This window comes from Pterocles gutturalis, unplaced genomic scaffold (assembly GCF_000699245.1).
Source record: "Pterocles gutturalis isolate BGI_N339 unplaced genomic scaffold, ASM69924v1 scaffold4297, whole genome shotgun sequence".
Classification (NCBI taxonomy): Eukaryota; Metazoa; Chordata; class Aves; order Pterocliformes; family Pteroclidae; genus Pterocles; species Pterocles gutturalis.
The window spans coordinates 32,886-104,974 of NW_010115122.1; positions in this window are offsets into that span (position 1 = coordinate 32,886).

Sequence of the window (72,089 nt, forward strand, 5' to 3'; positions counted from 1 at the left end):
ATTGCTTGTCATGAAGTTTGTTCTTCATGTAAGAGGATGAGGATTTTTTTAAAGACATATACCTATACTTGCATAATCAAAGGAATGACATGTGGAGTCTGTAACTTCTACCTAATAGTGCTGATTTCTAGCTCTCCTGGTACCATAGCTCGCTGAGCTGTGTAGCGCTTTGGTTGTCAGATACAAATGGACAAATGTTTGTCTGGAAAAACTAAAGAACAGCATGTTATTTTTTTTCTCCTTAAGATTTATAGCCACTTTTTATTTTTACATTCAACTGGTGGAATGTAAACCTTTCCTGGTATGTTTATTCAAATAAATCACTGGAACAGGCTTGTCTCAAGGCTTTTCTATAGAAGAGTAGTCATGTTCTTCCCTAAAAGGATACAGGGAAGCAGGTGAAGAACTAATTTGTTCCTGTGTATTCTTGACTCTGATGGACAATGACTCAAATTGACTGGAGCACAAGATGCTCTTTGAATTGTGAAATTGCTGGAAAATAAATGTTTGTTAGTAGTGGGTGTAGGTTTTGTGCTTCTGTTACTAATTCTCCTTTTATCTTGGGCTTTTTTAGCCTAGCATAAGAGTAGGGATTTTTTCTGCCTCTTGAAGTCTCTGCTATAGAGTATATTTGATTAAGAAATGGAGGTGGATAGGGGGTGCTTCTGGGTGGTGGGTGAGCAGAGTGCTGCTGCTGTGGCTGGGATGAGCTGCTGAGAACTCTGTGGCTTGTCTTCTGGAGGAGTGCTGCTGCTGGCGGGGGTGTCATGCCTCCTCTACAGGGTTTCTGTGGCTTGGAAAAAAAAAAATCTATTGGCCTCTCTAACTGACACTGTTATGCCCCTCGCACATCATCTGTAGCTTCTTCAACTTGTGTAACTGCTGTTTGATTACATTTGCCTGGTCCTGCAGGTTTGCAGTTACTACCATTTGTGAAGCTTTCCTTAGAATATATTTTTGTAAAATGAAAGTACACTCAGTTTTGTCTATCTAGATAAACAGAAACCTCAACAAAACCTACATTATCACCTTTATTCTATGGCATTGTATCAAGTACCTTTTTTCTGCTCTTGTACTCCTGGGTTGTGTTTTTCCCCACTGCTAATGAATACTTACTGAAGTGTAGAATCTCAATTTGTGGCAACATGGATGTGTTCTTGTATTTCATTAAGAATGGATAACCTTGCCATTTTCTTCATAATCTAATTTCCAATTTTAACAGTTTTCTTAATTTCTTTCCTAGAATTGCAGTTTGTTTAGAAACAGATGTTTAGTTTCTTGGTATTCCTATTAAAATAATGAGTTGTTCAACAATGGATTTTTCTCTCTATTCAAGGGTGTTACAAAAGCATTTTAACTGCTGCGCTGCTTGTAGATAAAAAATGCCATTTTATTCACCTCTCCCTGCCAAAAACAGTAGCAAAAAAATCCCATGTCTTCCCTCTATGTTCATCCCCTAACTTGGGTTCCATCTTATATCTTGTAATTACTCATTTACCTTCTGACTGTGGTACTTCTATCAATGATGCATCATCCACTGTCAGGATCTGTGTCAAGGGGATGTGTGTCATACAACATGCTGTCCATCTATATGTTGGATACTTGCTTTGACCAAGACAATTTTCCTTGAGTCTCTATCAAACTTATTCCGGAAATTAGTTCAAAATACCCGAAGTAGTCTACGTGAAGTAGCACAGTTTCTCACTGCTTCTTGTACCAGAAAAAAATACATTGGTGAACTTGTGCTTCTGTATATACAATGACAAAAAAGACAATCCTACACTGAGAGCCAGACATTGAAAATCACTTTATTTTTAATAAAAAAAAAGGTGTGGACCAGATTCTCAGCTATACCTGGTCAGCCTGGGTGCAAATGGTTCTGTAATAGTGAGACCGCTTCAGAAATTGTGTCTGAATAATTATGTAGTACACTGATGTGGATTGGGTGATTTCTGGCCTTGAGTTGAACAGTTGAAGCTGAGAATAGACTTTTATGAATCCTTAATGGTTAGCTATATTAATAGTCTGTGGATTCATGAGGTACTTTCTTCCATTTCTCTTTTGGTTTGGGTTTATTAAAAGTAATATGCTCAGTGTTCTGTAACTCTCTTCCCTTTCATCCCACGGATAAATGAGCACCTTGTTCTCAAAATGTTATGTCTCATTTTATTAGTGAAACTGCAGCAACTTTGGAATGGGCAAGAATCAAGGCAGATTCCAAAACTTGTCTGTTCAGATAAAAATCTGGTGTTGAGTCTGCTGCTGTTCATGGCTGGACATGTAGCTCATGAGAAATTATATTTGCATTGGTTTTTCTTTATTGTGTGTAATTTTGCTAATATTCTTGGAAATACAAAAGTAGCTGGTTCTGCTGCAACTCAAATGTTTTCTCATTTGAAAATGAATATAAAACCTAATTTGTTTTTCCTTCACCCTCTCTCCTCAGATCTATTGAGTTACCCTTTGTTTTAGATTCAAGCTCTTCATGGAAACTAATCATTGACCCCTGTGAAGTAAATATTATTTTCATTAATTGGAAAATTGCAGAACAGACAAGTAGAATTCCTTGTTTGAATAATGCAGAGCTCTTAGACGTTTGGTCAAATTGCTAGACTGTACCTGTTTTCAATAAATTTTTTTGCAAGACTTTTAAAATGTAAGCTGTAATATTGATGCTGTCTAAGCAGACAGAAAAAGGGTTTTTGTTTCCTGAACAGTTGTGTGGCAGAGAGAAAAACTGAACTATTGCTTGTACAACAGTGTATCTTGAAATGTGGATAAATGAGCTATCTACTGAGTACAAAATAATTTGTAATTTTCCTGGGAAAATGGGCAAAGAAGCCTTTTAAATTTTATCTTAACCTGGCAAAGAGTGTGAAGGTCCTTGAATGGGCAGAGAAACCCCGCCTCTGCTGTACAGGTCAAGTGGGGATGGAGATGTAGGGTGCTTGTGTGTTGTGGAGTGGGAGCTTATCGGTTCTCGGGAAATGCAAGTGTCAAGGGGGCTTCTCCACTGAAAAGGGAAACCTTGGGTGTGATGGGAGAGACTTGGATAACTTTTGTCTCTTTCAGTAGGATGGAAGTAATGAGTTCTGTTTTACCTGAAAGGTGGTGTGGATGAATGTGTGGTTTTTTTTTTCTTGAAAGAAGGTTTGTAATGTGGGAAAGCAGAAGTTTGGTTATGTGCAAAAAAACTTCCTAGCTAAAGAATTGTCATCTTACTATAGTTGAATTTTGAATTAGGGATAGAAGGCAACATGATTTATGGAGTGTGAAACTTAAAGATTACTAGGATTTTCAGCTTCACATGGTTTCAAAGCTTTTGAAGACTGAATAAATTCTGCTCAGCAGAGTGGAATTTTTCATGTTCTCTTTGATATTTTGAAACTATAGTGACGTAGTTAATGCCTCTTTTAATTAATTTTACAGGCAGTATAATAAATGCAACTTTTATTGTGAAGCTTCCTTCTGTGGCGATGGTGTATGTATCTGTTGGGCTGTAAGGGGGTTGGGGGCTTGTAGAAGTGGTGCTCACAGCTCATACACAGTTAACTGAAGTCTGCATTGGGATATTCCTGGCTTGAACACCTTTAGTGGGAAAGGGTAAAGTAGTGGAGTCTGCAGTATCCCAGGATACTCTGAAAGATTGGGGAAGTCTGATGTCTTTTGTTTGACAGATGTTAGTACGTGCCAGTGGAGACCTGTTGGATCAGGGTGTGCGGATGCTGTTCGGTAATGGTGCTTCATGGCTTTTAGCTTGTTCACTGTTAGGCAGCTGTCTGCCTTCTTGTTCTGGCTGTCTAATTTGTTGAGCTAATGTATCGTTGTTTACATGATACATATTATCAGTTCATCAAAGTGCTAATGAAAGCCTTGATATAAAGACAAGTCATTATGGTCCTTTACTAGAAGCTAGAGTAATATTTCTGACTGCCAATGGGCTGCTAGATGAACTTGAACAACTCCTTTTCTTTCTCCTGCCTTGATTTCCCTTGCTTTGTATTTGGTTTAATGATATTTACCTTATCTGCAAAGCACTTTGAACCCTTATCAGTGTAAAGCTTCCTAACACAGTGGCATATTGTCTCTGGTGCTTCCTCTGTTCTCATTGGCAAACAGCTTTAAAGTCCCAAATACAGAAGTCAGTTGAGATGCCAGCTCAGTTTTTCATTTCTTCTAACAGCAGTCAAATGGATTGAAATTACATATGAAAGGAAGGTGGAGAGGAGGGGAGAAGCAAAATTGAAAAGGAGTGAGCTTTAAGTTGTGAGTTTTGCAAATTATTTGATGAATTTGCCCTTTATCCTTTTCCCCTCTGGTATTTTCTGCCATAGACGGATTATTGGTTCTTTGCTTGGCAGCAGTAGCTCCTACTACAATGAAAAATCCTGTTCTTCTCTTCTAGCTTAGCTGTGAGAAAGGTAAGCTGAAAAACAAGCAATAGGATGAAGAGAAAAACTCACTTTTTTTAAAGCGGGAATATTGGACAGCAAAAAGGGTGGGTCACTACATCTCAAGGAGGGGGAAGTGGGCTCTGTTTGCATTTGTTGTTGGTTTTCTCAATTTTAGACTTACGTATTTGCATTCCTTACTTTGAAGTGCTGCTTGTTGTCAAGAATAACTCCAAAGTTCACATTTGTGTGGTGGTGCTCTATAAATTCCTTGATGTTTCACTTTTGTTCAGCACTGGACAAAAACATTAGCTCCGAGGAGAAGCTCTTTCCAGTCAGCAGTATCTTCCTTTATTTTACTTGTAGGATGTGCAGTGATATTCAAGGTTAAACAAAGCCATTTGTATGGTATTACAGTCATACACCGGGTGGCTAGAAAGACTGGCCTCAGTGTGAAGGTGTGTCAGCAATGGTGGTTGTGAATAATCAGGAAAGGTTGTGGCTTGCTGCAGTGAAATGATGATGTGGACATCAGATGAAGCCTTTTCAGGTGAGATTAAATTAAATTAAGTTTTGTTCCATTTCCTCTTTCGAGAAAAATGCTAAGAATTACAGTAGTTTACTCCTGTTGACAGAGCAGTAAACTAGTTAATGAATTAAATGCAGAGCTAGTAATTTTGACTGATAGTGTATAATTATGATGTCAAAGGCATTTGAATTTTTATCAGACTTGTAGTTTACCTTTGAGAGGAAAAAAAGCCACACGTAAAATGAGAAAATTCAGACACCCTCCCCCAAGACCTGACCTACATCTCCCTTCATTCAAAAACTGAAGTGTAATTCCATTTCAATTCTCTTCTTCTCTATTGCTATTTTACAAAAATATGAGAAGGCAAAAACATTTGACTAGTTCTCTTTTTAGGAGCATCTCTCTGATAAATTCCTGAAGGTCTTAGTGTCTGAAAAGCAAAAGGTAAATATTCTGAGTTTTGATGACAGCAGCAGCGGCAGAGAATGCCCTGACAGCCCTCCTTGCTCTTCTAGGGTTTTTTCTTTTATGATACCCTTGGTCTGACTGGAGGTCTTGGAGCCTGAAGGTAAAAGGCAGCTTTCCAAACTACCTTGAGCTGCTCTGTTCTCAGTAAGAAGAAATAGAACTTCATTTTACCTAGAAGTGAAATTTATGGAAGAATATAAGAGATGAGAATTGTGGTAGTGACTCGTGAGGCAAATGTTCCTTAGCTTGACAAGGCAAGCAAGGAAGGATGTGCTTAATTAGGATGCAAATTCTATGTATGACTCATTTGTTGTGCAATATTTTTGTGCATTTTTGGCTTATTGGAATTATATTTGTATGAGTATGTAGAGAGGCTTGATTAATGTGTCAAATATCATTTCACTGTTCACTAGGGTGAAAGTCAAGATGGCTATAACTTCAAAATTTAGGAGTCTATATGCCTTCTTTTATAATAAATTACTCTAATTTTCCTAGAATAAGGGATTTCAGTTCTTAACTACTTTTTCTACACTGTTTTTTGTACTTGTTTTCACAACGTCATCGTTTCTTGCCTCTGTTTTTTACTACTTCATATTTATTTTCTCAGATCCTCCTTTTTCCTGGAGGTTTTACTGCTGATGAGTTTTGTACTTCCTTTGATACTTCATCTACCTGCCTTTCTGACTCAGAAGAACTTGTGTCTCAGTGAGCTTCAGTAGCAACTGTCTTAGGTTTTAAGAGTAATTTTAAGAGCGTAGTTGTAACTTCTGAGTATGCTGCTCCTGCTTGCCATATAGGTTGCTACAAGTCAGCTGGCTTGGTGCTTTTTAAAACCCTGTCTTAGCTGTGTTTCGGATCTGTATGAATAGTAGCCATTAGTGCTTAACAATCATATAGTTGAAAAGATGTAGAAAAATGGAGTTTGCTTTGTAGTAACATTACTTATCAGTTTCTGGCATTCAGCATTGTCAATGACAGCATATGTTTGGCTGGAGATGAAACGTGGAGCCCTGGGAAAGCTTGGGTTGGAGGTGGCTTTCAGTAGAAATGTTCTGTAGGCTGCTCTCTGTGGCGGTGTGTACTGTGGGTGCAGGAATTCAGGCAACTGCTACGCACAGGGCTTTGAAATACCAGCCTGACCACCCGAGGGAATTAGGTGCTGAAGTCCTATCTCCTTGTGATGGGAGTTCACAAAATAGGTTGCAGGCTGGCATCCAACACCATGGGAGCAACTGCATCTTTTCCCTGCAATCTGATGTTTTGTCCTGGCTGTCTTGATTCCTTTGGAGGTAATTACATTAATAAATAACTAATGCACTGATGTCAAAAGCCTTTAGTTTTTATTATGGAGGGAAAGACAGACCTATTAAAAGTATTTTCATTGTTTTGTGATGGCATGAGAACACTTTGTGTATAGTCCTTTGGTTAGAAATTACAATGCATATGGATGGTACCTTCCTAAAGACAACTGAAAAGAAGATTTTCCTCTGATACTAGTTCCTTCCTTCCTTTGGAAGTCTGGATTAGTTCATAGGACATCCTGAAAGGCCTGCTCGCTTTTCTTGGGAGATGAGTGGACTGGGGGCTGTTGTAGGCTAGGGAGGAAAATAGGGTTTTAAGTGTCTGTAAGAAAGGTTTGAACATCATGTAGCTATTTTTTCCAGCAGTTTTAAAAGCTGTTAGATTCTGCTGAGAATAAATGCTACTTAATGTTTCTAGAGAGCATTCTCCCTTTCCCTTTTTTTTTTGAAAAAGCTTTGGCTACAATTTCAGTACTTCCCAATGTTGTTAATTACACAAGGCTTCTGAAGCTTTGAGCCTCTGTTCTGCAGGTGACTTGCTGCTCTGTGAGATCAGCTTTTGCAGGATGTGGCAGAGAAGTGGGGGAAGTGAAGCATTCCTTGAGTAGGTGATGGATTCTGAAATTGGGGATGAATCTGCAAGGGTTCCTCATCTTGTAGTACTGCATATTGACATCTGGAAAGTAGCAAACAATCCTGTGAATTTTCTTCAAGTAACACATTTTCATTCTTTCCAGGGTGATGTAAGAAAATAGCCTTTTTCAGTAGAACCAAGTTCTTTCTTCCCTTCCCCCTTAGGTACGCCTACATCAATGTTTTTTCAGCTCTGCAAGTGTTTTTTCTCACTCTCTCTGCTGTGTAGGTGGCCTTCCCAATCACAATTGAGCTTTACAGGCAATCTTTTTCAGGAAAAAAAGTTGTCTTTACTCAGCAGGTCTGTAATTTAGCACCAAAGAAAATGGAGAGTTCTGGGTGAGAATGATGATGTATCTTAGTAATGCTTGAATGGGTGAAGAATTTTGCCTTAAGAAAATAAGGAAAATTTTTCTGGACCAGAATAGTTGCCACCTGTGGAAGTTATTTACCTGCTGCCCACATGACTTGCCAAAAATGTCATTAGCAATCACAAGCAGGTAGATTTAAGCCTTTTACTTGCTTCATTAGGCTGAGTTATGATTGAAGTTTTCTATCCCCAAATTAGAATATGATTCTGCCTGAAAGAGACAGGCTCAGTTTGGTAATATGGAAGTTAACATTCCAGGAGGAACTGCATTTTAGGTTACTTTAAACATGAGTTTAGTTCTTTCTGCCTTTTGGAAACTGCTTTTGCTGCACTTTGTGATTATTTTTTTTGTGTACTGCGGCTCTTTTGATGCTTCTCATCTTTCCAAGGCCTTAATTTCACACAGTATTTTGTAAATAAGCCTAAATTTAACTTGCAATAAAATCCCCAACTCAAAGCTGTATTTTTAATTGCTTGAAGGAAGATAGCAAAAATTACTTTCTTGAGCTCTGCTGATAATACTGTCTGGCACTTTTTAAAGAATTTTGGTTGATGCTAATGTTCTCACCACGAAGTATTCAAACTTCATTCAACTCTGTCTAGAAATAACTGTTGGGGGAGTAGCAATGGGTGACTTAATTATTTGCTTATCAGCCTATCAAATTTCAGAAATCTATAATTAAAAAAAAAGTACTTGTCCCATGGTTTTATGTGCAGCTTAAGCTGGCATTGCAGCTGAAAGCAGCCCTCCTTGTCTGCCTATCCTGTCCTGTGCCTTTCCTGCCTCATGGCAGCACAAACACTTAGGTGGCTGTGCAGTGAACTGGGTTGGGGGAAACCAGGCTGGAGGAATGACCTAGGTCTTCTCCAGTTGTCTTATTTGGAGTCGGATTTTAATCTGTCTCTTTGATATGATTCACTGCACATCTCCTTTAATGTGTCAGCTTGGTGGGAGTAGACTAGGACAAAAATTCATTGGTGATGTGTGCTTTACCTCTGCGGAGTTCTCGGGGCTGCAGCACACATCTCCATGGTTACAGCTGTTTGCCCAGTCTAATTTTAGAGGGCTCCTCTCATCTACAGGTGCAAGCCTTTTGTAGCCGTAGACAGACATCAGATATTAAAGCTAATGCTGAAACAACACATTTCGCTACAGGACCTGGTAAATGGGAAGGACTAGTTTTGAAACTTTTTTCCTTGCTACTTTTGGAGACTTCTTAGAGGACTGCAGTTGGTGACTTAAACTCACTCCTGCTCTCCCTTGTTTGACATGTGTGATAGGCTTTATGTTGAGTTGTGAGGGGAAAAAAGTGGGCCACAGCACTGCCAAGTGTCCCCTTTCTTTCAGGTGTAACCAAATGTTTAATCTCCAAATGCCTGGCAGAATGTGTTCTGAAGAGAAGAACTTGGCTCACAGAAAGGGTGATAAAAGAAAGGGTGGGAATTTTATAGTGAGAAGCTTCTCATGCAGGCTCTCAGTAAGCTAGCTGCGGAAACTTAATAGGTTCATGGTTTTATAAGTCTTCATTGTTGCTTCTGGGTTGTTACAATTTCCCCAGTACCTTTTACCTTTTGAAAAATATTTCACTCATTTGTTTCCCACTCAAATTTTATTCATACCTGTGGTCTTCCTGCTTGTAGGGTTCACCATGCTGTGATTCATCTGAAGCTGGCTGTGACAGCCACCAGGCGTTGTTGCTAAAGCTGCGTGTGCCTGCCTTCTCAGGAATTTGGGTAGGTACGAGTGCATGCTCTGTTTGCTGTGCTGTCTGACAGTCACCCTCTGGAGCAGTGCTGGTTGCCACAAAGTCAGTGTTGGCTTTGCGACTGCTGACGGCATGTAGTGCTTCATACAGTACAGAAGGGGTGGTCTCCAGCAGAATGGTTTGCTCGGGTAGGCTGGCTGCTGCCAAGTGCCAGACTGTATCCCAGTCTGTCGCTGAATGCATCCTCTATTCATGAGAGCTTTTTTCAGGAGGGAGATGTAAGGGAACTAGATGGCTACTCCCTCCCCTTTTCTAGTAGGTATTTCTAGAAGTGTTTGTGAAAGCAGGTTGGACTCTGTTCAGGCTAGGACAGAATGCCTGATTTTGTCACATTTTCTAAAACAGTAGTTCTTGTGGGTGGGTTCTTTTAATCCACTTGTGAAACCAAACTCCTGTTGTAAGGAAGAAAGGGATGATTATTCTGAATGTGCCCGATCCTTGAAAAGGACTGGATCTTAGTACGTGGTATATCCTTTCACAGAGGAAATGTAATGTACTTTTAGGGAGTTCCTGAAAAGATAAAAGGGATGCTGCAGTTCTGCCTGTGCAGTCTTGCCCTCTGCCTTGTCCTTTGCCAGTCCTTTGTGGGTGTGTGCTGACCTGGGGAGGAGGGATGAGGAGCCAGTGGTGTTGGTTTTACAAAGATGGGCAGGGGTGGATTTGTTTTCAGGCAGATTGACTTTGAGTTAACGTATTGTGCAAGCACTAGTGCTGCCTGAAGGGAGGTGACCAGAATACTTGCTGAGGGACCGCAGGGAGAATGGCATTGAGATCTGAATTTACATCAGTTTAAGCTGGCTTGCAACCAGGCAGTAAGAACCCAGACGCTTCCACTGAATGTATTTTGATCTGTTCATTAACAAATGCTGAAAGCTAGAGGTGTAGGAACTGCAAAGGAAGTCCTGCCTGGAAGAGACAAGCAGTGTAATAAACATTGCCAGTCCAGGAAAAACCCTCCCTTGTACATTCGTTGGTCTGTGGGATGTCTAAAGAAACAAATTGTTTTCTTATTTGAGAGAAACTGCCCTGTAGTTGTTGTTGCAGTTGTTTTGGACAATGTTGTATTGAAAGTGTCAATTGAAATCTGTTCTTCTGAAATACGGTCAGCAAAGCTGTATTGTGTTGGTGGAGGACTGCTTAGCCTCTGAGGTTTGATTTATTGTAGCAACAAAACCTTTCTTTTAGAGGACAGGTATATTGGAAACAAACATGTTTGTTTGTAGGTCTTGAGGAGCCCTGGGAAAAGACTGTTTTATTTTGTCTTTCACCTTAACATTTTCACTGGGCACCATCCTTAGTGTTGATTTTTACATGCAGTCGTTGTGGTTTTCCTTGATATGTGGCACTCAAAGTTACAAACACAGGATAAAATGTTGTGTCCATCTCTTCCCACCACACCACACAAGTTTGTTTTGTTTTTGAAGGTTGTGGTCCCAAGAGAGACACATTTTGATCCTAAAAACTGTGTAGGGGGGCATGGACAGTGAAAAAGGGCTGTCTTAAGTGATAAAGTAAAAGCAGTCTCTTAATTTAACTTACTAGTGGAAAGTGGGTGAACAGTTTTTCCCCCTGCTGTGTTTGGATTCCAGTTTGGTTTTTTGTCATGTACCTTCTGTAACTAAACAAGTAACTAAACTAATTTTGCAGTGTCACCATGTTATACCACTGAAATACTTACTGAAGGTGGTAAGTTCCTTTTTATTATACACATGCAATTTTTGTTCACTAATGGAAATCATTTCCCAGTGGAATTTTGAATCATTACATTCCAGCTCATAACAAATCTAGTTATATAAAGTTGTATTAAACTTTGTTTCACTAGTAATAGTTCTGGTTGCTTATGAGCTTATAAGCTCATGGTCCTATAGACCAAGTTGTGTTTACTGGAATTCATGAACAAGTTTTACAATTGGGAGTTAAATGTTTTAGAAAAGCATATGTATGTTAACAGATAGCTTCTAGTAACATGCTCCAATAAAGCTGATTTTTGCTTATGTTTTCGATATGGAATCTAGCTGGATTTGTAAAGATATTCAGGTGCAAGACATTCAGCAACATAAATTGTTTTGTTAGATGACCCTGTTGATTATCTGTTGATATTAACAGAATAAAACTTATAAAATTCTGCATACACTTAACCTGAGGCTGCTTATTCTTCCTTGATCTGTACTTGAAATGGAGAGGAGGATGGGGCAGGAGGGGTGGAGGAAGGGATGGTCACTGTGCCTGAGTGGCTGATGTTGTCCTTAGGTTAAATTTTGTAAAAGAGCATTTAAAGCTGCTGGTTTTATCTGTGCTATTCCTTTCCTGTGTCAGGTTGAAGCCCTGTGGCTTCATTTGTCGTTGTTAATAAGGCCTGGTTGGGAGAGGGGGTTGGGGTGGGAAGGGTTTTGCCTCAGTGATCCTTATTCTTTCACAGGCGTGTGTTTAAGAGTACGTGCTGCTGTGGTCTCTGTAATGGGATGTGGCAGCTGAATGGGTTTGGTTTCTCCAAATGGCCCAGAGGAGATGGACAGAGGTGTGTTCCTTTCTTTTAGTTCCTTTAGTTTAGTTGGTGATTGTACAAAGGGGCTTGTTACTAAGATTGTGCAGGTCTGTACTTCAAGCTGTTTCCCTGAGGAGTCTGAAAAAACCCCTGTTGCTTGGGGCGTGCATGTATGTATTTTGTGTGTGTGCATGTACCTGTGCACACGTGGACATGAGACCCAAGGGAACAGGGATATTAGATACTCTCATGGATGCATGTATGTTCCCAAGTTAGTGACTGCCTTCTGTGCTGTGTTTGTTCTGTGGTATTGCAGTGATAACTACAGTTCTTCTCTTTCAATGGAAAAGTGCTTAGTACATCCTGACCTCCTTTGATGTTTAAAAATGGTGTGGTGAATTACCAGAAGTTGGCATGTGATTAGTTGGGAGATTTAATGTACTCTCGATCTGGAGGATTGCAATTGGAGCATTCAGCAAAACTGGATAATGTTCTTAATAGCTAAGTATGTCCCTTACAATAGGAAATGGGTGTTCCCAAGAAAAGCCTCACCTTCATGTCATTGTGTATGAGACTGAAACAACTGCCTATTCTGAAACCAGGTGTGTATGAATGAAATGAGAAAAGCCTGGATCCCATTATTTTTTGGCTATCTGTAAGCTGGCAAGGGTCTTATGCTTTGACCGCTGTTTTTCTTAGTCGGGAATGCCTGAAGACTTAGCATTATGGGTTGTAATCATCCATGATCTGATCTGTTACAGGCACCTGTTGAGCGGGCAGGCTAAGAATGAGGGTGCATGTGCGATGTCTGCAGACTTTCCAATTTCACAATGGTTAGGCACACCCAAGTTAGCTTTAATCTAGCTAGCCTGGATTAAAAAAGATTGCAACGATTTAACAGCATGGATTTCAGCATAGCTTGTTTGAGGCTCTCAAGGAGTGTGGGTGCTTAATCACTACAGTCCTGTGCCCTGGAAATGGAGTGGGTTTTGCAAAACTCATATTATTGAGTTCTGTAGCTTGCATAAATGTGGAGAGCTGCTGGTAGATGAAATACATATAGTATTCTAGGTATGAATTTTTCCTAGTTTTACCTTGAAAATGTGGAATGACTTAGCACTGGTAGCTACATACTTAATACTATGTATGACTGCAAATGTACACTGATGAACAAACAGGATGTTTGCTGGAGCTGATCCTGCTGTATTAACGTTTTGTGGAACTGGCTGGTGATGAATGAGCAACCCTGGTATTTTGAGTTTCTGCATGGCTCACCTTGCATATTACTAAAGTACAATGTGCTGTGCTTCTTAATCTTCAATAGCAACAGATTTTCACAGTTAAAATTTTTTATTTTTGTAAGTTAGTAATAAAAACCAGCAATTAAATGTGAAACATAAAACAGAAGTTGAATCTGTGAAGCAGGGAAAAACAAGTTTGTGGATGGAATTAAAAAAAAAACACATAAAAAAACCCCCAAAACCCCAAACAAAAAACACCCCAACAAAACCCAGCACCACTGCCCTCAAAAAACCCCCACCAAACCCCCCAAAAACCTTAACAGAAGGGACCATAGAGTAGCCTGATTGGACTTGGAAACTGTGAAATTCATGCCCTTGGCTATTAGTGTTATTTATTTCTTTTTACCTGTAGAGGGAAAATGCTCAGTTCCTTTGGAAAGTGTTTTGACAACATATGCAATTGCTACTACTATCACTGCACTGATGGTTAGATTTCCTAAATTCATTCTTGAGAACAGGTACACCAAGGTGAAATATGGTATTTATTTGGAAGGCATCTGGTTTCAATGAGAACATGTTTGGAAATTCAGAAAAGAGCAATTCAATGATTGTATCTATCTGAAAAAAGCCTCATTTCTTGCCTGAATTTGTTTAGGTGTAGTTGCCAGTCACTGGTGTTTCTTTTATGTCTCTGCTCGATGAGAGATCAAATTCCTGCCTCTTTGCTCTGTGTTTTTCTCTAAGCATTTTAATTTTTCCTTCCCATTTTTTCAGCATCCTTCTTGAATGGTAAAATCAAGAACTAATTGCAGTTTTTGTGTCTAAGTAACACAACTGCTTTGCGCTCTCATTTGATATTTTTCCTTGTTTAAACATTAGTGAGTTGTGTAAGATTAGCCACAGCTAGGTGTTGTGAGCTTTCTGTTGTGTATACAGTCTTATGCCATGATGATGTTAGATGAACTTATGTCATGGGTCACTAGTTCATTCAATTTCTGCATGTGAAGACTTAGTACTAAGAAACTGTTCTTGAGTACCTTGATGCTGTGCTATTTATTGACTTCTAATACACTAATATTTCATTTTACTGAGACTTTTTCAATTTATATAATTACATATAATTATAATATTTTTTTTAAACAAAGGAAACCTATAAGTTGTGGAAGTTGCAGACAATGTCATAACTCATCAGGGTAGTTGGAAACCCAGCTTTGGCTTTGTGTATGGTATTTTTGCAGAAGTGAGCTGAATGTCTTAACCTGTGTTTGATCTGCAAGCTCTTGCATGCCTGTACATCTCCAATAGGAACACAAAGGGGAAGGACCAAGATTGCTTATTAACCTTAAGTTAAATTTTTGCATCTATGTATATTAGAAGATATACAAGAAAATTTTCTCTAAACTGAAGTCCAGGGTGACAAAGTCTTTTAAAGTTGAGAAATTGGTTGGATAGAATTAAACTGGGATGTGGTTTGGTGCTGGGTTTGTTTTATTGCTGTTGGGTGTTTGTGTGTGTGCAGACCCTTCCCAGTTTGAGGACTGTCCTCTCCATCCACACCAGTGTCCTGTTTGAGGCTGAGTACTGGGATGTGGCAGCTGCTTTTGGCTGTGTGTGGAGCAGTGCTGTCCGGGCCAGCCTTTCAGTGCCTTCAGGTCCTCCAGTCTTCACAAAAGCCAGCTGAGGAGAGAGGTTGCAGTTGAGAACCAGCATATGCTTCCTTCTTTGAAAAAGGAGTAAATGCTGCTTTAGCCTCTGAAAACAAGGGGCTGTTGGGAGGAGGTTGCTTGGAAAGAAGATGAGCTGCAAAATGACTGGGGCCTGAGTGCCTTCCCAGCTGGGATTAGTTTAGAATCACAAGTTTATAGCCACATGTGTAAGTGTTTGAAGAAATGCTATGAGGGAGTGAAGGTGGTCAGAGGTGTGTTCCTTGCACATTTTTACTCCTTATGTCTGTCCTTGACTATAAAAGGGAAGAACGGGTTGATTTTCTGAGATGGGAGGCTTGAGAGAAGAGCAGGTAAAGTCAGTGGCTACTTAATATTTTTGCTGTGGAATGAGCTGGTGAGCCAAGTACTCCCTCTTGATTTATTCTGCAAAGCAGTTGTCATTTCTTCATTAGTTGAAGCTAGTGTGGGTTTTTAGCTTGGCTTTTATTAAAATGACTTGGATGTAGAAAGGAATGTTGAGGCTCATGGCCATCTTTATAGATACTTAAAAGATATTCAAGAGAGTAGGTTAAATATTTGGACAACTTGGATGCATTTTCTCATAAATTAAAATCTTAACTTTTGTCTTTCATCCAGAAATCCAGTGTTACAGTTAGTTTACTGTATTTGGTCAAATCAAAGTTCCCTTTAGCCTAGTGGTGCTGCCTCTGATCTAGCCCTAGGAATATAGGACAGGTTTGAAGCTGTAGGCTTACCTAAGGTCTGGTGACTTCTGGCTCAGGACTTTCTGAATCGGGAAATCCAGTACCTCTTGTTCTTTGTTGCTGTCCTCCTACGGTTTCTAATTCTGCTACAGCTTTTTTTTTCACTTGGGAAGAGCAGAATTGAATTTGGTACTGAAGGTTGAAATTTTATACAGTGGTATGACAAAGGAACAGCGTTCCTTTCAGAATAATTCCTAATCTTACCTATGGGTGGTTTTTGTAGTATTTTTTTGTCCCCTGGTAGCACTGGAGTATAATGGATACAGATGTTGTCTTAGTCTATGGTGTCATGAGTTCTGCAGGGATCTGAGAAATGTTGGGTGGTATTGGTAATGGATCTGCTCATTATATTTGACTATCTGTTCAGTACAGTTGCCTCACAGTGGGTGCTTTAGACCTGTGAATCATTGCAGCGTATAAATTTTCTAGGATTTGGACTCTGTATGCATGGTTAGGGCTTAAACTTTCCTTTGTTTACCCAGATGAATAGTACCTCTACTGACATGTCCGAAGGATTGCTTGCTGCATTTTTAATACCTATTTTTACCAAATAATATGGCTCCGCATTCTTCTAGGATAGCTGTGCAGTGACATACCTTCAGCGTATAGGAGCTGCCAGACAGTGAACAAAACGGTTTTGGTGCCCTAAGGTCAATTCTGGAATTGCTCATCACAGAGCAAAGAGGATTGTGGCTGACCTTCTAACATTTTTATATAACCAGGATTTAAGCTGTTTTCTAATTTTACCTATTAAATGAAAATGGAGATTTAGGCTTTTCCTTGGATGAGTGAGTTCTGCAGCAAATAACTGGAAGAAACCTTTTGAGACCCATAGAGCTTTAAAATGTGTGTGTGAAATTGCAAGTGTATTCATACATACTTTGAAGTTCTGGTGTCAACAAACATCAGCATGAGACAAAACTTGAAGGTCCTACGAAAGCTGCTTGGTCTTTTGTAACCAAAGAACTACAGTTACTGTTTTTGCTGTTTCCTCTCAGAAAATTTTTGGCCATAATTCTATTATGGCAAGAATATGAGTAATTTTCTTCCTTGTCCTTTAAGCTGTAGAGAACTGACACCTCTCCTCCTGTTTTCAAATAGAACCAACCCTCGAGGCCAGGGTTTGGGTTTAGTCCTGTAGCTATAAGCTTTACAGAGACTGCTGCCTGTTCTGTCATCTCAACTGCAAATACAATTTACCTGTAAAACAGTTTTGTTCTGTGTTAATACCTATGCTCCAGTTCTAAATTGCCCAGTGAGGCATTGAAATAGTACCTCTTGCTTGGCATTTGGAGTGTCAGTGTGGCTCAGGATCATCCCAATCATGGCCAACATGAATTTAAAAATCTTTCATGCTTTTTATATTAGCTCATCTGTCTAGGCATAAAACATAGCTTTCATCTTTTTCTTATTTAATCTGTATTCCCTTGCTTTTTTACCGTTTAGCTTTGTGGCTTACAATATTAGTTTATTTTTAGGACAAGTGTACCAGTCCTGCAATTTGTTTTGTGTTTGAAAAAGTGTTTGTACTGTAAGTACTTTTGACAAGAAATTTGAGAACTATATTGAAATGTTTTTAGTAGTAAGTATTATTAAAAATTAGAAACAGCTATGTGCAAATTTTTTGCAGTTTGTGGTAGAGGAGCATACATGAGTCCATTTGGTTTCTTTTCCGTTTTACAGTACTGAAATGTGAAGCACACAGAGATGTTACCTTGTATCTTGTGTTCCTGAAATATTATTCTTTGAATTACACCAGAAAGTGGTGTTTGGAGAAGTCCTGTTCCTGGTTTGAGCAGCTGATAAACTCATTTGTGTCACCAATCCCTCACCCGCATTTCTTTTTCCTTTTGTTGTTCTTTGCTGCTCAGAAGTAGGGGAGTCTCCTAGCATTTTAAAATAATGATGAAAACACTGGAGGTAATGTGCTGTTAGGTAAGTAGAAGCTTGTTTATTTAAAGTATTTATTGTAGATTTTGAGCCTGGAGCTTTGGTTAGGCAGGGTTTTTTTCCTGAATCAGCTATTTTAGTTTTTTAATAGCAAATAATTCCTTTCAAAAAGCCCATGTTTCTGGAAGAGGGGGCAGGGAAAAATGGGTGTCTATTTTAACTGGAAAAAAACGTTGCAGAGATCTGTTTTATGGGATACTGCTTAGAAAGCAATGTGGCAGGTATTATGTTTTTGGTGGTGGTGGGGTCTTCTCAGTGTTGCTCTGAGTTCCAGTGTTTGTGAAAATCTCTACTGCTGTTAGTACTTTGCTAATGCAGTTGAGTTCCTGACAGGCATGGCTTGCTGCTTCAGTATTTGCTTTTCTGAATGATAAATGTTGCACCCTGTCTCATAGCTGTACAGTAGCTCTTCATTTGTCTGGTCAGAGAAATGATAACCTCAGATTCCTGCATTTTTCCCCATGGCTGTTTATCATAGAATCACACAGAATCGTTAAGGTTGGAAAAGACCTCAAGGATCAAGTCCAACTGCCACCCCAACCCCCCCCAACCCACTAACCCCCGTCCCTAAGCACCACATCTACACGTTTCTTGAACCCCTCCAGGAATGGTGACTCCAGCACTGCCCCGGGCAGCCTGTTCCAATGAAAGTATCCCGCTTGCTGTGCTGCGGACTTCTGTGCATCTCTGATTCAACTCTTGCAGCCACTCAGCAATTTGAGAAAGTAATTCTGTAAAATGTGTTTTTCCTGCAAAGCAGTTGATTGTACACACCTGTGTTCTGCTGTATATTCAGGATGAATGTCCAGTATGTATTATTTGACTTTGTAAATAGAGACAATCCAAATCGGAAGAAAAAATAATTGGAAGATGCTTCCTTCTTCAGCTTTGGGGTTCAGGACTACATTGTCCCAAAGGTGACCAAGGAAAGCATGCTTTGATTTGTTCTCTGGTTTGGTTGAGATGCTTTTGACAGGGGAAGTTTAAAACAAAAAACCTAGTTTCTATGCTGGACAAAAGACTCTTACTTTGTATGTAAGTGCTGTTTTTAAAACCTGCTTTAGTGTTGTCTAGGCTTTCCTAACAGCTTTTGAACCTGCTGATTTGTCAGTTTGATGGATAGATACAAGTCTCAATGATATTAAGTTCCAAATGGTTTGTGCAGAGTGGTAGCTTGACGGGAAAGAAATCAATGTAGGGCCCTGATGGGGGTGTGCAGTGGAGCAGGTCTCAGGGAATGGAGCTAAAAGTATTAAGTTATGGAGATAGAAGATACTTTGGACCATAGGGTGCAAATCAATAAGAAACTTGAGTTTTACTGGTCTTTGTTACTTAGGATAGACTAACTTTTATTGCCTTGTTTTTACTTGTACTCCATGTTCACCAGCTGATCGGTCTCTGTAATCTAGGATGGCTGTGTAGTTAGAATTTTTTAGTGGCAAATGTGTATGCGGATGATCTTGGGAATGCTTTGGTTATACAGGATGCTCTTTAAAAACTGATGAAGTTATCTCAAAACTGATGAAGTTATCTGCTGCTGCTTGGGCAGGAGTCAGCTTGTATATTGATTTGAGGAAAAACACAAAGAAATTGCAAATTGTGTTGAAGATGCAGAGGCTATAGATTTGTCAGGTAGTAGAGAAATTTAGAGAATATTTAGATACTTTTCTCCACTTTTTCACGTTGTACAGATCTGGTGCTTTTTAAACAAAAGCAGCAGTTCTACATGTTGTCTTTAACATTCCATGTTTTGAGTTTGCATGAATCAAAGATGACCCTGACCGTAAGATGGTGCTGTAAATTCCTTTTAGTCAGGGGAAGTGTTTTGTATCATCAGCTAGATTTAGTATTTTTGTAAGTTCTTTTTATTAGAATTTGTGCAGTGTGTGTGAATTGTATTGATGAATATACAGAGTAGTGATAGATCTGTTACAGGCAAGAACAGGAGAAACCTCAGCATCATTTACCTTTATCGTAACAGTATGATCAATCCAAAATGTAACATAAGCCAATATTTTGTACTTTGTATAAACCAGATGGTGCTTTCTTGTATTTGGATAGGTACAGACTTCTGAATCCAATAATAAACTTAACTTCCACATGTTGGAATGGAGTCTAGTGTAAAATCATCTTTATTCTGACAAAGTACTTCAAAAAAGAAGCTTAACTGCCTCTACCCTCACTCCCACCCCAAAAAAGCAAACCCCAATCCTGGGGAATTTTGTTGATGATGCTGTGAGGCTTCTGGCTAGTCTTTTCAAGAATGAAATCCCTCACAATGATGTGGGGTTTCTTTTTGGACTTCAGTAGATGTTTAGGCAGCTGTTTATCCTCTAATGTGATTTCTTTTTTTCTTTGTGGTTAAGTATGGTGGGATTCTTAAAGATTATAACTGATATGTAGAAAAACTGTTGTCTAAAAATGGAAATGTTGGTCCAGGAGCTGTAAGCTTCGAATGATACAACTGATTTGCCACAGATTAGTGCTACTAGCCACAGATTAATACTACTAGTCTCTCTTCTAATTGTTGGTCTCTCCATATAAAGTATTTTTTTTGCCTTTTAGAGGCTTTGAGGCTTCACAGATTTTTCTCATAGTTGGGATTGGTGGTTGTGAAGACTTGTTGGTGAATAAGACCAGTGTTGCATTATTTAAGAGCTCATCACTCTTCAGTTTCACAAGTTTCCAAACAATAATAAAATGTAGGAGACATTAGGAATTGTTTTCGGATGGAAAATGCTATATTAGGGGAGAGATCAGCCTCCTGTAGGGTGGTAACATCACTATTCCCTATTTTCCATAGCATTTATCTCCCTTCAGGTGTAATGTTGCTGCCCTGTTCAGGGTGATGTGGTAACTTGTAGTGGTAACTTGTCTTCTTCTACTGTGTTGGTTTATGTTTTCCTGCAACTTGTTTGCTGTATTCCTGATGTGTTCTGTTAATGCAGATATAAGGCAAAAGATGTTAGAAGGTTTTTTTAAACTTTACAAAATCTATTGTCCACACTAAGTAGATAATTGGGTTGAGTTCTGTTTCTGCAAATGGGTGCTAGCGTACCTGAAGACACTGCATTCTGCCCATAGTGTCAGAGAACTAGTACTTGTCTGTACCTATGCCAGCAGTTACTCCTTTCCTCCTGCTGTGCCGCAGGTACCCTTCCTGTAAGTGGAGGAGTTTCGCATTCCTTCTCCTGCATGTCTTCATGGTCAAGTTTCACAGATGATTCCGAATAGTCCTGGAGATTTAATCAAAGTCCTGCTCTGTCCTTCCGCAAATATTTTCACATGATATGTAAGGAGTCTTGGGTTTTGAAACGGCTTTTTTTGTTATTCTGGCTTTTAGATCTCTGCACTAGTAAATATGCACATGTGTTTTTAAAGGAAAGGGAATGCTGTCTATTTCTAGTTTTATGGCTGTTATAAGTGTGTGTGTTTGCCACTTTGTTCTGATCTACAGGTTTGTAGAAACCAAGTTGTGTATGTGAATAACTTGCTATTATGAAAGGAATGTTGAAGGAATTGGGGTGGTGGTGGTGTAAAATCTAAGCAAGTTGCTGAAAGTTTGAATTCTTTAAAAGGCTGAAAGATGGTGTCCTTGGGTACACTTGGCTATGTGCTGTTGACACTTCAGCTCTGGTAGATGCCCTGAGTCTGAGTCTCTGTCTGATGTCAATACCTGTCAGGTTTTGTCAAAGTGCGAGTTGGATTATTTATTGCTGTTTCACAGGAAATACGAAAGATTGAATCAGAGCTAAAATAAATGGGTGCATACACAACTATAGGTAAAGTCTGAATTGTTTTATGTTAAAGGTGTAAACAGTGAATGACAACACAGTGTATGACATCAGCTGGAGTCAGAATATAACTTCCTAAAAGGAAAAAACTGCTCACACTGGAACTTGGTTTAAAGTGGTGACTGCTTAGAGATGACTTGCCACATGTGAAAGAGCAGTAGAATGAGTGTGGTTGTCAGCATTAGTGTAGAGTGTGTAATTTTGTTTGTAGCTGCACTGATTAATTCTATTTAAAGTATTTCAAGTTAGTTTTATAAGATGACCAAGAAAAGAGGAGACTGAAGTTGAAGGAATTTTAGGAGGGGAGGTGAAGGGGAAGAGAAGTCTGTTCATGTGCATTGTGCCTTAAAATAAGCCACAAAAATGAATTTATACATAGGCCATTTTTTATATATTTTATCTATGATTTGTTTCCACTTACTGTAAACACCTCTTGGAAAACCAGATATATGTAGCTGTATTAAGAACATGAGGTTTTGTTTTCAGTTGCTGTCAATCTGTTTTTAGTAACTGTAGAACCAGATTTTAGGATCTGTTCCTCAGAATACGTAAGAAGGATCTATGTGTCACTTCAAAACTAGGACAATGGTGTTGAGCAGACTTGAAGTAGTTACTTTAACTTCTTGTGCTTGGTAGTCTTAACACCTTCCAGAATAATATTTGGCTTTTGGGAGCAACATCAGGTTTATGACTCTTATTTAGTCTGTGATCCAGTAGAGGTCCCCAAGTTCTTTTCTGCTTTATTACTCTTCAGATGGCTAGTTTGGGGAGGGGAGTATTACCTATCTTTTTTTTTTTGCTTTCACCTGCATGGACTTTTATCCAGTTGGGTTTAGAATCCCTGATTTCCGAAGCTCACCTGGAATCAGGAATCCTGTCTCCTCCATACTCTTTGCAACTCCTGCACCCCAGTTTGGTGGCATTGGGACTTGTGGTCACCCAAATTAATAATGAAAATACTAAGCAAAACTTGCTGCAGGTCACGTTCTAGCTGGACTGGCCTGAAAGGCTTTCTGGTTTTTATGCTGAGCCGTAGCTTTAGTTCTCTGAAAGCAAATTTTCCAGTAGTTATGCATATCTACGCTTGATTATTTCAGATGTTCAGTCTCCAGGTCATGTTAAACAGTGTCAGAAGCATCATTTACATAAACTACACCTGCTTCACTGACATTTACCCAAGGGAGAATATAATGTTGGTTTGACATGGCTTCCTGACTGTAATTTATCTTACTCCTCTAACTTAAATTGATTTTTACTTCTTTCCTTTCCCCCCAGCACTATATCTAAGTCTTTAAGAATCAGAATTACATTGTTTGTTTTACCATGTAAGATGTTTCCAACTCCTGTTGTTAAAGGACATATATCCTGTTGCACATTGCTTTTGGGTCTCCTGTGTCTTACTAGTTCTCAGAGCAAATCAGTAATGGTTTAGGAATTATTTTGCCTTGTTATTTATATGCTCTAGGACACATTATAAGTAGTTGGATTAAACTGTGTTAATTTTTCTAATTCAAAGATCAGGGTTTTCTTTAAAGAATGTATTTTGAGTGTTACTTCTGGTAAGTTTCTTGCTGCTTCCTTGTGGAGCCCTTGGAGTATTGGGGTCCCTGTAGACCAGATTCTAAAATTGGTGCCACCATAAGTTTGTTCATCTCTGTAGGCTTTGGCCTGGTCGAGGTGCAGGATCTATGTGGGCTGTCCAAGCCAGCATGCCCTTGAAAATCCACCTGAAGTAACTCATTCATAATGAATTTGAGAGCAGTGTTGATGTTTTTCAAAATTAAAAAGATATGCAACAGAAAATGAGGAGCACTGAGTGATTTGTGGCCTACCACACCCAAAGCTATCTTGCAGAGCTTTGCTGGACTGGTATCTCGCTCAGGAAGACCTGGAGGGAATAACTAATTCTGTGTTGGCATTGCCAACCACCTGCTAGTACAAATGATGTTTTTCTGCAGTTCCTTTCTAGGCAAGGCTAGGACTGCCTTAAAGGTCGTCTTGCCTGAGTCAGAACAGCGTAAAAGAGTGCGGAGAAGGAGGTTCTTGGCTTGCAAAGATATAAAAAGCCAGACAAACGAGTGGCCTGTGACTATTTTTGTTGTGCTAGATCTGTCATTTGAGCAGACTTGCTGTAACTTCAGCAACATACAGTACAGCTAGGTATCTCACAAATGCGTGCTGTAATTATAGATCCTGGCCCTGCCTGGCTGGGAAGTCTCCCCGTGTGATGGCTGGAACCATTTAGTGAAGGACGGTGGTTCAAAAAGGCCGTTCAGATAGCCGTAACACAGCTACGTCTGCTGAAAGCTGAAGCCGTGGTGACTGGAGACTCTCCAGAAATCTCTAATGACTCTTTTCGTAGATGACTGCTGTTTGACAAATTGCCCCTGTAAGTTACTGAACTAGTGTTGAACATCCTTTGCTGGTGCTGCCAGTTAAGTTGCTCAAACAGCACACTAAAAACCCCTACTCTAAGATACTGTGTCTCTTCCTTTATTTAATTTTATCAAATAGGCTATACTGGTAAAATCAAGACATTTAAGGAGCAACAGAAGACAAACAGATGTGAATTCAATCTGGTTTAGTATTTTTTTTTCTCATGTAGGTTTTGTGATAACTTCTACTTGATGCATGGGCTTCTGTTTAATCTGTTGTGTCTGGGAAGGCATTTTAAGTGCAAAACAAGTGGAAAGTAATTCCAAATGGCCGGAGGACTGAAAATGTAGTTGCGCAGCAGAGTTTTATATTAGTTTGCCTTTTTCAACTGGAAAGAAAAATTAAGGATATTTCATAAAAATAAAAATTGCAAGACCTAAATCAACATAATTGTTACTGACCTTAAGAAAATATTACACTTAAGTGAAGGATGATTTTTCTGTTCTGTTTGGTTTTTTCCTCATCTTTAGTGGAATTAATCTCACTTGTGAGCAGCTGTTGAAATAATAAATCCTGCTACTTAACTGTAGTTGTAGTTGTCCTGTTTTCTTGAAAGTCCCTAGCAGATTTAAAAAGCAAAACCAAAAACCCCAACTGGTAAAGCCATCAGAGGATGAAGTGGGCAGTTTACACAATAGAAGTTGCATATGGAGAAAAATTACTGTGTTAAATAGAACAACCTTGAGTTTGGCCTATGTGTTCATTCGCTGAGTGCTTTTAAGCTGGTGCCCCTTTTGGAAAGGGTGGTCCTGGCTTCCCCATCTGCTGATTTGGTTGAGGGCCTTTCACCCAGGAATTGTGAGCGAGGGTAGGTTTGGAAAGTCTGAACTCCAGTGCATGGTACATGTGCTTGTATTGCCTTGTTAAGCACAGGGGGCATCTCTTGGGTGTCTTGCTTAGCTCAGGTAATCTAATATTTCATGGTGGGTTGTGTTGCAGCACAAGCTCTGATGCGTTTGGATAAAACCATCCTGCACAGTGTGAAGCTGTACTGTTTAGTTCTGGAAACTTATGTTGAGCTTTGCTTGAGATTTTTTTACTACTGAAGAATGACCCTTTTCTGAGTGACTGTGCCTGATGAATGAGGGCAGCATCCCTTGAGCTGGCTTCCTACATCTCTGTGCCCTCTCCTGCCCTGCTGCACACAAGGCAGAGTTGCTCCTCAGCTGGTCCTTAACCTGCCAAGGTTTGCAGCCTGACATTGTAAGGCAAGCCTGCAGTGCTGATGGCTTGCCTTCAATGCTGTTCTGAAAGTGTTGGTGCTATCTTAACTCATTGGTAGAGCTTTGGGACTTGCAGTGGTGGAAGAAAACCCAGTATTTTGTTTAGCTTAATCTGCAGTTACTCAGATGGGTACCTCTAGCAGTCCCATCACTTGGGACTTGGGGTGCTGTTGTACTGTGAAAGCTGTCCTAGTTTAAGCCCCTTTTTTGTCAAAGGCTTGTAGCTTGCACAGATTTCACACACTCAGTTTAGGTTTACTGTTCTGGCAGCTAAGTTGACTGGAGGACCCTCAGCTTGCTTCACTCAGAGCTTGTAATGCTGGCCAGACTTCGCAGGGGCTGGCCGGGCACCTGAGCTTAGCCCGGTACATGGCTGCAGTGTCTGAGCGTGTCTTCTCCTCGTATTGCTTTCCTCTGAAACAGCAGCTGCCTCTGTGAGCTGTGGGTCCCTGAAATGACAGTGCAGGGACAATCTGCTCAGTACTGGTAGCGCTGTCTGTGTTGGCATCCAGTGCAGAGCGGAGGGAGGAAATGACTGTGATTCAGATACCAGTGGGCCGGAGAACAGAAAGGAAGGAGAAGATGCGAAGCTGGGAGACAGAGCTGGGCGGTTGGAGGGGAGGAAGGAGACTGTAAGAGCCAGAGAATGTTTAAAAGAAAAAAGGAGAAAGGAGGGAGGGAACAGGACAAGGAAAGGTGGGAGGAGTTGATTTAGTAGCAGTGAGCAGTCACAAAAGGAGGTTCTGAGGGTAGGGAAAACGCAGATAATTGCATGTTTGGTTTTAAAAAGTCCTGGGTGGCTTGGACTATTCTGTGAAAGCATTGCTGTTTGGTACTGCTGAGCTTTTGTGACACGTGGTCTCAGTAGCATGTTTGTTTTTTTTCAGGAATATCATTCTCTAACTCCTTGGCTATCTAGATCTAGAATTAGTTAACTCTGACCAAGAGTGTTTTATCTGTATGTTTTGTTTAGTTTTTGTCTCTGTTTTACCAGCTGCTGCATCTTTGAAGAGAGACTTCCTGTGCCCTTCTTCAAATGCCTGTGATATTTCCAAGAGGAACGATTTTTCTGTAAGTGGAGGTCTTTTGTATGAACATGAAATTCATAATTTCAATTAGTTGAATGCATTAATAGGAATGTGGGTGTGCAGAGAAGTCTTAAAACCATCCAGTTTTTAGACTGTTAGTACATAATATAGTTTTCATGATATGTAGTTGAGAATAATAATTGATGCTCAGGGGAAGCTCCTTTTTTTGGCTTTGGTCATTTGAAATGAATTGTATACTTCTGTTATAAGCTTAGACAGCTTATAATAAAACCAGTACTCATCTCTGTCAACATTTGTGAAAAACAAGTCTCTGGAGATCTCTGAATGTTTTATTTAATGATGAGAATAGTAAATCTGTCCTGTGTAGTGTCTGGGTGAGCTGTCTTATATCAAAACATTATTAATTGATTTTTATACTTTACAGCTGTGTTTTGTGAATAAGTACGGGAATGAAAGCCAGAAGCTCCACTCTGGATTCTAAGAACCATATTGGAGAAGAGTTAATGGACTGATTTATTTTTCTGGTTTAGAAATTTTGAGCAGCAGGAGAAGGGAGGGACTTGAGCTGCCTACTTAACTTGGTTTCCCAGCAGGCTTGGAACTAGTTAGATCATTACAGGAGTATGGCTAACCAGATCTGTCAAATATTTAAGTGTATGAAGATGAAGAAAGGTACCCAGTGAGATCTTAATTTCTGCTTAAATAAATCTATTATTAACATCAAATTGTGGAAGTGGGGGTTTACTGGGATTGCTGAAGAACTGTGTATTTGCTGCTTTGGATATGGACACTGTGAAGGCCAGTCTTTGAAGCTTCTCTCCTCTAGAAATACTGTTTTTTACACTTTGGATGCATTGTATATGTTAATCAGTTCCTTAAACATTGTGTTTTGTCTTAATTTTGTTCTGAAACTCACAGTGCAAGGTCAGCAGTAGTCAGTGGCTACTGAGGTGGTGTTTGCAGTACATGGTACAGTATGGATAAAGGACTATGCGTGCTTATAACAAAGCTTGCTTCAGTGAGAGGAAGTGTGAGTTTTCTCCCCAGTTTAGACACATTTTCAGGGAAATAAACAGCTTCACAAATAGCTACACAAAGGAATTTGTGGAGTAAGTTGACCCGTAGATGTATTTTGCCCTCACAAGGTGACATTCCTTTGAGCGTTGTAATGTGGTCAGTTTAGTCAAGCCATCAGTTTTCTGTATACGTGTGCTATATTTTGTGCTTTTCCTCTAACTTGGAAGTTAGAGGAAATAACTTGGAATAGAGAAGTTCTTAAAATCTTCAGGATATAGTAAAGTTTAGTGGAAATGTCTGTAGACTTTACGGCTGGTGGCTTTGCGCTACAAGCAGTACCCTGCAAGACGGAAGTCTTGTTTCTGCTCCTCCTCTGTTCCTTTCTCTAGTTCTCACACTTACCGTAAGTTGATCTGCTGCATCATCTCAGCAAAAAGAGACTGATTTCGTTTTTGTTACTGGTTTGGAAGCTGAATGTGTCTGTAATGCGAGGAGATGACTGTAGGGCAGAAATAGAAGGGAGGAATGGAGGAGACAGGAGGATTCAGTCTCCCTGTTCCTGGCTGCGGCAGGCCATCAGCTGGGCTGAAGCTGTCATGTTCAACTGCAGCCCTGGGCTCAGCGTGAACCCCCAGCGCAGGCCCCGCAGGCCTCATAGATGTCAATATCTGTTTTGTCCCTAACACAGCTTGGAGAGATCAATGGGGTGGCATTTAGACTCTAGACTCGTACAATCGATGCTGTTTTGCAGTGCAGAAAAATATGAAAGTCTGTGAGAATACCGCAGTGTGTTTTACCACTATAAAATAATTCTCAGGAATCCTGTGCTGCAGCACGCTTTAAGAAACTGTTCAGATGAAACGGTGAGTTCTCTGTAATCATGGCTATTAACAGTGAAGACTGCATGTAGTGCTGTGATAATTTCCTTGTGCGTGTGTGTGGTGTGATGTAGGTGTCCCATGTTTCCCCAGCTGCTGTACGCTCATGGAAGTCTTCCTGTTAGGGCAGCATTGTGGTCTCCTGAAAATAACGCAGTGTGTATCTGATCAACCAGCGATTCCGTTGTGATAGGGTGGGCCTTCTGAGGATGTGCATCACACACTGGAGAGCTTTCCCTTCTCTTCAGCCCTTAGTTCTCTCCTTTCTGGAAGCCAGGAAGAGATGCTGAGCTGAGGGGAGCAGGAGACAGGGCCCAAGTTTGGAAGGGGGGAGTTGGGCTGGACAGAACCAGAGCTGCTTCAGCTGGAGGTGCAGGGGTTGGGGTGGGGGAGAGAAAAGGAGCACAGAAGGCTGTTTGGCTTGTTAAAGTGGGGAGGATTGGGTGGCTGAGAGTTGCAAAGGTCTGGAGTGAGCCAGAAGCAGCCTTGCTTCCTCATCTGGTATGATGTGAAAGGCAAGGCAGGTCTGAATGGGAAGGTCATGAGCTGCGGTGGTAATGGATTGATGTGCTGCTGCTTACTTGGATTAAACACCTGTGGCGGTGTACTGTTTTTGTTCTACTTTTCACTAACACTTGTATCCAATTGTTTTTGTACATGGGATAATGTTTTGAAAGAATTGTGTGGATGAGTTTTCCTTTAAATGAATAGTGGCTGTTCTTTATACGATGTGTCAGGTAGAAAAAGAACGGAAGAGTGTTTGCTTGTCTTGTACTCACAACAGTCTGTCCTTCTGTTAGTAGGAAGGATTTTCATCTGCTATAATGTAAATAAAAAAACCAAACTGCATGGCTTCTGTAGCACCCATAGCTGAAAACTGCATCCATGTGGCCTAGAGAATAGTTAAGGAATAGACTCACCTCTCTGAAACTCAGAATCAGTTTCCAGACTACTCAAAACAGTAGAAAAAACATTATCTGTTCTAGCTATCCTTTGAGAGGGAGCTGGCCCATGGTTATGAAAGCTGGTGTATGGATTCAGTAATCATACTAATGGTACCATAGCAATGCCCATTGTGATCTCTATTACTTTCGACAGAATTGAAATTTTACAAATCTCATCAGGCTTTTTTGGTGTGCGGAACGAATGACAAATATAGATGCCTTACTGCATAAAGATCTCAGTGGTGAAACCAGCAAATAGCAAGATTATTGAAGCTTCTAACACAGAAACCTTTGACCTTTTGCCACATCTAAAAAACCCAACCCCATGCCATGAGTGACAAAATGTGAAAGCCTTAGTTATTGACTTAATTGTTCATATTTTACATGAAAGGATTTAATAGTATTTCAAGTAATCTGGTTTTCAGATAGAGAAGTATAGGAAATTTGAACTAGGAGAGGATTTGACAAATGGTTTGATTTCAATGCATCCAACAGAAAATGCAGAGCTTCCTTTTTCTTCTACCTGCTTTATGTAAACACTTGGTACTTGTACCAAAACTATTTTGGTTTTGCCACTGACTCTTATCTGCAATTTAATCTAATCATCCTGTGTTACTTTAAATTTAATGCATTTAAAAAACCGTGATTTTTAGAAGTTCAGACTTACGAACTTGAAGATATTAAAGGAGTAGGCCAGTGACTGGGGAAATGGCTCCAAACAGGGCAGAGTATGGAATAGCAGGAGAATGGCCAAGAGCCTGTGCTGTTGCATTTTGGTTTAAAATAATGGGAGACAAGGAAATGAGCAAATTATTTGATGGGTTACAATGAGCTTAGCTGTAGCAACTTGAAGAGAGGCAAGGGCAGCCAACAGCTTGTCAATTTGATGGATTACACCTCAAAGTTTGTTTACAAAGAAATAATTAAAAAAAAAATCTATTGCTTTTGTATGGTATACTGTGTGTGTTCTCAGGCTGTGGTGTGTGAGCCAGCAGTGGAATTTAGAGCCTGTCCATCATCTGTAGATCAAAGTATTTTTGATAACTGTGCAATTGAACGATAGGATGGGAATAATTCAATGTCTTACAAAATGCTGAACAAAATAATCAGAAGGAAAGAAAGAAAATGGAGAACCTGAAGGTCAACTTGGAAGCATCTGACAGTCTTCTTGGTGGTCCCTGGACTAGGCAGGATGAGAGTTGATCTGTGTGACTTCTCATCAGTGGGGCTGCACCCATTTAACTTTAAACAAGGAAGGAGATTGACTATTTTTTTTGCATCATATTGTGTAGAGCTTGTGTTCTGTGTGTTCTTGGTGCTCTGGTTGCAGAAGGTGTGCAGGGTTGTGCATGTTCTCTTCCTGCCCCGACCGCTTGCATCTCCGTGATGCTTTTCAGAGCTCTGGTCTTAGGTGTGTGTGTGTCTGATTAATGAGGCCAAAGGTGGTGTACTGGGGCTTCATGGAGGAATCTTCTGGGAAGAATATAGATAGCGCCAGCTCATGAAAAACTAGCTGTTTCCTCCCAGAATTTTCTTGGGGAAGAGAGACCTCACCTTCTGAAGTGTCTGACAGCAAAACAGGTTTTCAGAAACAGAGTGGCTGAGCAAGAGTGCTTTACAAGTTAAGAGTCCTGAGAATACTTTTCCTTTTGCTAAGCTCATGTACAAGTTAATGGAAACTGCCTTGAGTGTAAAGATACAGGAGAGGTTTTTTTAAATATTAGTATGAATCATAGGTATTGGTAATTCTGCTTTCCAGCTAGTGTTAGCTGAGATGTCAAATATACATTAAGGATACCAAAAATTGCTGTGTGTTCAAGAGTATGCAAACAAACATCTTCAGCATTGTATTACGACAGTTAAGATTATGGTGGCTCCATGTGTAACTGGGTATAGCCAATTACTCCCATTGTATGGATATTTTAATTTTATTATCACTGTAAAATATTTTCTTATAAAGGTCTGCTGGCGGTCCATGTCTTTCAGATGCCTGTCAAGGTGTCACTATAGCTCTTTTCATATGTGTACGTTAAAAGTTACTGTATCCATAGGGAATATATTTTAATTGGAGAGCTTCCTTTTAAATTTTTATAGGTAAAAATGTACCCATAAACTGCTCCCTCCTTAAAAATAGCACATGCAATAAGACATAGGCTAAGTCAGAGTATGGACTTAATTCACCTGGGCACAACATTTATATTTTACTGTGCTGTAAAATGTATATAGACTTTACTTTTTGTGGCTAATACAAATTCAAGAAACAATAAGAACTTTCAGATGCAAGTTGAGTAGCACAATTTCTCCAGCAGCATAGTGGTGCATTTTAACTGATGTAGTATGTATTCGGTGGATTCAAGAGGAGGACCTCGGAAAGCTTTAAAAAAAAGAAAAGATGGGCCCCAGTGACTTGTATATTAAATGCAACACCACCCGCCTTCATAATTCTTTCATTTTATTATTACTGTTATTGCCTTAAATTAATATTTAATTTTATTTTTAAACACTCTTAAGCACTGCTTAGAGAGCATGTTGCGGACTTTTTGCTTTTCTCCCTTTTGCAGGTGTTTATCTTCCTGGATTCTAAAGGGCTTTCTTCTGTCCTAAATAACTTAAGAGCTGTTAAATGTCATTGTTTCCTAACTGTGTTTTCTAGCTCTTTTCTTAAGTTTTCTACTGGCCTATTTCTCCTCTTATCAATGCCCCGAAAGGAGAGAGCAGGGGGTAAAGATGTGGCGGGGGGGGTAATCGACCACTGTGGAGTACTGCGTGATCGGGTTGTACAGTGTCAGTTGGAAAACCCTTAATATGGGGTGAGAGTGTAGTCTGCTTTCCCAAAGGTGCTTGGCTTCGAGGGGACTCTGATTGCAGGTGTCCAGCTTTTCTTACAGCTCTGCACCAAACTGTGTGAAATGTGCAATCACAGCTTTTGCTTTTTCACAATAGTCCTCTTTCAGTAACGTTTTCTGTGGTGGATGCATTAAGCTTTTTTACTTTCTATTTTTAGACACTCTGGTAACAACTGAAAAACCAAAGAATTCTTTCATAATTTCAGAAATGAGGCATTATTAGACCTGTTCTAATATCATCCAATAATTCCATACTTAATGCAAATATATATATAGATTGATACAGAAATCTGTAGTCAGCCAGTTGGTTTCTGCATAGTATTTCCTTCAGCTGGAATGCCAAATCATAAATGCACTGAAGAAAATACATAGGAATTTCTAGTGTGTTTTTTTTCCTCCTGTCTAGAAAAGGCAAGATCAGTCCTGAAGTAAAAACACTGGTGGAAGTTGGGAGTTAACCTTATGTAAGAGCGTTCATGACAGGGTTGACATTGGTTTAACTAAGCCAGTACAGCATGACTCCATATATTCAATTGCTGGTATTTGTATGTATTGAACTCGCTTTCCCCTGGGGTGCTTTTGGACAACCATTCGATCTGTTTTTCCTATGTCAGTTTTTCCGTGTTTAAGAATATCTTCTGAATATTTTTCGATTAATGAAATTAAATAATGGATTCAAGCCAAGTGTAACTATTTCTGTTCTGTTCCTCCCCCTGTCTGTGCCCACCCATTGCACATGTGCACACACACATACACACATGTGAAGGGGATGCTTAGTTTTGTACAGTGGGATGATTTATTTTGTTTCTTTTACTGGTGTGTGATGACTGTATCAGAAATTTTTACTGAAAATGGCCTCTAGCTTTCATCTGAACATGCTGACTTCCACTTCTACCAGTTTCACTGTACAGCTGGAATAGCTGTGCTTCACTAGTTTAATGTGAAAAAGGATTCATTAGCTTAATAATCTGTGTTTCTGGAGTGAAGTCATATTTGCATCTGGTGGAGTTGACAAAAGGCTATTTTCTTGGTGCAGAAACCATGGAAAATACATTGTACATAGTCCTCAAGAATGTTATTTTCAGTAAGTGTTGTACACCACATGGCTGTGAGGCCTATTTAGCTATCTGTTTCTGTTCATCTTGCTTTGCTTGCTGGAGACCTCAAAACTTAATTTGCCCACCTGCTGATAAATATAGGGTCACAGGAATTGCCATACTGGGTCAGACCATCTGTTCTTTAATTAGGAGTACTACCAGATGCTTGAGGTGATGATGCAAAAAAATCTACAGTAGGCAGTTATGACAATAAGATACTCCAGGGTCTGTCTCCCTGGGAGCCTGTTGGTTCGGCTTGTGTCATAAACCTCGAAGGCATTTGTATCTTTTCCAGCTCTTTGCTTTTCAATATTTTCTATTGCAATGTAATTTTCTTTTCTCCCCTTTAATGCTGCTAAGCTTTTGGCTTTGCGGTCCTGTATCCCTCAGCGGTGTGTTCCCTAGGTAGAGGTATGAAGAAGTATCCCTTCTGGTTGATAGTGAACTTGTCAGCTTTCAATGTAGTTGAACACCTTCTCTTGTAGTATTCTGGAAAGGAAATTCCTGCTCTGCCTTGTGTGCCATTTTCTGCCCTTTTCTGGCAGAGAGGTAGGGGCAAGAATTTTGTTCTTCCTGATCTCCTACTTCATATTGATATTTCCTGCATCGTGTTGCTCTAGGTTCCCCTCTCTGCAAGGCTTTCAGCTAAACTGCAGTAACTGTATGAATTTAGTTTCCCACCTTGCTTCAGTTGAGAAAACACCATTGATTCCTGTGTAAGAATTTTTTCTCATCTGTGCCACTGAAGATGTATAATTTGTAGGAAATACTTTCAGAATTTAGGCTTTTAGTTGAGGAATGTATGTTTTGTACTGATGAAAGTGGCTTTGCAAGGGAAATGTTGAGCGAACCTGCTACAGTTCTGCAGCAAAGGGCTGTTCTGAGCAGAACGGGGCACTGGACTGCAAGGCTGGGGGAGAGCCCCTTTTTGGGGATGGGGGGTGTCTGTGCTTTCTCTGGCAGCCCTACATCCAAAGTGAGAAGCAAGACTTGGTTTTTTTGTACTGCAGCTAGTACTGCAATTTAAAGGAATGATGAACTGGGGGATAAACATTTGCTGATTGTAGCAGCAACATGACTATCTAACCAGCAATTCCCAAACTAGGGGTTATGGCAGCTCCAGATGGGAACTGAACCCAAAGCAAATTAGTTTTCTCCTTTTTGGTGTCCTGTGCTGATATAAAAACTAGTTGGTGTAGATTAAGATTATAGTTTTAAATATCTCTGCAAAAGGGGTCTAGTTCTTTTCATTCTTGCCAGTTTTTGCAGGAGGCTTACTTCTTCATGGAGTAGTACTTGGGTAGTGCCAGCCTCCCTAAATTGCTTACATTTTTCTGCATAGATTATTAGAAACCTCATTAAACCTGAAGGTGAATGCAAGTTAGTAGTGAAGGAGTTGATAGGATTTGAGTGAACAGCTGTGAAGGCAAGTAAGAAAATTAATGGGGGAGAGGCAGATTGTTGTTGGCTACATTAAAGAGAAATGAAGTGTTGAACCCTATCCTAACTAGCAAGGGAATGCAGTTCTTCTTCTAACCGGCTTCCAAGCAGTAGAGCCAGCAGTCTGTGCTGTGTTCAGGTTTCCAAGGAGATATGAGATATTTTTGTGAAACTGAGAAATTGAGAAATCATGGGAAGAGGAATTTTAAATTGCATGTCAAACCACAAAATACAGTGGCAGGGAGGACCTGTAATACACAGTATTTTAAGGGTAGAACTTAAGTGCCATATGACTGAAATTTGTCTTTTTCCCCAATGGTAATGATGAGTGTTTAACTGAGAGCTATTTTAGGATGATAAACAACATTCCTTTCATTTTTAACTGCTTGGAGGGGAGACTAAGTGCCCAGTAATAGATTCTGTTTATTCCAAAGTCCACAAGAATTCTTTACTTGGGATCAAAACCTCTAAAATATTACTAAGAAACTAAGTTTGTTTAAAAATGTTGGAGATTTAATTCTTGAGCTAGCTCTTTGGGCTGAGAGTGTTCAATGAATAGATTTTACAGACTGAGCAACCCAGGAGTGCTCTGTGTCTAGGATGTTAAGAGCTACATAAGACTATGAAGTGCTTAAGTCAACTTCTTGAGGAAACTGGAAATTTCAGTTGATAACGGCATGCATGTTGTAAGCTGTTATATTTTGCATGCGAAAAGTACTCAGATGCAGGCTTAGGAGTTCTGGGTAGCTGCAGCAAGTCCTGTGAAGCTGCCAAAAGAGTGGGCTAATTTTGCTAACTGTGAACACATGCCATGTTTTGTGAAGGACCTCATGAATTAATAATCAAGAGATGGGCTGCTGTATGGGTGGTGGTGGCATGACAGTTTTTGTTACAGAATATTTTAGTGCAGCATTGTTAAGATCCTATAAATAAGTCTGTAGCAGTCTGGTCAACAGGAGGAGAGACTGAGTAGCATCTGTGCTTATATAGTACAAATTGCGTATTTGCTGCTGTATGGCCTGTTTGGTCTTTTTTTTTTTCTAGTCATACATTGATGTAGATCTGTTGTGGTTCTCCTGGCTTTATTTCATCTTTTTATTTTAATTTTCTTATGGTTTCACTTCTGTACCTAAGCACTGCACTGAATGGGCTGATCAGTGTCTTTATCACTCTGGTTACAGTACTCTTCATGCACCTCTTGTATGCCTGGCAGGTTGAGAAGACAAGTAGGGCACATAGCAAGAAATCATTGCTATGAATCTCTGAAAATTCAGTAGGAGAAGAGTAAGTGGAAACAAAATACTGCCATGGGGGTTAGAATTTGAGCTGGAATGCTAGGAAGACTGCAGTAGAGTCTGTAGGTAGTCTTGGTGGGGGGGAAAAAGAAAAAGATCTACTGGACATGGGAAAGACTTGAGTTCCAATTTAAGGCTAGTTAATGTCAACAACAAACTATGTCTATTGGAAATTAGTCTTCCTCAGTACTACTTGTTTAGAGGACCCAGCAACCATATGGCATTGCTGTATCCCCAGCTCTCATAGTTCTTGTTTAGTCCATAGGCTAATGATGGTTTTCAAGTAGGCAATATGACTTTTGAAATGTGCGATAAGTGTTGGGTTTAAGTATTTTTAGAACATGACTATGTAAGAAAAAACAAAATACAAACCACTGCCTTAAACTTTTTGGTAGAAGTAGAGAGTCCTATTGTATGTTTTTATATGTTTAAAATATCCATTCTGTGAAAATGCCTTTAGTTGGCTTATCTCTTTATGGTGGTTTCATGCAGATTTTACTCTTGTTTAACTGGATATTCTAGGAAGAAGAATTCACCTATGTTTACTTAGTAAAGTGTCAAAACTTAATTTCGTCCTGTCACCCACTCAGATTTGTGTAAACAAACAAATGAGCTTTTGGTTGCATTAATGAAAATATTTGTAGTAATCATATCTGAAAATAAAGTTGTTCTTGGAAAATCATAGAACACAATGAATTGTAGAAGTTTTGAAGATTATGAAAAAGGATATTTCATTGATGCAGAAAAGACATCTTTACCAGATTTCTGATTGCAGTTTTCATTTACACATACTGATTTTTTTTTTCAAGTGGCAGGCCTCTGAACTACAAAAATGATGATATGAGTTGAGATTACAGAAAACAAGTTTGAATAACTTCAAAAAGGAATTGAAAATGCAAAAGCTTTGAGAAATATGAAGAAATATTACTGAAGAGTACATTTCCTAATGTATAGGGGCAATTAATTGTTTGTCATGAGTTTGGCTTTATATGTGTAGAAGTGGTGAGGAGGGAGGGGGGTTACACAGGGACCAACAGGTGAGAAGAGTGCCTTTTATTCTGGTTTTGGCACCTGAGTTTTACCCAGTGCAGAGTGAGCTTCAGTCAGCACTTCAAGTTGTGCAGACATGCTTTCCCAACTTCACTGTAGACAGCAAAGTGAGGATTTTTTTAAAGTAAATGAGGTTCCAGTGAAACCTCAGAGCTGCAAGGAATTTCAAATAGAAAATAAAATGATCGTCTGTCGGGAGAGATTCGTTGGCTGCTATTCAGAACAAAAACCTGCAAAATGCTTGTGGCCAGCTAAATGAATATGAATGTGGGTTTTTTCCTTGCATGTATAACGGAAAATCCCAAATCAGGATGATTTAGACATGATCATAGTTGTTTAATGCCCACTTTGTATGTAAAACTTTTCTGAAAGAAAATACGCTTTTTCTGAAAAATCAGTTTTGTGCTACAGAAGTTATAAACACACTTATTTAGAGTCAATGACGAGTTCTTGTCTCTTCAGTTATCTCCCATATAAAAATGACAGATTCATTAAAAGTATGGTTTGCTGCTGTGAGTGTTTAGCTTGTGAAGTACATGAGGATAGCCCTTCCTGAATTTAGTTCTTTAATAATTTTATCCTTGGAGACCAGTGCATGGGGTATCTCAAACTGCGCACATCTTGTCCAAGGAAGCCTCTTGATTGTGGTATGTCTTCTGATGAAGTCAGAAGAACTATTGTCCACTTTACATTTAATAATTAAAATAGCAAATATAATTCTGCTGAGTGCTTTTATTCACTTTGAAGTGGTGAATGAAACAGATTTTGCAGCAAAAAGTGGCTATCTGAAGAATTGATTGAGCATTTGTATGCATGCTCTAACTATGCAATAGCTTTTTGATGTTTTGGAAACTTGCACTTGGTAATTTGTTTGAGAGAGAAGACTGAAGGTGGATGACAGTACTAATTGCCAGGCTACAGCACATTCCTGTGTTCCTCACAAAGGGCGTTGTGTCAAGCAAATCTTCTCACATGCTTTTTCTCCAAGAGAGGAATTTCTGCTTGTGCCAACGTGCCCTAGGTGGATGAAAATAGGTACTCCAAGTAATGAATGCTACTTGTGTAGTGATGTATCAGCTCCCCCCAGCCTGCCGGTTCCCACCCGAGGTCCTGTCTCTTATCTGCATGCCTGTGTGCCCTGTGGTGACACCCGTGTCCCAGGAGGTTCAGTGAATGCAGCAGACCTCTCGAGTAGCTGTGTAGCCCCTGAATTTAGGAAGGTGGTTATGCGCTCCCCCTATAAAACAGGGCAGAGAGGCGGTCTATCTGTAAGTGGTATTTTTAACGTGCACAGTAGCTGTAACAGTATAAGCTCAATGTTTCTCCCCTGTCCTTTGCAGAAGGTACTGTGGACCTTTGCACAAGCTTTCGTCTTTGTTTTCAGTTGAGAAAAGAGGGAAGGCAGCATGCTTTCCAGCTAATTACATTTTATACTTTACACAGGGACTCTTGTTTCATGTACTTCCAGGAGCATTTCAGAGCCACGCTGCAGCTGTTGCTCTTGTGCAGTCACTTCTCCCCTCCGCCTCTGTCTTCTCTTCTGAAATGCTGCCAGTGGTTTGAGTTGGGCAAGGAATGAGCTCAAATTTGTCTTCATAAAGCCATTAATTAGATGCATATTTTCAATCTGGCTGCCTGTGTGGCTGACAGGAGGGGAGAGGGAGCACATGATTTGGCCGCTGCTTTTGGTGGTTATGCTGCTCTGCACTGGTTTGAAGGGCTTGTGGGGTGGCAGTGTGCGGGTGCTGTGTTGCTTCTCTGATAGCAACTGATGAAATGCTCTGCTGTTGTGTCCCAGGGAGGTGGAAGATGATGTCCACAGATTCCTGTGGACCTGTTAAATAGGTAGGGAAGATCCTCCTTGGTACTCTGGTTCTGGTGAAAGGAGTTCTGCTGGGCCAGGCAGGATTCCTAGCACTGCAGTCCCGACAAGACAGCGGAGTACTTAAAACAGCATCTGAGCGTGTCAGTGTTTGGTCAACTGTCAGAGCCTTTGTAGATACAACTTAAATATACTGGAGTGGTTGAAGAAAAAAGTACTTTTATGCTTTTCCTCCATTTAACTGGAATTTGGGGATTACGGTTGTACAAGTGGTGATCATTCTCTTATTCTCGTTCTTGTCAGTGAAATCTTTCTCTTTCATTTCTGGCTGTTGGAAACTTATGCAGCCTTACTGATGTCCTGCTCTTTACTTGGGACTGGTGTTTTGTTCTAAACTCTCATCAGCTGTAGAAACAGAATAGAACAATGTTTTTTTAATGAAAAATGCTCTATAGTGTCATGTGTGGTTAGTTTCCTTTTCTTTTCTCCCACTTCCTTGCTGCTGTCCTTTCTGTGTGACTCAATGTATTGTGCTCAGCCCTGCCAAAGAAATAATTTAGAACAATTACTCCCTATTTATTTATGATTGCTTTTTCTATTTGAAGGAGCAAGAACTGTGAGAGAGGGCCACAGGCAGGCTAAGAACAAAATATAAGTCTTTTTTTTGCTTTCCTTATTTCTGATGTGATTTTTTTTCATTCGTTTACAAGCAAACATGTAACCCCAGTCTGATGGCTGAGTTGTGTGTGTGTCTTGCCCTGGTAGAAAAGGCACTAAGGAAATTGTTTTCCTCCTTAGAGAATTCAGTTTTGAAAGGACTGCGAATTTGTCTGTTTCATACATGTTGTCATGCATAAGGTTGTCACTGGGGTAGAGAAATACTTAGTTGGAGCACTTCATAAACTTCCCTGTTGCCAGTGAGATAATCTTAAAGGTTGTCTTTACCAGCTACTGGGTTGAAAAAGAAAATGCCAATGGATTATGAAGAAAAAGGAGGGAAACATACCAGTTATGACAAAAAAAGTCGTATGAAGTAGTACGATACAATAAGAATGAAAATGCACTGGTGAGTCGATGCATATATAAAATGCTGCTGAAGCAACTTTGCTTTCTTCAGGAATAGGTCATTTTCCTCTCGATGTTGAATTTGGCCCTGACTGTGGTGGCATGGCATCTGCAGCTGCCCATGTTCCTTGCCATTCTCCTTGAGGCTTTCCCCTACTGTGCAGTTAAGAAGTCACCTTTATGGTGCTCTGTGTGTATAGCATTAGCAGTGCTGTTTGCATTATTATTGTTTGCAAAGTCAGTGTGATGTGAATTATTTTGGAGCTAATTAAATGTCGTCCTCCCAGGAACCCATTCTCCATAAGCAGAAACAGCAGAAGCGTGATACTGTGCTGCGTCCCAGAGAGGATGAAACATTTTTTCGAAGTGCTGCCTCTGCCTTGGCTGACAAGTCATATCCATTTTATCAGTTGCATTTACATGAGAGAGCTGTAAGCAGAAACCTCAGGGCATAGTAGTGCTTAATGTATAATAAATGCTATTTGCTATTTTAATGGCTAAAGGGAATGTGCATTTTAAGCTTTTAATAAGAATCTTTGTAAATGTTTTATACAGCTTTAAAACTAATCTTTAATGTGTTTTCTAACAGGTCTGGTTAATACCTTATTAATGCTGTCACCCACAGGTTTAAAGGGGGGGGGAAAAAATGATGGCAGCTGGAAGCTGTTTAACAATTTCCTAATGGAGGGGTGCTAAGAAAACGAGTATTCTAGCAGAACAGGCCTTTGGCAGTTCTGGGAGGGGAAAGTAAGTTAATCAGTGATGCCAAATCCAGAAGGTGACTATATGCAGATCAGGACTGAGGCATATTAATGGGGCTCTGAGAGCCTTGTAGTATTTGTGCACTGCTTCCAGCAATCTGTTTCCTGTTAAGTTAATCAGATGCTTATGACTTTTTACAGCTGTTTAACCTGCAAAGAGCTAATTGTAGTTGCTTTATGATGCCACATATTACTCTTTCTTTTTTCTTTACAACAAAATTAGGGAAGTGTTTGACTCTTTCCTAATTCCTCAACAAATATTTCAACATGTTACTGAACAAAAAGCAATATTTTTTTTGCTAAGCCTTTTCCCTTTGCTATTTAGCATTCACCCTTGTCTTGTTTGTCATAGGTCCTTTATTCAGTATGGTGTCTTTCAGCTGCTAATCGGAATAGACAGTGGAGAAAACATCTCCCTTGTTCTACATGTGTTCCTCTCCTTATCTGTAGAGAAGTGTTAATATCTGTTCATTTAATGAAGTTTTAGAAAAATGAATGAGACTGTTCCTCTGTAGGGCAATGGTATTTCAATGTTCCGCTTTTAGCTCAGTGTCGTGCTGCTGTAATGATTACTCACTGGTAGCCCTGTAGGTTGCTCTGGTGAAAGTGTGTTTGCAGAATGTTTTAGTGCATCTAAAGAAGCTGCTTGAGAACATGTTTCAGGTTTGTTTTTGTTTTCCTCCCCTCAAAGATTCTGCAAGCTTCGTCCACAAGGGTTCTCAGTGTTTGAAACTACATTCTAGCAAACAGAATGCCCTGGTACTATCACGTGAGTAACCTCTCTAATGGATGGCATGTGTTATGTCACAGTGTTAAGGAAATCGATTCCACCAGATCAGCTGTCTCCTAGCCTCCAGCTGCTGCCTCCCTTGTGCTTCACACCCAAATTGCTTGGAAAGTATTTGTGGTAATAGGGAAGGTGGACTTTGGTGTATTTTAGGTATCTTGGACTTAAAAAAGAGTTTGTTATTTCTTGCTGGGCTGTGTCACTTGAGAATTGTTTGGTCTGAGTCCATTTTTAAATTAGATGGTAATATTATAAGAAAAAACAGTAATAACAATCAAAAAGCTCATCCATTTCTTTTTGATCTACTACAAATTTCTTCTGACACATCTTATGGGATAATCCTTTTTCTGACATGGTTCCTCTGTATTCTAAAAACAAACCACAAAATCTGCTAGTGTCTTCAGGGTTGTATATGTGCACAGATTCCTCAGGGAGCTTGGTGTTCAGATAAGTTTTTTGCAAAATAAAATATCTCCTTTTTATTTGAAACACAATTCAGTACTAAAGCTTCACGGACATTGAAGTTCTCTTGTGATGTGTTTGACTCCAATTTTCTTAATGTTCCGTGAACTATTGGTTAAATACAACAGTCTTTAGAGAATCAGGACACCGATTTTCTTGTTGCTGTTTTTCTCATTGGCAGTTGTGAGAAGTTGTTGAATCCCTGAAGATGTGTGGTTTAGTAAAAAATTCAATGAAGGCTTTAATGATAATACTGCACAGGCAGTCTTTTTGCAAGGAAATTCAGTTCAGTTTTGCCGGTGTTGTAACTCGCCCTTTTCCAGCAGTCATTATGCACAGCAAAATTCACAGCACAGTGGAAGAATGAAAAGTGACAGCTGCTTGTTCCAGTGTAAATGGCATAATAAAAAATTACGATCTGTGCCAGAACTTTTAATTGATCTTTTTATACATAAGTATTAATAATTATCCTGACACACTACTGAAGGGAAGGTGAATGTGAATGAAATTGCTAAGGCTTTTAGTTAAATGCCTGGGTTTATTTCTCATACCCTTCTCCCTGAAACAACACTTCTATGCTTACCAAATTTTGGGATTCTCATTTTATTTAAATGTTTAAAGTAGCTTTGTAAATATATTAACATGTTGTCTTTATATATATTCATTAATTAGAGAGGTTCTTAAATTGCCTTTGGCTTTCTTAATTTTTTTCCTGGAACTTCTCGAATGGACACTGTTGGGTTTGCAGGGCAAGGTTTCAGCAGCAGGGGGGCTACAGGGGTGGCTGTGCCATGAAGGTAACGGGGGAGCAGAGATACACCTACAGCCCGGGGAGGACCCCAGGCCGGAGCAGGTGGATGCCCAAAGCAGACCATGACTCTGTGGGAAGCCCGTGCGGGAGCAGGCTCCTGGCAGGACCTGTGGGGAGAGGAGCAGGTTTGGTGGCAGGACTTGTGGCCCCGTGGGGGACCCACACTGGAGCACTGTTCCCAAGGACCGCACCCTGTGGAAGGGACGCGCGCTGGAGCAGCTCTTGAAGAACTGCAGCCTGTGGGACGGACTCCCATTGGAGTTGTTCGTGGAGGACTGTCTCCTGTGGGAAGGATCCCGCGCTGGAGCAGGGCAGAGTGTGAGGAGCCCTCCCCTGCAGAGGAGGGAGCTGTGATGATGTGTGATGAGCTGACCATGACCCCCATTCCCTGTCTCCCTGCACTACTAGGGGAGAGGAGGTAGAGAAATCAGGAGGAAAATCGAGCCTGTGAAGAAGGGGGAGGGTTGGAGAGGTGTTTTAAAGGTTTGGTAATAAATTCAACTGGCTTCCCCAAGTCAAGTCTGTTTTGCCTGTGACAGTAATTGGTGAGTGATCCTTCCTGTCCTTATCTCAAACCCATGAGCCTTCTGTTATATTTTCTCTCCCCTGCCCAGCTGAGGTGCTTTGGTGGGCACCTGGCAGCCAGCCAGGGTCAACCCACCATAGACATCTTCAATTATTAGCTTTGTTCCTCACCTGCCCGGATTTTTCCCCAGAAGTTGCAATAAATGTCAGTATCTGGTGTGCAGGAAGATGGGAAATTACAAGAATAGTGTATAGAGAAGTGTTTTTAAAACTGCTCTTACTGTGCCATGTTTCTTTAGTGAACCAGAATTTACAAGGATGTCTGCTCAGATGGGAACCTGTAGTCAGCTAAAATGAGGTTCTGTGATCAAAGCTTTTGATGGTCTTCGTGATGGATGGTGTTGGTATCCCAGCTTTTAATGCTGCAGATGTATTTTTCAGAATACCTTTCATGATGAGTTATCTTGAAAATGGTTTATCCTTGTTTAAAAATGCTGATATGTTTGGCAGTTCACAAGGCTGGATGGGCATGCCAGCATTTCACACTCTTGGACTTGAAAACTAAGATTCTTCCAGATTAAAAAATAAAGCACATTAGAAGTTTTGGTTACTTCAAAGAGTTAATTTCCTTGATTAAATGGATTTCAGGGTTTTGAGATTCAGAGGCAGAAAATAACTATAACACATCCACCTAATTTTCTCTTCTGCTGTACTAATCACTTGTGGAACTTGACAATTAAACTTGAACGTGTCTCACTTCCAGGCACTCTTTATGATGCACATGGACTTTTTTCAGTGTAGCTCATATTGCATGGAAAAGCCTTGGAAGGCAGCTACAGACAGGGTGAAGTATTTGATGTTGGTGTGAAAGTAATGCTGTATCCGCTGAATAAGTAGCCCCCCAGCTCATTTATCATTTTCTGCTGTGAGAGCTGTGCCAGCTAGAACACCGTGAGTATCCCCAGTTAAGTTTGCTGCTTTAGATGCACTTTTGCCCTGTGCTCTGTGTTACTGTGTCCATCTGGGCTGTCCTTTACCATGGCTTTCTGTATTTCTCTTTGAAACACTCTGCTTGTTTTTTTTGCTTTTTGTGTGTCATTTCTTGCTGCTGCTCAGTACTTCTGCAGGGTGTGGAGTTACTCACCCTGATATGTACTCACTGTTTGAATGGGTTCAGCTGCCCCCTTGGAACATCAGCTGTCTGAGCTGATCTGTGGTGACTTTTCTAAAAGTGATTTTACTGTGCTATGCTTGTCTCTTTTGCATGCTTTGAAAATTGGTAAACTAGGGAATGGTGTGCTGTGTTTTATATTTCCAGTTTAGGTTGTATAGTTTTTGTTTTGTGCTCAGATTTTTTTAATTCTTCTGTTAATGTAAGTTGTTGGTAATTTGGCATTAGTTAAAACAAACATTTGTGCTGCTGGATTGCAAAGCAATTCCTATTCCTGCCTTGCTGTGCTAAACTTGATCATTGTTCTAAAAATATAGATTGTCTTTTGTGCATTAAAAATACTGTAGTTAGGTCTATTTAATTGGGGGGATGCAGTTGATTTTGGAATCATTGCTCAGCACAGTAATTTGATCTTCAAACTTGTGTTTTGTACTTCTGTACTGTCTGAAAATGACCTTTTGGGGGCCTGTCTGGAACCTGGAGTCCTGCATCCATCTGGAAGGCAGTGGCCTAACACTGGTAAACGGACCTGCACTTGGAGCTTGGGGCAGAAGAGGGGAAGGAAGACTCTGGCCACCTGTGATTCTTTTTCAGCTAGAGTATGCTGTTACCCTCAGCATTATCACTTCGTGTTGCTGCTGTGCTGAACAGAACTATGGGCTGCATAAACAGAAACTAAATGCACCTAGTCTACAGTGGTACAGCTTTAACCAGGACAGTAGTAAATCCTGTGAACTGCTAAAAGCTTGAAAATGTATCTTGAGTATACACCATTTTTAGCATTTTTCTTTCCTGAGTTTCCTTGCATATCATTTAACATCAGGAAAAAAAAGGACCAGACTTGAGAAGTGTCTGTACCCAATGTCTGAAGTGCTTATGAGGAGAAAGAGCATGTGAAACGTTGTCTGAGCTAACTTCATTACTCAGACCTTTTTTTGGTTGGAATTTCTGTATTTTTTTGTCTTCTTAATTCACAGAGGAAATCAGTTTGTTTTGTCATTCAGCAATGACTTCAGTCTCCATTTGTAAGGTTTGGCTCTTCCTAAAGACAACCTTCCTTATCTATTCTGCTAGCAGAGTAAATCACCCAACCTGTTTAATGTGGGTCAATTAAAATAATGCTTTTTTCTGATCACTGGGGAAATGACTAAAGTCAGTAAAAATTGATGAGTTGTTTCAGCTCTTACAGTTTTGACATAAGAGCAAAAATTGCTGGTTTTTATTTGTCCAATTCAGTGGTAATATTTGACTACCAAGTGTGGCTGAACTTCGTGTCTTTTTCCAGCTTTCATTGTATTAATCAATGGATAGCACTCTTCAACTTTGTATGGAAGTGTTCCAGCAAATTAAGAAAATTCGGGAGTCCCCCGGGAGTTTTGGCTGAAGCAACTGTCCTAATCTGATACAAGAGTCCTCTGGGGTTTTACTAAATACTTTTTTCCTGGACAAAAATCTGCTTATACCCTTGAGTATTATGCTCTGTTATTAATTTTGTGATCTTTTTAGAGTTGTCTTGGCTTCTTCATCACTTAATGGGATGAAGTAAGATTCGCTGAGGTTAGCACTGTTTCAATTTTCAATCCAACTCCAGTGGTTTGGGGAAGCTATATGGTGTGGTTCAGAGTTTAAATGGCTTAACCCTTTTTTGCTGATGACTTTGTATGGAGAAGTAGGTAATAGTGTGTTGAAACTGTTATGTCACTTTCCCTTTTGTAAGTGGTCTTTGCCATAAGTGCTTTGCTGAATTAAAAAAAAAAAAATGGTCAGAGTAAAGAGCTCTTGTTTGAAAATAAAAAAAAACCCTATAACTTTCCAAGTGATGGGAAGGTAGGAAAATATTTCCATGTAATGTGGAACTGCACTGACTGCAAGTGGGCAGACAAGATGCTATCTCCCATGATTCAATGATGGGCAGAAATCACTTCATTGCTGTGTCATTTTCTTGGTGTAATGACTTCTCGGAGCTTTGAGAACAGCTTTAGTTCTTGAAAAATAATTGCTTTGTAAGATTGTGCCTTTGGGGAGCTTGAGTCTGGAGTAGTAATTTGAAAGAATATTAAGGTTACTGAGCAACAATTTAATAGATTGTGTTAAATCTTTAATAGTCAAGGAGCTTTGCTTAAATTACCCTGTGTGATTTAATTTGTGGGTAATTGCCTGGACCACCAAACTGGGGTCAAGTTGAACACTAGCTTCCCTCCATTTGTAATATGCGTTGTGAAATCTGGCTGTGCTACCAAAAAATTACAGTGATAGCTTTAAAAGGTGTAGAAGGCCCTATCTAGGAGATGTAAAAGGGTTTCCAGAACTCTGCTTAATTTATAGTTTCAATAAATAGGTGTATGTCAATGGACAAAGAGTGTGTCTGGCATTAGAGCTGAGGCAGTGTTTGTGATCTTGTGAGCTCCAGAGATGGAGAATGTCTGATGCTTTCTGTGCTTTAGTTCTGGGTCCAGTAACAGAAAATCTTGGCCAAAAAATTGACCTCACAGTTGAAAAATATTTATAAACCTTGCTCTCAGAACCTCTGCTGTTTCTCACACCTGAGTCACTATCCTTTTCCTGAAGCATCCCCTTGAAAAATAATTTGCATCATAGTGAAGGTAAAGTGTTGAGTGTATTTGTAATCTCAGTGAGTTTTTGCAAAGTAGCTGTTCCCCAGAATTTGTATGTTTTGCTTAGGATTTGGGTCAGATGTTGTTCTGCCACAGACCCACAAGGTTTGTTTTCACTGTGGTCTCTAGGAAGAGAGGAGAGAAAAAAGGCAAACTACAGTAGTTTCATGAATGGTCAGGAGAAATTTCCCTTTGGCAGTGTCAAATTGTCATTCAATGCTGCTTTCAAGGGCTCAAAGAATAAACTCTTCCAGATACAAAATGCTTTAAAAGCTCTGAGAATTTTTCATGCTTGTTGTCATCAGCCTAGATGAAGCTCTGAAGTACATTGTTGGTGTTAGTGAACTTTGACTTTACTGCAGTTTTGTGTATTATGTAAAATGAGACTCCAGCCTTCTATTAATATTTGTCTCTTATTCTCGGGTTTCAAGGTTACATTTGTCATTAGCATTTTTCTGTCTGAGCTCCAGCTGCTAAAGCATCGGAAGGGTTACAATTAGGGATGCTGTGTTACCTTTTTCTATGGCATACTTCTATCTACAGTGCACAACTAAGTGTTTTGGAAAAAAAATGTCTGAAGTTGTCCTAAAGTGATGGATGTATAGTCAGTTCATTCAATGACAGCACAAAATTTATGAGCTGCAAATACGTTGTATCCTTCCTAAAATCCTGGGTAGGTTGGACGGTGGTACATGCTGCAAGTGTTAGAAACAATAGCGCTTTTTCTTCCTCTCCTCACTAATTAATTACATTGCCAGTCTGTAAAGCACACACTAGGTACTAGGTTAAGCAGTTAAAACAGCACGTGGTAGGCAGTACAAATGATTTACCATCTCATTTTTGACAAGGTTAGTAATGTTGGTTTTTACAATGAAGTTCATTTGAGAGTCCCCACTGTAAGTGCTTGATTGCAGTCCTTTAAGTATTTCAAGTGACTTCAGATGTGATCCAGCAACTTCCAAGAATGAACCTCAGGGGTTTGGGTTTTTTGTGTGTAAGTTCTTTGAACCTAGACTATAGTTGTTTAAAAACTGAAGTAGGAACTTAACATTTGGAAGATGCTGTAAGGGATGTGACCTTTTTCATTTTGCCTAGGTGAAATTTTTCCAGAGAAGTGGTGATCTTTGTAAACCTTAAATTATGTGCATATAAGCAAAGGGACTCTCAAGAGTTGATACAATATATTGGCAGATAGTCTCTACATATTCTCTCTTTGATTACTGCTATTGTCTGTGCTATTAACCTGACTTCATATCTGCACGAAAACTAAGCAGGTTGCCTCATGTGTAGTCATTTGGACGTGTTTACTAATAATTCTGCAACAAAAAAACTTTCTGATATGTACTTTAGAGATACTGAACTTAAAACAGAAGGCTTCTGCTTCCAGAAAAGGACAGCCCCCCTCAACCCTCTGAGACTCTCAAAATGGTTCTGGGTTGGCTAAAGTGAGTATTTGAGTCTATGCCGTAAAACCATAAATTCCTGTCCCCATTCATAAATGGTTGATAAAAATATATACGGTCAAATCTCCTTGATGCTTCAACTGAATTCTTGCAATACAGACTCTTGATTTACTTTGTATTTTGTTAATTGGGTTTTCTGTGTTCTTGAATATTAGTTAAATCGGGATAACTTCACCAAAACTTTTGGAAGCAGGGACACAGAGGGAAGAGAGGTCTTGGCTTGTCCCTCTTTCTCCTGTGTAGTATTGTGTAAGAGAATAGTTTTGCCCCCTTTTAGCTGTGCTAAGCTTTTCTGGCATTTTCCAGCTGTGGGCTCCAGAGAAACTGCATGAGGAGATTCCTTGGGAGCCTCTTGGAGGACACCTGGATTTGGGAGTTTAATGGTCTCATGGAAGAGCTGATTTGAGCAGCTGTCCTCCTTGAAGAATCAAATTTTGCTTCAGTTTTGTGCTTCAGTATCTCCATCTGCATTTAAACATGTTTACTTACATCTCAGAGGGGTTGTGATGCTTTGAGCAGTACTGCACTATATACACTTGAATCTACAATGGAGAAAATATGTATTTACAGAACTTACAGGAGGATTTGCAGTGGGATTTTTTTCCCTTTTGTTCTTGCTTCAGAGATATTTAGTTACCATAACAACACAAGGTAATTGTTAAATGCATGCTGAGGGCTTTTTTTTTAGTTTCTTGTGTTGCTTATGTTTGATAGTGTATTACATGTAGAGTAAAACCTCCTTGGTCACTCAGAAGCAATGTGATGGTTCTGTTAATGGCTTTTATTTTGAATCTAAAATATTGAGTTAAGATGAAATATTTAGGAATGGCACCATGTTTTTTACACTTTGAAGCCGACCTGTGGTGTGGTGCTTATTAATGTGTACATCTGGATTGAGGCTAAAAAAGGATGTGCAAAAATATCATATTTGTTGTCAGTCTTTTACAAAAGTGGAGTCTTAAACCATCTGAGATGTTAGTAGGGCTTACACAAGTATAGAATTGTGATATACTGCAACTTGATGACTTACCTCCCTGGCTGCTTTTCAACCAGCAGTGAAAACTGCCCATCTGAAATACCTATCCAAAAAAAGTGATGACATGGACTTCTCCATTAATTCTGGTTTCCCATGTATGCTGTCTTTTAGTGTGTTAGGGTAGAAACTGCAAATAATTGTCTTGAACAACAGTAAGTGTATTGTTGCTGATCAGGAAATGCTTGTGTTTGTGTACTGAACTCTTTGGCACTGGTTTGTGAAGGCGAGGGGAGCATAACTGGTTACCAAACGCAGCAGTAGTTCGAGCAATCCACCCCATAGCTGGATGGAGCAAAATGTGACGGTAGCAAACACATCTGTTCTTCTTTGTGTGACTCGGTAGCGGGTAGAGTGCTGCATTGGCTTAACTTCAAACTTCCAGAAAGGACGTAGCTATTGAGAATTCAAGCCAAAATGCGAAGTTATGAAAGAAAGCAAATGTTGCACTTCAGCTTCAGCACCCGGCAGAAATTGAGGAGCTGACATTTCAGCAGCAGAGTGATGTCTTCATAGAGAAGATGAGTACAGGCTGAGTCATGTCATCTTCGGCTTCAAAAATTAAAATTAATCTGCTGTACATAAAGTTTTTCATTGCAGCCAGCCCACTCTGCAAACTTAGTTATGCCATATTTGCCAGTGTAATTGCAACAGTTCTCGCTGTCTTTTCTGCTTTTGTTTGGGTTTGGCTTTTCTTTTTATAAAAGAGAAAAGCGTACGTAGTTTTTCTAGCAACTTGCCAACAAATTGTATCTAAGCAGCCACAATGTCGCCTTTTCTTCGAGTTACGATGCAAGTTCCTTATGAACTTTAGGCTTTTCCTCGTAGCAAGTCTGATAGCTAATTCCAGCTCATCAACTCCAAGTGAACATTTCTTTGTGAGCCAGTTACAGTCACTTTGAGGTTAAACAGTAATGTGGATTTTTTTTCTTTCTCAAATTTTATTTTTAGTATTTTAAGCAAACATTTTATTCAACATTCGCATTTTGCTACAGGTCAGTAGTATGAAGTGGAATCGTGTTTTAGGGTGTTTGATTTTTTTGCCTGAAATAAGGTACACCCGTGCCTACAAATGACTGGGTAATCACTTGGGGAAGGGAAGGGGAAAACTTGTTTCTCTGAGTGTTTTTCTGTGAGGTGTAACACCTAATGGTCTGCTGTTTCTGGAGTGGATTATGTAGTATCTTTTGTACGTCAGGGTGTGTTAACAGAGCAGTTAGAGTATGGTGTTGGATATATGGATTAGCCTTGAAATCTGGGTGGCCGAAGGAAACAAGGGAAGATAATTCAGTGATTCATGATTTGGACTCTCCAGTGTAGGAAGTTGTGCCTTGTATTTCCATTGTGGTTATTAAGAAAAAAACAAATATGGCAAAAACCAACTATCTAGAGGAAATGCTAGCAGTAAGGGTCACGATACAAGCTTGCTTTTAATTCCTTTTGGCTCTGTCAGCATTTTTCTTTTTTTTATTTCTCTTACTACAGTGATTCTGTTTTTGTCTCAAGTTATTTAGATGTCTTAGATTACTGATGGTTCCATGTGGTGGTGGTACCATATATGAATTTCCTGACACTGCCTATGTGCCTGGGTGTTGTTTCCGATGGCTCTCTAGCCTCTGCCTGCTTCCACCCCCTGTGTGCTGTTTTGTTTTGCCCTGGAGCTCAGTCTGGACTTTCCTGTTTAGCCAAGCTGGTGTCCGTGTTTCCTATGGGGTCTCACCTACTAGTTCCCTGAGTAAGGTAGAGTCAGCTGTTCCAAAGTCCAGGATCTGTGCTCCTCTTCCTTACTCCCCTCGGACTTTTAACCACTTTGTGTGGACACTGCTGCCAAGGCTGCTGTTGAGCATCACATCCCCAGCCAGGTCTCCTGGTTTGAACAGCGGATCCAGCTGTGCATCAGCCCTGGTTGGCCCATCCAGTACCTGCATCAACAGCTTATTCCTGTTGCTCTGTAATTTTGCCATTAGGTTTGAAATAAAAGCACTTTTTGCACTGTTAGATTCTAAAATGAATCCTAGTTGATCAAAAGATGTGATATTGTATACAAAATTGAATATAAATTTGTATATGCTGTAGCTATTTGCTTTTCTCTGTTGGACAGAAATTGGGGACACCTCTTTAGATAGTGGTAAAATACAATATAGGGAATTTCTTTGCACATACATCAGTATTTTATGAGGCAGAAGCAGAGGCAGATTATCTGGAATCAATACAAGCTTTAGAAATCAACAAATTATTTTTCATGTGTGCTAAGTAATCATGTGGGAGACATTCATTGCGGACAAGCTGGTAATATTTTTCTTCACACAATTCTGAGAAGAAATTTCTGCAGTAACAGTGACATTTACCAATTTAGTCTTAAATTACTTCTTCCTCTCTGGGAAAATGTAGTTTGTCCCAACAGGGGTTACGCAGTTATTCTGCAGAGGATCTTTTTATAGGGAGATGAATGTTAACTTTTCAGGCCACTTAAGTCATGTTTTTCTGTTGTTCTGGTGGGTTCTTTTTTAATCTGTCCTTTTAATGGAAAGGACTTGAAGAGGAAAATTATGAAACAAAAAATTTAGCTTTAAAACTTGAACATTTCACCTCTTCAGTTTACCACCATGTTTGCCCAAGAATTGTGCGTAGTCTGTGGTTCACATTTTCAACTGTAGCTTCCTCGATGTTTTAATGGAGGCTGGAGAGTTCAATACATGGCTCACTGCCAAGGTGTTAGCATCGTAGTGATGAAGTTTGTTTGGTGGTTCTTGCCTAAGTGTAAATGCTGAGGTATAAATAAATAATCTAATAGTTTCTATGGGATTAGACCTATGTAGCTTAAATATCCTTATGTGATACCTTCATCTTTCAGTTGAAGCTTTTGCCCATAATGAAAGATCCTCTTTCTCTGGGGTGTTAATGTTAAATATTAATTATCTTGTTTCTGATCATTTTTAACATTTTCTTTTTAGTAAATATTTGTTGCTTACAAGACTAAATAAAAGGCACTAGAGAAAATGTGACTTAAATGAATATTTTTCACAGGCAATTATTAAATCAAATAGGGATATGATGAAGAAGGATCTTTCCATGTTTGGTGGTGGGCATCACATCTCAAGGCTGGTAGGGGAAGAACTGTGAGATGATGTGGTACCACGCATTTAACCTGTGCATCACTTCTCAGATAAGTGTGGTATAAGTGAGCTTGAGTTAAGAGGAGGCTTTTGGGCTGCTGTTTTCTTGCCTCTTCACCACCACCAAACCTCCTTTCTTTTCTTATGGAGATGAATGTATTTTCTTACTGTCTTTTGTCTGATCCCATGTTCTGACAACAGCACCTATGATCTGGTGGTTGTCCAGGAAGATGTGTTTGTTGCAGGTGGTCTCATCCATGATGTCTTTTCTTTTTGAAATTTAAGTTTTTTCATACAGCTGAGTAAGAAATTGGGTTTGGCTGGCTTTTATCTTCCTAGGCAGACAAACTTCCTTATCGCCTTTGAGGGGGAATTCCAGACCTGTAGTTCTTTCTCTTAATCCTAACCCACTTGACCAGGTAGGGCAGTAATCATTTTGTATAATGGCCATTCTCTTTTGAGAGCAACTGTAACTAGTGTAAAGTGTTTCTTCTCTGTCACATAGGTGTCTTGTAGTTTTGAAGTATGGAGTTCATTTGGCTTGTCTCCAGAAAACAAGTTCAGGGTTGGTTGTGGGTTTTAGGTGGGTTGGGTTTTTTTGCATACAGTATTTGATTCATCACATGGAGCCTTTTTTCTGTGTTTGAGAAAACCTGAGAGTTTTCCCCACTGTAAACTTAGATCCTTTTCTTAGTATTTAACAAAAAGCAAAACTTAAGCAAATCTGTATAATTTTTTTTCATTTTACTTTTTGTTACAGAACTAATTAGTAGCTTATTTTTAAAAATAGTTTATTGTATATTGTTTGCTTTCATGATGTTACTTAAAGACATTCAACTTTAAAATGGATAAGAACAATTCTCTTGGAAGACTGATGTTGTCTTGGTTACTTGCATCCTACATACAAACTACTGAGTGATGTTTTTGACAACTGTATTACATATCATATACACAAAAATTTAAAAATGTGTTTTCTGCTCTTTTCCCCATTCTCTCCTCGCTTCCTGACTTGTTGTGTCTTGGTCTGCTTGCTAAAGGTGAGATTTACATACTGGTGAAAATGTTGTGAAATTGCTGGTACATTTAGGGGGGGTTGTTCTGCATTGTCTTGGGGATTTTTTTTTGCCAACTTCAGCTTTTAGCAGCTGGTGTACGCAAAGGCTTGATGTTGGTACTGAATTTTTCCCCACTATAGAAGTATGAACACCATTGCTGCATACTAAGATGCAGTTTGTGAAAAATAATAAAATGGATGAAAAATAATGCTGCATGCTGCTATTTTAACCAGGCACTCAAATCTCTAGATAGGAAACAAAATCCTTTGATGTGAAGTCCGGACATCAGCACACCACAAAGTTGATTAATATCACCTTCTGTCAAATGGTGTCTCTCGGGCAGCTTGCTGTAGATGCTAATCTCTGGTTTATTTTTAGCAAACCATTAGTCTCTCACAGGGGAGTGTGGGAGTAATTGTCAAAGCTGGTGAAGGACTGCTATTAAACCCAATTGCTGAAGCAGGTGTTGGGTGGGATCTCCTTCCTTCTTATCAATTAGCAACTAGTGGCTTCACATTTTGAAGACACGTGAAAAGCAGCCCTGTCAGGCAAAGATTTCCTAGCCTTCCTCTTGGCTTTGTTAGACTGGGTCTTTTAACAAGTATTCCTTTCAAGGTTTCTCTTCTTTGTTAGTATACAAGAATTTGTACTATGTAAATCCCTTCCCTAGTCCTTTGGCTCATTTTTTGAGGGGATCTTCCATAGGGGTCTGCTTTTAGCCTGGGTTTCCTAAGGAAGTGAGGCTTTTGTGACCAGAGTTGCCCATCCATCAGTCCCTTTCTTTTACCCCTTCTCCTTCACTCCAAAAGGAAAAAAATCCGCCAACATTTGAGTGTTAACTAGCTGCTGATTTCCATCAGTGGCAGAGCTGTAAAGCTCTTGGGATAGAGTAATTTGTGAAAACTGGTGATTAAGCAGAGGGGAGAACTCCAAATGTTCATGGAGAAACAGGTAAAATCTGGAGTGTACCTATCCTGGGTGGCCACAGATGCTGCTGCCCCTTTCTTTGCCAAGCAGTGTGGATCTACAGGCTTGGGTAGAGATGTAGTGTTTCATGTTGGAAAGGATGTACAGATGTAGGAAATAGGGACAGGAGGGCACTAGACTGTGCAAATAAATGGGGCCTGTTGGTATCAGCAACTGTTGGTAGTGTCAGTCTGGTCCGCAGGGAGGAAGCGGATGGGTCTGTTGTGCATGTTCCCTTCACACCAACGTGCTTGTTAGCTTTGTCCATCCTCTTAAGCCCACTCTGCTCTTCTGAAGCTGGTGGTGTTCCACCAGTTATCTTGGAAGTTGGAGCATACAGTTTTGCTAAAACAAATAAAATCAGTGGTTGCATAAAAACTCCTCAGTCATCTTTGATTTATCATTGTTGGAGCCCAATTAAAAAGAACTACAAAGAACAGAGTTTAAGACAGTATAGGAGAGGAAAAGGTAGTACAGAGCAGAACACAGGCTCCTTGTGACAGCATAGGAGAGGAAAAGATAGTACAGAGCAGAACACAGGCTCCTTGTGCTGCGTATACCTACTCCTAATCCTGTGGTTTACCCAAGCTGCTACTCCTTGTGCGAGTACTACAGTCATGACCAATTATATTTGACAGGAGACTTCTGTAACTCCGTAGATTCCTTTAATCCTGCCTTCTCTGGGAAGCTTGTTATGCACATGGATATTCCAGAAGCACATGGCAGCACAAGACAGCAACTCAAACACAGTTCCCAGCAGGGGAGCTCTTAATCGAGCACTAAGTTGAGAAATCTGTAGATCATGCAGTGATGATCCAGCTCTCTTTGGTGATCAGATCAGAGCTAATTAGGAGTAATACTCTCTTCCAGATTGTAATTGTCTCAACTTCTGGAAATAACAAGCATCTGTTAAAGCACTGTAAGCATTTGTTAAATAATTGGCCTGTAGAGCCAGCTCCGGGACCTTGCAAATGGTGAAATTCTGCAAGTTTTCAGTTTGTACATAATCTTAGAATTTAGTGCGGAAATATCTGCAAGTGTAGATAATGTTAGTACTTTCTTTGGTCTGTTTTTCAGAGCATTGAGTATTGGATGCAAGTGTTGTTGCTGAAGCTGTTAGTGTGTTGTGAACTTGGGTATTAACTGGATTGCCAGCACAAGTTCTGTGCATTACTGAGTTTCGCACAAATGTTCTGAGTAGGATTTTAATGGTGCACAGGATTTACGCTTGAATCTCTTGAATTTCTGTAGCAAATTTTTTCAGTTACTAAATCAAGGCAAATAATAATATACTACTTCAAAAGGCAGAGAAAAACTTTAGTTTCATGCTGTTCTCCAGTTTCAGTGGGGTTTTTCCTCTCTTACTGCAAGTTCTTCATCCACGTAGGTGTAAATGTTTAAACTACCACTGCCATTTAAGAGCTTTCTTGCCTCCTGCCACTGAATAGTGGCTACGTAGTGATGAAAATCTGGAATCACAGAATGGTTTGGGGTGGAAGGGACCTTAGAGATCATTGAGTTCCACCCCCCTGCCATGGGCAGGGACACCTCCCACTAGCCCAGGTTGCTCAAAGCCTCATCCAGCCTGGCCTTGAACCCCTCCAGGGATGGGGCATCCACAGCTGCTCTGGGCAACCTGGGCCACTGCCTCACCACCCTCACAGGAAAAAATTTCCTCCTAATATCTAATCTAAATGTGCCCTCTTTCAGCTTATTCCCATTACTCCTTGTCCTATCATTACAGTTGCTGATCAAGAGCCCCTCCCCATCTCTCCTGTACCCCCTTCGGGTACTGGAAGCTGCTGTAAGGTCTCCCTGGAGCCTTCTCTTCCCCAGGCTGAACAACCCCAACTCTCTCAGCCTGTTCTCATGTGAGAGGTGTTCCATCCCTCTGATCATCTCTGTGGCCTCCTCTGGATCTGCTCCAACAGGTCCATGTCCTTCCTGTGCTGAGGACTCCAGAGCTGGATGCAGTACTCTAGGTGGGGAGTAGCACCCCCCATGAGAGCAGAGTAGAGGGGGAGAATCACCTCCTTTGACCTCCTGGTCACGCTTCTTTTGCAGCCCAGGATGTGGTTGGCTTTCTGGGTTGCAAGCACCTGTTTCTGGGCCGTGTTCAACTTCCCATCATCCATAGTACAAGAGTACTAAAAGGTAAGCCTTAAAACGAGGGTGGCATGATATGTGGGAAGATTAATGCTCCTATTGCTGTAACAGAATTTTTATATCAATTTTATTTAGTTCTAATGACATAGTAGGGTTGAACATGTTTCATTGGGAAATTTTTTCTGAAACAGGTTACAGGTTGGTTTTGAACCTTGTCAAGTTTATCAATGTGAGTAATCAGGTGGTGATGCTAATATTGAGAATGTTTATCTGTTGCAGTCTATCAGAATACCCAGTTTGACAGTGTGGAATGTAACTGTTCCTCGAGGTTTCGTTAGATGATTTACTGTGAAGTTACTGAACTGATTTATTTGTTTTCTGTTTTAATTTCTAGAGCATTCTGATGCCGAATTCACATTCATACAAAAATTAATTTCATAATTTGGAAGTAATAGAGGAAGATATTACATTTGCAACTCATTGCTCCGTCTTTCATGAAATACATAGTTGTTGTGTTTCTGTTTTTTGATTTTTGACTTGATAAGTGAATCAGTCATTCTCTTGTCTGTTGTGAAAAGCTTTGATATGTTCCAGTGTGCGTCCCTGGGAAGAAGAATGACTGAGCTGCTGACTAAAGTTTCTGTCTCTACTTCACAACAAACTCCACAGTATTCATCATTTATTAATGCTGTGTGCACATTTGTATATGTTAATTGTGTTTCTAGGGCTTGATTTTTTTTTTACTTTTCCTGCTCAATATTACAACTAAATCCATGAAATATTTTAGGGATATAGAAATTAACTTTTGATTTTGGAGAAAAAAGAAGTAACATTGGTTTTGAGGTAATGGAAAGACAGTTGAAAAGAAATGTATGTAATTACACTGAATATACCTACTTGTTGGTTTCTCAGATGGAAGCTGAACTTGTGAATTGTTTCACACTAGATTTTTCTGCCTTGCATTAATGTTAGACTGTGCCTTCACATTTATACAGTGAAAAGATACGGAAGCAACACCTATCTTGAACAGAAATTCACACTGCTGAGAAGTCTGGTTTTACTTTGGCTAATGATTTTATCAGAGAAGCAATGCATAGCATGCTGCATACCACAGGAGTGTGTTGGCTGGCCAAAAATGCAGGCAGTTGATAAGAGCAGCTCTGTAGTGATGCACATTTTTTTTCCTGTGTGCCTAAAGAATTTAATACCTATCACCTGCGCTGCTTTTGTGGCACAGCAGTGTGTACTGCTTGGCTTGGTTGTGTACAAAGTGGTTGTTTCAGGTAATTATTTGACTTAAAAGTCATTTTTGTTACACTAAAAAAATAACTTTTTTTTAACAGTAGAACTGTCATCTTCATCCTGTCCCCACATTTATTTTTTAAAGGTTTAACAAGTTAGAGGATGAATTATATGAATTCAAGTTCTACCAATAAGGCTTTTTAATGCAGAAGAGTAGACTTTTTTAAAGTCAAGTGCTTATGATCTTGAAGTTTGATTTGGGCTTCTTAACCTGTTAGTTCCTAGGTGCTTGTTGTCACTATCTGCTCTCAAAAAAAAAAAAAGGTCCTAGTTGTTGGCAGTGCATGATAAATTAGGTTGTTTACAAGGATCACTAGGTCATAATGCAGTTAGGAGTACAGTGACAAGGGGAGGGGGGAACAATCTTTATCTTGTTCTCCTCTCACCCAAATCAAGGCTTTTAAAGCCACTTGTAGGAGCTCTGCCTTTTCGTAGTGCCCCTCAGTTGTGCGGTGGTAATGCTTTTACCTGACATCATGGGAGTGTTTGAAAAAGACTTAAACAATTTCTCAAAGCTTCTAAGAGTGCAGAGGGGTCTTTTCAAGGGTTTCCATTGTATGTGAGCTGATTTTAACTGCAAAATGTTGTAGTACTGTACTGCTTGCTTATGTTCTGGTTTGAAGAGTGATATGGATAGTAATAAATCATTTCCATTGTCAGTTCATGCATAAAAATACTGTGGCTTTTACTGAAGTGCTGTCTTCTGTTCTACTTGTGTTGCCAACATGTTTAATTTTGTGCAAGTATTTCAAGGTATCTGGTAATTCTCTGCATGCACCAGAGGCTTTTCTGCTCATTTTCTCCTCTGCTGATTAACTATTGATCATTAACTGCAGGAATTATGTGCTAATCCAGCCTCTCTGCTGGAAGTTAGGCTGTTGATCTGAAGGATTTGTTAGGATCAATACCCCAGAAATACAGCACTTTGCTGCTGCCACTTCTTCTCATTACCAGTTAGCATCCATTCACACTGCTCACTGGATTGTTACACTATTATGTATTACTAGCAACTCAAAAAACAATGTAGTAATTTGTTATCCACTGAGTTTGTTTCTCACAAATGCGGGAGTAGGTTTTTTGCCCTGTCTCTGTAGGAATGATGATAAAGGTGTATTTTTATGGTATTTTAAGTACATACTTTAGCTGCTGAGTCAATATCTTAACCTTTCAGTTAAGAAATATTTTTCTTATTTATTAATATTTTAAATAGTGTTTTATTTAGGAACTTTTCATGCTAGATTTTGAAAACTGGAGGCTAACCTTTCTGGATGTACTCACGCTCCTTCACAATTAGTTCTCATCGTTGTTTCTGATTCTCAAACCTTTACGCAATCTCTGCACTGTGGGTTGCCTTCCATCTTTCTAAAGTTCAGCTTATGTCTGTGGTCTGTGTTCTCGATGCTTTTCTTCTGTGGATGTATCTTAAGGCAGCTCTGACCATGTATTTGAGGAGATGTGAGCTAGGGATGGGTGTGTTATTGTGGCTGTGGATTGGGTTCGGCCGGTATCACTAGCACTGCAGGTTAATGTACTGCAGCAGAAAGTTCATTTGATCCTTTCTACCACCTCTTTAGTCAGATAGGATTGCCCTCATTTACTTTGCACCTGTAATTTAGATGAAAACACAGTGCTAAGTAAGAACTGAAGAATTAAAACTTTCTTAAATTTTTTTGAGTCTGTACTATGAACATGAATAGTTTTCACGACTGTTTCAGAAATAACCAAGCTCCGTAAAACTTAATTCTCACAGGATCAATAATCATATGCAGTCTGTTAAATGTAATAAACTGGTAAATTTTGGCATCTTGGAACTGAAATTATTACATAGTTTTAAGAGGGTATTCTTCCATGACTCCCAGATGCTGTAATCTCTCAGTGGTCACTTGCAGGAGCAGTGGAAGCAGATCCATTGACTTTATTTTCACATGTATTAGCACTAATGCTTCATCCTAGTTTCGTTCAATGTGACTTGTATGCAGCTTATCTTCTCCCACTGTCTTCCTTTGTGCACATTCAACATATACTTAGGACTAAAGTATTTTCTCATTCCACACTTGGGACCTGAGGACTTTTTTCCTTGAAGTCAAATACAATAGAGTTAGTGGAGGTTGATGCAGTGACTCTGTAAGAGTGGGAAGTTATGATATCAATTCTAAAACAATGTGGTTTGAATATGGCAATATCAGTCTGCTCCCACTCTGCTATTTGCACAGTTAATTTATAATGTCAACATCAAACTGATTTTTTTTTAATTAGCTATATGGTGCTGTGGCACAGTAGCAGTGCTCGGCTCTGTAACATCTCATAGCATATGTAGATTTTTCAATTTAAGATGGGTACTGTTGATGGTGCAGCTTGGTATATAGCGTACTTTTCATCTTGAAATCAAAGCTCTCCTGTTTTAGAAAGAAAGCTTTGTAGTAGCTTCACTATGAGCTGTGATGAAGGAATGTATAAGATAAATAACATGAAGAAATAAAAGCTATTTTGTTTGTCTTCCCCAGGCGCATCCTTTTTGTTGTTTGTTTTTTTTATTATGCAGATCCTCTTGGGCTGTTAAAATTCATCTTGTACCTTTCTACTCTTCTGTTTCGGATTTAAATCTTCCTGTTATTTTACAGGTCTTCTGTTTGGGAGCTGTGGGTGGAGGGTGCTGCTCGCTTGCTAACGCTAGCCTAGTGAGTGTGTGTTTGTAGACTTTGTCTATGATCAGTGAGGAGAGAGCCAAGGTCTCCTTTGGGGGCAATTCAGAGAGGACCTGACTTACCTGCTTATGTTTTAGGTTCAACAGGGTGAAGACAGACAAGGTTTTCAGGGAAATAGCTTTTTGTCAGAGCAGTTGCTGTGACAGAAGTAGTCCGCAAACTAGCTTTTACAATACCCTGTTCAATATATTTCTCTGACTGTGATTGCATACACTTGCAGACTGCCAAAATGTGAAAATGCTTATTTTTTTGTGATTTCAGTCTTGAGAATAGGGGACGTCTGAGCAATAGGTCTTAAATGAGTATTTTGAAGCCAACTTAGTTCTGAAAGTAATTTAGTTTCCAGAAGCTGCATTAGTCTCTGTCCCCAAACCTGCTGTTGGCATCCTTTTGCTAATAACATTCCTTTGTCTTGTTTTCTTTTCTTCAGTTTATTGGCTACTCTGACCAAATGACCTTTTTTTTTTTTTTGTTTTTAAGGCCATTTCAATAGGACAGTGTGTTAGTTTTGGGAGATATGAATTTACAAGACAGAAGTAATAGCCAAGTTTATAGTTCGAACTTGTAGCCAGTGTAAATGTAACAGTCCTTAAGGGCTTTACGACTGCTTTTCATCTGAGCTGGTAATATAAATAGCATCCATTTCTTTAGGCTAGTTTCTCCTATTACTTGATAGTTTAATAAATCTTAGGTGAGAACTGAAAGGGCTGTTGTGAATAGGGCAACTGCTATATCCCTTTGTATGGAAAAGTAGGAGCAAGCAAATAGTTTTACATCTCCTAATATGTTTTCCTAGGTTGTAGAAGTCTGAGTGAAGAACTTTTTCAGCTGTGTGTTGAACTATTTGCACTTGAAGCCCTTGATGAGATTTTTCTTATACTAATGTACCTGACTGCTTCTTCGTTTCTGTTTTGGCATCTGTAAGTCTGGGTTATGAGATTCATAGCTGAGTTATGAGTGCTTGTTGGTTGCATTATAGAAATTTTCTGTTCCTAGGGCGACAGAACTGCTTGTAATATTTCAGGAGATACATCATGACTTGGTAGTATGTGACTCTTTTTTGCCCTCTTTTCCTTGCAGAATTCCTGAGGTTCTTTTACAGTTTTGAGTGCCCAGGAGCATTGAACTAAGGTTTTCAGAGATCTGTCTGCAATATCTGCAATTTTACCCTATGATATATTACATTCTGAAGCAGGAATATTTTCAGTTGCTTTCTTGGTGAATCTTATCTTTGCATTATAAAGGAGCATGACCTGTATGTAAGCAGTCAAGTTGTCTCAGGACTTCGATTTCTTTTTAAACTACTTGTCATTCCTGTTAGCCTGTAAAATAAGGATGGCTTTTAGCTGTTGGCTTATGAACCAAATATAACAGAGTAAATTGCCCTGAGCAATTGTTCCATCTTTAACAAAGATTAAAATGAATTGGGAACATCTTGTCTGGCTGTAAAAATTCTCTGGTGATATTTTTACAGCAACAGTTTACAACGAACAGACATTTCATCATGTATATGAAGAAGTCTAAAGACTCAAATCTGGTTTGCTTCTGCCTTCCAGTAATTGTATTTTTTCCGTTGTGTTAAGAAAAAAGATTCAACTTTACTTTCTCTTCTGAGGAAATGAGCTACTCAAGAGTATCAGAAATTTAGTGTGTTTAATCTCAGATCATTTATTCATTCCTCACAGCTTTTGTTTGAAATTTGCAACTAGAATGATCACTTATCCTCAGTGGAACTTCTGGCAAGTCTGTATTAAAGTACAGGTGAGCAGGATTTGTCTAAAAGCTCTACTTGGAAGAAACCCAAGTATTTTCATTATAAAAGTTAGTATTTTGAATCACTTTTGTGATCTCAGGAGTCTGTGCTCACCAACCAGTTTTAAAACTGTGTTTTTATTTTGAGGTATCTCTCACTACTCAAACCCCAATTTTTGGCTCACTGAAATGATGACTGGATGGTTAGGATCGAAGTCACAGTAGAAAAAACTCCATTGTCTGTAGAACTAGCCATACTGGGGTTTTAGGTGCCAGAGCATTTTACTGTGTGTCACCTACTCGACGTAGATTTTTCTCCTGTAATCTCATTGCTGTGCTCATGGTAGGGTTGAGGGTTGGAGGAGGTTTAGTGAGAGCTACAACCCAAATTGAGCTAACAGGGTCTGATTTTTAGTTTTTTTTCTTTCCCTCCTCAAGCCTCCCTGTGCTCTTAAATCAGCTTAGTTACACTGGCTTCTTTGTGTAAAATCCTAGAGACTTAAACCTATGTAGGTATGGAAGAGGATTTCCTTCAGTGAGAGGATGAATTATGTTTTAGGAGTTCTGGTTTTCCCATCCACTTGGTTTTTTTTCTGTTGGATATCTCCCTTCTCACCAGGCCTGTAGAAATTTGGAAATGGCCCCACTGGCACTGAAGGGCTTTTGTACTGTCTCCTCTCATGAGACATCTTTCCCATCCCTGCTTGGATTCAAAGGCTGTGGCTTGGAACCCTGTAGCTTCCCAGTGAAACAATGGTAACACAGCAGAGTTCTTAAAACTGTGTGGAAACTCAGTTTTGGAAGTCTGTCCTTGTCTCTGTGCACTCACAGAGCACTGACTTAAATGTGACAGAACTACGTTTGCATGTGTTCAAACCCCTGTTTTGGGGGTAGGTTTTGCCAAAGGATCTTTGTCAAAATAGACCCTATGCTGCTGCTATCGTAACCAGGGGGAAATTTTGCTTTATGACAAAACTTATCAGTGCTAACATCACACAGGTTACTGAATCAGCTCCTGAAATTGTCATAAAAGACCAACATTTTTCTTAAAGGTTGTCCCCAGAAAAAAAATTGTGTTCTCGTACAGAAAGCTGAGTTGCTTTCAAGAGTGATGGTATTGCTGGGCAAAGTTTCCTTAATGGAAGGAGCTGTAAATCATTTGGTCTTTACAGGGTGAAATTAAGACCTCGTTTGTCTTGAGCTGTAACCGACTGTGGAGCACAGGTACAATCCCTTTCTGGTCAGAAATCCTACCAAGAAATTATTTGCGATGCTTTGCAATTGCTGACATGTTCAAGTAGTTTCAAGATATTGATCTGCCTGCCAGATAATACGGGATATTGATAAAATTCAAAGTAATGGAGTATATAAAAAAATAAAGAAAATGTGCATGCTTAAGAAAATGCAGCCCTACTAATTGAAGAAGGCGGCACATTTGGCTTCAGAGTACTGTTTGCATTACTAAAAACTCCTGAGAAATCCCAGCAGAGCCTTCAGGTTGTGAGCAGGAGCTGTGGCTCCAGCTGGCACAGTGGGAATCATTTCAGCTCTGGGTGAGCGAGGAGGTGCGTTAGCCTTCAAAGTCTGCTTTTGCTAGAGGCTCTGCAAGGACTTGGGGGTTTTGGTGGCAAGTGGAGCTGGGGAGGATTCTGCAAGTGTCACCATCTTCTGCATAGTGATGAACCGCAGCCTTTACACCGATGGGTGGTTCAGGCAGATTCCTGGGGTTTAAAGTTGGCTGTTGAGGCTTTTACGAAGTCGTGTGTGCTGGAGAAAGTTACCCCCCGTGTGTATACTTCAAGGGTGAAAACTGGTGCAAGGATGGTGTTCTCTGTTTCAGAAAGGGTTAAGAAACATTCTCGCTGAACTGTTATCAATGTGATTTTATGTAATGAACCATAATCAGAAATAGTATGCAGGGCTGATTAAGGCTGTTGATGCAGTGAGACAGGAATACACCCACACATGTACTTTCTGTAGGTAATTTGCTTTTGAAGATTTAGTATTGGAATCTAAATGATTTCAAATCTGTTTTCATTTTATAAAATGTTTCACATGCATGTAAACCAGGAACAGATGTTGATACTTCCTTTTACTGACCATAGCTGAAAAAAAATAATCACCAAAGGCAAAAAGGCTTTTGCATCATAATCCCTTAGTTTTTAATGCAAAAACTGTGAGTAGACATGCTGGACTATGTTTGGGATTCAGTTAGAAAGAGGTAGGTTTATTTTTCATGTTTCTACCAGGTGTTACAGCCCAACTTACAGAAAAGACAATCGATGTTCTAAAGGATAAATTCACTGACCTTGGGCTGGAAGGACAGTTGGTAAAAGACATCTATAGTGGTGTGAAACCTGGGGTGTGCCTGCATGGGCAGGTCAGACACACAGGTTGACTTAGAGGTAACCAGCAGTGTTGAACCATCCACCTAAATTTGCCTCTTATGTTTGAAGATACCCGGATGAAGTGCCAGTACTGCTGCTGGATGCGTGCTTGTAATAGACTGATTCTGATTTAAATTGTAAAGTGTGTTTTTAGGTGTCAGTGCCACCTTGCTTGCTCTTTTCAGTTTGTATCCTGCTTACGCCAGCTTGGCTGTCTGCATTCGTGACTGGAATTGCTTGTGTTGCTTCTCCCTGGTGTTGCAGTTTGAAGGTTGCTTTACACAATGGGTTGTACGTGAATTTTCACAATCTCTCCTTAAGAATTGATGTATATGGCCAGGTAGGTATTATTTTCCCTTTGTAGGTACTGGAGATTACACTGTGCCTTCAGCAGGTGCCTTGTAATAGTTATGCTTAAATTTTAAGTACTGCCTGTTTGGATGTTTTCAATTGATTTTATTATATAGTGTATGTTAGAACTACAGAATATAACATACCTGTGTCAACAAACCAAAGGGTGGCACCTACCTGCTACCTGTTGGTTGCTGCTGAAATATCTACACGAGAGAGACTTTAAGTAATGAAAAACACTTTCTCGGTTTTTGGGATGTAAAGAGTTCTTCCTTTATTTAAGTCTTCTGAAATCCAACCTGAACACCCACTCATAGTGCAGTGCTCACAAGAAATGGATCAACCAAAATATTTATATCGAGCTTTATTTTCTAAACTGTAAATGTTGCAGTCATGAAGTATGTAGGCTTCTGCTGAGTAACTGCATATTTTGGCAGATAATTTTTTCTCTTCTGACATTGTTTTATTTGCCCTTATTAGGACTTGAAGCATTTGAGATGTAGCATAATAATTTATGTGCAGCCAGTCTGGCTTTTGTCTTGTGTATGTTCCCATATGCAAAAGGAGAGTGCTATTGGCACATACATTCATCTAGCAAAGTACAAGGCTTGTGTAGTTGTACTCTGTTCCCTGCTAGCTTTTTAGAGCTGTTTACTAGGTAAAACCATAGAATCGTAGAATCATTAAGGCTGGGAAAGACCTCAAGGATCATCAGCCCACACCACCAAACCCACTAAACCATGTCCCTAAGCACCATACTGGTTTATCCCTCAGCCTTTTGCATTTTGTGTTGAAAGCCTCAGACACCTCTCTCAGGTTTTTACGGTGGTGGTATTAATGGATGTAATATGCTCATCTTTGTCATCAGATGCCTAGTGCTCAGAAATTCATTACTGTTGTTTACAAATCCCACCCCTATTTTTCTGATAGATTTTAATACCCAAAAAGTTGGTGAATGCTTGCTTAAAACAGTGTTTCTTTGAGTCTTGATTTTAAAGGACATGGGAAGTATTTACAGGAAAATGAATAAGAAAAGCTAGAGAGTCCTTTGTGGAGGCTGAGCTGTTTATTCCTTTATAGCCCTAAAGAGGGTCATTTGGAAATGTCATCCATCTGGTTGTCAAAGGACAAAAAGCTCTTTACTATTTTTGAGAAAACACATGTAAATTGGATTATGCCCAGGGATCTCCGATATCATGCCTGCTTATGTTATATAAGAGTTAGAAGCCTAAAAGCTGCTTTTTTTTTTCTGGTGGATTGATGGTGCCTGAAGTTTAGACACACACAGCATGTGTGTCAAATGGTAACCTAAAATGGTTTTCCTTTTTGTTCTGTGGGATGATCTCCATGCTTAGCTCTGAATGAAACCAAATATTGTAAAGAAATTTATTCCTTGGGCAAAGATTCCAACCTTTTTGGTTCGGGAGTGTCCATTGTACCTGGAGGACTGAGAGGGGCTGCTGTGAGCACTGCGCGAAGACGATGTAGTGACTTTCTGAATCAGCTGCTGTGCCTTCTACACGAGCAATTCAGTTGTCTGAAGAAAAATGTTATTTCGTCTGGTTGTAGTTTTTCTTTGCATGCATGCATAAAGTAGGCTTCAGAAAACATGAACTATGGTTCCAGAAAAAAGATTGTGCCAGGTGTTAAGTTTCCCCTTTTGGGGTGGAGTATATATCGGAGGAATTCACTGTACAGTAATCCATCAACATCAATAAATTGCTGGTCTGGATGTTTGCTAGTGGTAGTGATTTAGAATCCTTTGCAAATTAATACATAACTAATTTTGAAGTCTGTTTTAGTGTTCTGGTGAAAGGACAGCAGAGTCTGTTGTAAATGGGATTGCATGTTTGTGAGTTAAATGGTGGCAGGCAAAGTATGAAGCTGATCGTCTGATGGAAAAATGAAAAGGGAAAACATGTGAAAGTTGCGGGAAATCATGCTTGCTTTCGTATAAAATCTCTTATTAATTCTTGGTTTTATTTGCTAGATCAGTATCTAAATAAGAGCACAGTTATAACTTTTTTCCTTTAAACCATTTATTTTAATGTACTTTATTAATAAGATGATTTTATTTTTTGGGTTTTTTATTCTACACTTTTAAATCAAGTCCTTTATACTGATATAGCAGTATTTTTTGAAGGCTTCAAAGTGTAGTGATACAAAACTTGTCATTTAAAAAAAGTTGGCATATTGTTGAGAAGAATATTACTGAGTTGTCAGTTTTTTTTTTTCTTCCCCATAGAGATTTATAGTGGAAGGCTACGGAGGGTTCAACTGAGTGCATTTCAATTCAAATATTCCAGTTGTCCACAATGATAAAAAAAATCCAAAATATTGTCCCAGGTTTTTGCTTACAAGTCTGTATCTTCCTCTAAGGTTTAGAACTGACTTCCTTTCGCACTGTTGCACACGTGGCTGTATGTGGCAGTCCCTTGAAGCAGAAGCTGCTGTACTTGCAGGGATTATTTGAGGATTATGTGTTTCCCTTTCTGTCCAGACGTGTGAACTGTTAAGAAGGTCTCTCTTACTCTCTGTAGCTGTTGTATGACTTTATAGTCTGGACTATGGTTTTCGGTATTATTTTTATGCTGTCTTTATTGACCCAAGTTTGAATAATCTGAATACCTAATACACTTCTACTGTGGAGCGTAACGCAGGTTATTAGGTTCTGTAACGCAAAATTCCTGGTAGAAACAGATGAAATTTCAGTGGCATTAGGTTTAAATTTGCTTGCTTTTTCATACAACAGTAGTGAATGCAGATTCATGAAGTGCATAAACCATTAGCAGTTGCAGGAAGAATTGTTTAACATCAGGATTAATTACAACATTGGCTTATGTTATATGTATGTACTGTTGCCTACGGTATGTGCAGACTTGCTTTTGAGAGGCAGCATTAACATCTTGTGTGGAAATACATATATCTACATGTATACAAAAATATACATGGCATACCTACACACAAAAGCAAAACACCTTTTTTTTAGGGGAAAATACATTAACTTTGTGTATGATATCTCAAAAAATACCACTGAGGCCAATGGACATTTTTAATGGTTATATGAGGGGAGGACCCCACCTTTATTAATTATGTGCTTTCCAAATATTGTATTGTGATAGTAGTTTGAAATCGTTTTTCACTTTACAGACAGTGCTTGATTTTATCTGTATAGCTTCCAGTTGTTTTGTCTAGTATGCAGGAACTGTGATAGACTCCAGTGATAACCTGGTTTGTGTTTTGGGGCTAGTAGATAAGGAAGCAAATTTATTGAACACCTGTTAGTTATTGGGAAGTGTGAAAAAGATCCTTTGCTTGATGAGAGGCTTAGCTGTCCTTTGAGTGGCTTTTGTGGAGCAAAGTGAGGTCAGAAATTTAGATCGATGTTGTTTTTTCTCCTCCAGTGGGGGCTGTGGGCAGACAGGCGGTGTGGCACAAGGGTCCCTGGACTGAGAAGGGAGGATTGTGGAGGGCAAGAGCTGAGAGTGGCAGTGGCTGGGCTCAGAGTGGAAAGAGCGTGTGACTGGCTGCTGGGGGGGCCTGGGGTACTGGTGAAGGAGTGGTGGTGATGGGGGAGTTGGGACCACCTCACCTGGACATCCGGTGATCATTTCCCTGCCCCGAATTCTCCTCTCCAGCGCCGCAGCAGTGCCTTTAAAGCAGGAACAGCAGTTGGAGGTGTGTGTGTGGATATGGACTGTTCTCTGGATGGTTAATATAGGGGTTGCTGGGAATAAAGCCTGTTAATTTTGGGTAAAATTTGCTGAAAAGCTGCCTTTGTTTCTCCCTTAAACCTGTGAGTGTGTGATCAGTCAGCCTGTGGAGAAATAGCACTGCGGGGAGGCTTAGGGGCTGGATGGCTTTCGTGAAGATGGCAGAACAGCTTTCTTGCAGCTCTTTTGCCAAATCATGAGTTTAGGGAGAAGCAACTGCAGTGAGAGCGAAGGAATAAAAACAATGTTGGGAGAAATATTTTAAATGCTAGCAAAATGGTGGTTTTCTATTTTTTTAATTATCAAATTAGTAACAGTCTGGCACCTGTCATGAAAAAATTTGCTTTGAGTTGCACTTCAGACTAGGAAGCAACTGGAAGCTTAGAGGTAGTAAGTCAAACACCCTCTTTCCCCCTCTTCGAAAGTGCAGTCTCACTGAAGTCTGATGTTTGTGGGATGTCATGAGACATGGTGATGACTGCTGGCACGCCAAGTGTGGGTGGCAGGAACGCAGCCAGTGGTGCAGCACGGAGACCACAGGCTGAGCTCTTTGGTACCAGAGTTATGCTGGAAACAAACTTGTGGCTGGGCTGGAGGAGGAGGAGGGTGACATTCAAGCCTGTGTGCTATGGATGTATGGGTAAGGATGCAAATCTCTGGAAAGTGCATCTGTGGTACTTACTGTAACGTACAGCAATTACGCTGAACTATACCCACACCAGCAGGTATCAGCCTGTTTCCTTTGGGGTTTGTTTCTTGGCCTGTTTTTTTTTTTTTTTTTGGTTTGGTTTTGGTTTGTGACTATTAATAGGTTGAGTCTCAGTATCAGTCATTGATTAACTCAGGCACTTTGCAGATAAGTAGCTCTTACAAGAGTCCACACCAGGGAGAGCTGCCTGTTTGTTTCTGGAACCATTACCCAGGGTTGCAATATATCAACAGCTGGAAACTGAAAAAGAAACAGAGAAACATCTCTTTTTAAAAAGAAAGAGGTGGGGGGTGTAAGTGGAACTCTTTTGTAGTTTCTAAAAATTTACTTTCTTGAGAGATTGTATCTGGGAGCTAGAATACTTCGTCTCGTGTTTTGGCAGTGGTTTAGAGTCGCTTCCTAGAGAGCAAGCGCTGCTATCAAAAATAAACTATTGCTGTTAACAATCCTATTCCAGGAATAGAATACAGTATAGCATACAGTAAGGCTTGTCAGTGTCTTTTTTTTTTTTGGATCCTGTAAGCTAGCTTCCAGGAATGGGACTCTGCATTTAATTAACTAGTGACAGTGGTACCAAAATGGAACGTGAGTGTTGAAGTGGGAATGACCATGTGCAGTGCCTTCTTTCTCTCTCCCTCTCTCCTCAGTTAAAAGGAGTTTAAAGGGTTTGCTTCAGCAACAGTTACTTGTACACTTGAGTATTGTGATATTCTCGTCTTGATTAATGGTTACAAAATGGTTGTGAAAACTGAGGACGTAATTCTGGCTTGAGATAGTCTAGCGTTTACATGGAGACTAAGGAGTGGGAGATCATAATGGAGTAAAATATGCTGAAAAGCACAGGTAGGGGATTACTGTCCCCTGTGTTCCTGTATCTGTCTCAATTTGATAGCTTTTATTATGCTTCATTTCCCATCCTGTTATGTTGTGAACACTTTATCACTGACTGCAAGCGAGCGTGATTACTGAGTGTGACTTCATGGTCTTCTGCTCAGGGAGGGCAGCTGCTTCGGTGTGCTCTGAGCTGACCGACCGGGGTTAGCAGGGCTTGAAACCTGAGCAAGCAAATTCTGAGTGCCCCAGCGTGTGAGCTCAGCCTCAGCACCCGTTGCTAGTGACCACACAGCCTCCTGTTGTTTCACCCTGCGGCGGAGCAAGCTTGTGCTTGCTTGTAGAAAGGTGTACTGCAAGAGCTCAGAAACTGATGGTAGTAATTCACATTAATTACTGTTACATCTTAAAATCAATGTAGCCTTGCATAAGTTAATATATCTTAGCATGAGCTACTTCAGCAGAGAATATTAAGAATAAACCACTGTGAGATCTCAGCAGGGCAGTGCTGGTGATCGTTGTGTGTGTGGCTACAGATGGCACCCTGTTTCCTTAGAGCAAAGGTTCCAGTGGTTAGGCAGCAAGGAACCACTCACTGAAAAAGGCAGAAACACAGACTTGCTGATGTGTAGATCAGTGACAAATTTTGTAGATAAATTGGGGAGGTGGGGGGAGAAGAAAGAAGAGTTATAGGGAGTCTACCTTTTGTCCTGTGCAGAGCTGACAATTGTCATAAATTCAGTTAACAAAAAACCAGCAGTTCCTCTAGGTGTAAAAAAAATAAAACTAAGCTACTAAAATACCAAACACTGTTCTTCAAATAGCCTTTTGATTGATAAAAACTTCCTCTGGAAGATGAACTTTTTAACTTGTCTTCAATTATAATGATGAAAGTAATCCTGTGAAGAAAAGGATCAAGTTAATAACAGGTAACCACATAAAGGCAAGTATTTCTAAAGATTAAATAGAATTTTTCTTCTCTGAGGAATTAATTTAATGAAATTTGACATTATTTAGTACGTATAATAACTTAACTGGCTGATAAATTCATGTTCCCTCCCTGGGATTTAGTCTGTATTATAATTCAGGTAAGAATTTGTGACACAAATAGGTGAAGCTTTCATATGTAAAATATTTTTCATAGTTTTTATTTATCTCTCTGGTTTCAGAGGAGCATTGCTGTTACAGCTATAAATGCTATTAATTGCTCCCTACCCTGCAGTTTTCAGTACTGTAAAATATCCCTGGTTGGGATTTAATCTGTATTATAATTCAGGTAAGAATTTGACACAAATAGGTGAAGCTTTCATATGTAAAATATTTTTCATAGTTTTTATTTATCTCTCTGGTTTCAGAGGAGCATTGCTGTTACAGCTATAAATGCTATTAATTGCTCCCTACCCTGCAGTTTTCAGTACTGTAAAATATCCCTGGTAATATGTTGCATTTACCACCGTGTACTATATTTTATTTATTTGACTGGGGGGTTGAGAGAGCAGTCAGAGGCTTGGCAAAAGGGAGACTCTTCTAGAATTTGAAAACCCATTCCTTCCTTCCCAAATTTTTAATTATAAAATGACACTTTTTAATGAGTGCTGATGGTGAAATATGAAGTCTTTCCTCTGAAATATTATGAATCATAAATAATTTGGTGCCCCAAAATCAATCTCTGTCAACATCAGAGTATTCATTAGCATCTGGGATCCTACGATCTGAAGTCTCAGCATGTTCCCAGTAGATAACAGAGTAATTATTAAATCTCTTCAGGTCAGACTCAGTTGTAGGTTAAGTCACTGCCTTGTAAGGAAAAAAGAGCATGATCCCACATAAACTAAACTGTAGTATAGGGGGTCTCTGAATTGATGTATCAGGCTTGATCTCCTGCTTTTTCTGTTCATCTGAACAAGTAGATGTTGAATTGTCTTATTTGGCTGCCTAAATCCAAGC